Genomic DNA, 72,089 nt, shown 5'->3' on the forward strand with positions numbered 1-72,089 from the left:
CATAAATCAAAAGAGCAACAACTTTTTTTAATGCATTTTTAAGAACTGAGCCAAGCGGAAACAATGTAATTAAAACAGCTTGAAAATTTTGTGCCAAGAGTTAAGGCAAGTGCAAGACTTAATATATACACACGCCGACCCACCACTACCACAAACACAATGCACAAAGAGTAGGGGTTAGAACTGCTTATAAATTTATAATGTGTATCCATCTTCTGGACATGGTTAACAAGTATTGCAATTGTCATATTACATTTCATGAATGAATGAATATGGAACCAGGAGAGATAGTTCATCCTTTAAGCAAAATAGCCAAGATATTACACGCTATTCATTAAAGCTCAGCTTTCTACATAAGCAGACAGTTTAGCCAGAAATACTGAATTAACAGCCATTAAATTTTAAGCAAAAATATAGAAGATGAATTTTTGGATGGAACTCTTTTATTAGATCCATTTGCTCAAATTTGGAAATAATTATAATTGTATTTAAAAATCATTTCTTAACTGTTGCTTTTTAGAGGTAAAACAAAGTCATGGTCATATCTGAAATTTTAAAATTCATTTTTCACTATGTTATGAAAGAGAGAACCTGGTCATAAAATTTAAATAACTGGCAGACATGGCCTTTGACATTATCATTCACATAATATATTTTTCAGTCCTTTCAATAATATAAAAAAAATTTCAAAAAATGTTGGTATAATATGTTTATCAAAAAGGTTTAAAAATATGATCAGTTCATAATGCCATAAATTCAAAACATTTTATTTGAATAAAAAAATATCACACATTTATTAATTTATAAGAATTTACAAACCTTTATTTTTGTAGCATTATTTTAATATATAAAATTAGCATGGCATCTTCACCCTGGCTGATTGTGTCAATAAATTTAATATGTGAAATTTTTCTAATTCTCTCCCCCCCCCTTCTTTTTCTTTCTGGTCTCTTTTTTTTTTATATTCTCCCCACTGTTTTAAATGTCTTTTATCCCTAATTATGAAATTTCTTTTGCTGCACAGCATTGTAAAATCTATTCAATCATGTAACAACAAATGTTACTTTATTCTACCACAACATTGTTCGGTGCAGAGGTGAAGAATGTCTGAGAGTTCAAGTTCTTCGTTAATTTCAACTCAAACTGGTGAATCATATTGCAGAAGGCAGATTTAATATCAAAAACCAATAAATCACATTAGCAAAGGCAGATTTAATATCAAAAATCGATAAATCTTATTGTTGAAGGCATATTTAATTACAAAAACCAGTAAATCATATTGTCGAAGGCAGATTTAATATCAAAAACCGGTAAATCTTATTGTCGAAGGCAGATTTAATATCAAAAACCGGTAAATCATATTGTCGAAGGCAGATTTAATATCAAAAACCGGTAAATCATATTGTCGAAGGCAGATTTAATATCAAAAACCGGTAAATCATATTGTCGAAGGCAGATTTAATATCAAAAACCGGTAAATCATATTGTCGAAGGCAGATTTAATATCAAGAGCTAAAAGAGATTTATAACCATATTTAATTTTAACCATTATTTTATATATAATGATTTTTCACAACTCTTTCCCTCTCTAAAACCAAATTATTATCTTTAATCCATTTAAGCTGATTAGGAACAGCCACTAAAAAAATCCTGTCAACAGTCAGCAACAAACAGCCAAATTGATACAAAGAACAAATGCCAGGATCCTTCAGGTACTTTTTTTTTTAAATACTGGTATATCAGAATTCTGGGAAAATAAATTAAAAATTATGCTAGATAAAATCTTTGTCATACTCATAAATCAATATTAATAGTTCCAGCCTGTTCAGACCTGCTTTTCTTTAGGCTTTTACAAGCAGCTGATATACCCGGCCTTGCTGAGATTAAAATCTTTTCATATACAATATTTTTAGCATAAAAACTACTTCTGTATGAAATATTATAATATAAAAATTCCTTTTATAATCTAAAATATTTACTGTCTACTTTTATTTAAAATTGGAATATCAATTAAACTAGATGATTTTTAATATCCATCAATAACTATTTTTTCCTCATAATTATTAATATTGGTCACATTTCATACACAAATCTGAAGTTTAAGAAAAGTTTTTGTCATTCTAGTGACAATTTTAAACAATTAAATCACTACATTATGAGTAATAAAACCACCATCAATATATATATTAAAATAAAAGGGAAATTTGAAAAACCTGCAAATGAGTTGTTCAAAGTGTTAAAAAGGCAAAATTTGCCATTTTCTAATCAATTGAGCATTTAATTAATTTTTGTACCTTGAAAAATTGACAGTATTCTTTATCATGTCTTGCATAACAAATGGGAAAATTTTGGTTGATTTGCCCAGGCACAGTTGCTTAAGAAGGGATGGGAACATATGCATATGACTCCAATGACTTATTTGTCTTAATGTGTATAAAAGCCATTTTGACTATGAATACTCCACATCTACTCCTAAGTAATTGGGTTAAACTTAACTAAATTTTGTACATTTATTATTGAAGACAAAAGATAAAATAAAAGATAATTGTAAAAATTTAAATATGATAAAGATAAAATTAATTATTCAACTAACCAAATTTTGCTTTTTTTTTTCCCCATAGTAATTTCAAAAGTAATTATTGTAGAAGAAATGTTTTTAAACTAACTTAAAATTCAATATTTTACCATTTAAATGAGATCAATTTCATTTCTGTACAATATTTCTTTCAACAGGTTTTAAATTTATTAAAAAAAATTTAAACACCTTAAAATTAAAAAAATAAATCATTTACTGGCCAACATTATGACTATGAACTACTCCAACACTATTTGTTCAAAGTTTCTCTTTTTGTTCACAACATATATCTTGAAAAAATTTTGATATTACAATGTTTTAAACAAAAGTAGTTTCTAAATTTCAAATATTATATATAAAAAAATTTAAATCTCAAGCATAACCAGTATATCAGCTGGTATTAAGACATTCATATAATATAAATATCTTGATAATTCCTTCATGTAATTATACTGAAGATGCAATCCCTTGGTGAATATGACATATTAATATTTGAGAATTCACCTAAGAAAAAAATCCATTAACTGTTCAGGTATTTTTTTTTTTTCCACCTTCTGCGATATATTACTTATTTTAAATGGATTTTCACTTAAAACAAATTATTAATTTTGTCACATTTTTTTTAGTTTCCTTAAAAAATTAACTTGAATTCATAATTTTTACAATTTTGTTCCCATGCATTCATCTTAGCTTCTTGGATTTCATGTTCTTTTGAAAGCCAGCTGCAAAACACTAACAATATTCAGAGGTGAACAATCATTTTAGTATTAAGTTTCTTTTGTATGTCTTATTAAGCATAGTATGTTTCATATTAAGATTTCTATGCTAGAATATAAAACTAATTGGAAAGTCTTTTCAATACCCCTCTCCTCCTCCAGTTAAAGGACTTAAAAGCATATTTATTAAATATATATACAAAAATTGTGCATAATGGATGCAATGAATTTCTGAAAACCTCATTTTATGATCAAAATCTTTTAAAAATGTGTCAAAAATATATCTTTTTCATGCTCCATTTTGAAATAAATAGTATTATCAAAGAGGCTGTCCAACTTGAGTTCCATAAATATTTTTTATATGATCACTGAAAGAAAAGATATCCAGAATGCCCAATATTATAATATAGTTATATAGTGATAATATTATCAATGTGAGATCTAGGAACACTATATCATTCATTGATACAAATGCAGTCATTATTATTATTACTGGAGACAACAAATTTTATTATTGCTCTACTTCTGAAGTTATCAGTCATAGCCTCAAACTGATGATTTACAAATAAAATTCCTGGTAAATAAATTAAAACTAATTGTGACAAAAAAATACTTTCATACATTATTGTTGGCAGTTAAGAGCTTTCCATAAACTTGTAAGATTCTTGGATTGCTAAAAAAAATCTTAGATTTCTGGCAATTTCAAGTGTGTTTTAGCTATGGTTGGAAAAAACTCTCTTCTTAAGACTTCAGCAGGTAATAATATTTCTTTATCTAATAAAAAAATTTTTTATCTAGTTTATTAATAACGCTCGACTTTTCATATTTTGTTTAGAATTCAATGAATAATAATTATGCAATGCTTGCCTTTGCCACATCCCATGCCCATCAACAATTTTCAGGTTATCATACTTTAACAACTGGACTTGGCCTTATTTCATAAATTTTGGATGCATAGCTGAAGTCAAGGTTGAATGTTCATAGTTAAATACAATTAAATTCTGTTATTTAAATCTCAAAATCTTTTTTACAAAAATCATTACAGACAAGAGGAGCGACTGAGATGACTTTCTAGGTATTATTTAAAAAAAAAAAAAATGTTTAAATCAGATTTATAGAAATTTGAAATTCTTTGTTACATTTTAAGCTAAAAATACATTTTTTTTTTTCTTCCAGCAGACACCCTTTATAAGTTCCTCCTCCTCTTCCATTCCTATCATATACAGTCATCCCCATCCCCAATAAATTCTAGGTGCAAAAAAATCCTCAAGAACTACTTATTCATGTAGTATAAATTATTGTTCTTCCTGAACTTCAATAGCACAAGATCTTCTTTCTCTTTTTAAAATTAGGATGGAAAAGGGACTTTTTACGCATTGCTTGCACGAAAGATTTTGTGATGTTAGCAAGTTTTTTAGTAATATTAAAAAATTAACTAAATAGGTTTTTTAATCAACACAGAATCTTCTAATACTAACATCTGAGCTTAAAATTTTTTGTTGCTGCTTCTTTGAAATATACTGGAGAAATTATTTACTAATGTAATAGATCTTTATACGTTTCCTCAAATGAAATTACAAAAGAAATATTATACATTATAATATAAATTTATATAATATGAATAAATTGCATTTACTTCAGATATATTCTATGATTTCAAATAATCCTTTCAGTAACATTTATTTGGCTTGTATTAAATTAATTTAATGATCATATATATATATATATATATATATATATATATATTCCTGGGGAATTCTCAAGGCAGTTGGCAGCATGTTTAGATTTAGTCCTTTTCTTTTCAATTACAAATTTTTTTTAATAAAGTAGATTCTATTCAATGCAACAAAAAGATTTATAATGTATTATGTTATTGATTCTAGAAATAAAGAAAATTGTTTCATTCATAAAAATTAAAACCTTAATAAAAAATTCACCATTACAGTTCACAGGGACAAATACATTTTTAAACAGGAAACACAAAAAGTTTCAGACAGTTTTTATAAAACAAAATTTGAGACTCCACATTGCACACATTTCTAATATTTAAACTTTCAAAAACATTCAAAACAAAAGCATAATAGTTGTACTATAAAAGAATTTTAAAAATAATACAGACAAGTGTATTTTTCAAAACAAGTCCACACTTGCCAAAAAAAAAAAAAAAAAAAAAAAAAGTTAATTACATGGGCTGTAATCTAAAGTCAAATAATATATTTCAATTTGATAATTTTTTTAAAAATAAAAATTCAAGAAAATAAACAAAAGATTCTTCAAATACTCATCTAAAATGTATTTAAAAAATGTACATTAAAATAAAAATTCAGTTCTTACATTAAATAGATCATTTACTTGGAAAAAAGAATGTCACAACATGAAAGGAATTTTACAGGAATATATAAATATGTGCACATAATTTAAAGACTTCAGAATAAAAACGAAAACTAAAAATGTTGTATTGTGACACTTTACTTCCAAATGAATGAGATGATAGTTTTCAATAATAAAAGGGAATAAGAAAATTAAATATTTTCTTACTGCAGAAAATAGGTAAACTAGTGAAGCTCTTGATGCAACCTTAAATGTAATGGTTAGTTAGTAATATTAAAAAAAACTTACATGTTAAGAAAACTGAAAATGTAAAAATATTTGTGCGGTATTAAGAGCTTGTATGCACACACATACACAGCTTAGATGGAATACAAAACAAATTCTCCACTCATCTCCTTTACATGTTAAATAGCTACACATATATACTTCACTACAAATTATACTTCATATATATGCACCACATACATATGTCTGATTGTAAAAAGCGCAAGAAAAAAATAGCTAACATATATAAAAGAACGTAACAACATTATGTAAAAAGATAATGCCTCTAAAATCATATACCTGGTTTCAAAAACCAGATTTCAATAACAGCTCATTTAATATAAATGAGAACAAAACAAAATTAAAACACAAAACATATAAAACTTTTAAAAAATACCAAAACCCACATTTTACATGGCTGAGATGAATAGATCCCATAAGAGAATTTTTGATGCTTAAATAAAATTTAACCAAATATTTTAGTAATTAATAATCACATTAAGAAAGATACAAGACTATAAGTAACTAAATATTCTTCATTAATATAGCCCTTTTACTAATAACATTTAAAAATATATAAAACTAATAGTCAATGAAAATCAGTTTCCAAAGGTCGTTAGTTGTTATAAAAAGGTTTGAATACGTTTGACTTCAACATCTTTTCTTCCTTTCTTTTATTAATCAAATACTAAACAATATATCCTATTTTTGGCATAATCTGAATATTATTAACTTTTGAAATGCAAGGATTAGATTGGGAAACCACTGCATTATGTACAGTACTGCAAGGTGTTATTATGTAATATTATTATCTAATAAACAACTAATAAGAGCTGATTTCTGTATTAAAAAATAAACCATAATTTCATATCATTTCCCTTTATATTTTCAACTCAATTTTAAATTTAGTTTCTTTATGCAGAAAGAAAACTAATATGCTAAATAATAATGTCAAAAACATTTTTTTACATGATAAGATAGTGTGTAACTACATATATTTGAGATTTTTTTTGATATGGAAGTAAATAATATATGCCAGCATCCTGGCATAGGGGTAGCGTATCTTTCTCGTAATCTGGGCGTTCCGGGTTCAAGTCCCGGTTCGGGCAAGATTGTTCTTCTGTGTTCTATCTATGAGGTATGTGAATTTTCCCTCCTGTAAAAAGGAGTTGTGCAAGTGAATGTGACACATGAAATAGCTAATTTGTACTCTTGGCCCTAGTTGGCACTACTGAAAAAACAAGAGAGCTCACTAGGCATAAATCACTGACAGATAACTTGTCAGGGGGCTTGTAAATTGTCATAAGTCACAACACAACACAACTAAATAATGTGATGAGAAAGTTAAGAAACTATCAATCCATAAATAATCAAAATGAAAATTCATATATATAAAATTTCCCGAATCTATATAATAAAATATACATTGTATTTAGAGAGCGCTAATGCTGCTACAACTAAAACATAAATGAACTAACTAAATTAGAAGAATTATTAGAAATACACATTAAGTTTACAGCCAAAGAATCAAAAAGAAAGATAAAATGAATCCGACATGAAGACTTTCTCAAGGGTGACACTCAGGCAAGGATTCAAACCAGGGATTTTTTCTGTAATGGGTCTGACTTTCGTCGAACAATCTGACCTCTTGTGACCCGAAAATCCCAGGAAATTGAGGTTTTGGAGATAAAATTAGTATCACAAGATGAAAGATAATTATACAAAAACAAGTAAAATCATTTCCAAAAATCAATCCAAATAAGAACACAGCAAATCAAACAACAAAATACCATGAAAATATAACCAAATTCATTTAAATAAGAAAGCAAAAACACTTACAAATTGAAAGTACAATTCCAAAAGACGCTTGTTAGGTAAAAACGCTTGTTAGTGCAATTGCACTTCATTAAATTAAACTAAATTTAATTTTTTGGTGTTTAAAGCTATATACGCCTACCACATTTTGTCATAATGCATCGTCATCAGAATTGAAGAGCTATCTGTTGAGTTAAAACTCAAAGCGAACAAACCGGAGAAAGTCAAAAATTAGACAAACCCTCTCTTATCAAAACTTCTATATTACAAAAGTTTTGGGGAAATTCATTAATAGTTAAATTTTTAATGAGATTGTTTGCTGCTAAAATATAAGAAATTTTATGATTGCAAATGTTTTTAATCCTGTTAAATTGTGCACATATCAAATTTTTGAAAATTTTAGAGTTTAAATTAGAATGGTAATTACTAAGTTTAATTATTTTAAAGTTAAATTCGCCCCTTTTATCATAAATACGTATTAAAGTTTTTCCATTAGAAATTTCTATATTTAAATCTAAATAGTTAGCTTTAAGTTGATTTTCATTTGTTTGAGTTAAAACTAAATCTTTTGGGTAACAATTATTAACATCATTAGGATTATCCAAATTTAACAAAATTAAGTCATCAATATATCTCCAGCCTTAATTTATTAAGTTTAATTATTTCTTTTTCATGATAATGTACGAAAATATTGGCTAAAGCACTTGAAAAAGCTGTTCCCATTGGAATTCCCTTTACTTGATTATAAAAATTAATTCCATTAAAAACATTGTTTTCTTTAATATTAAATTTACATAACTCTAGCCAATTACTTTTTGTAATAATATCTCTATTTAAATATTCATCATATATAATAGTACAGTATAATAGTATATAATAGTATTAATTTTTCATGAGGTAGATTAGTGTACAAATTTTCAAAATCATAAGTATTAAGCTTATTAATATTGTTATCTTTTAGAAAATCCAAAATATCTTTGTTACTATTGATAATAAAGTTATCTTCATTTTTAATTTTATCTAGGACAATTTTCAAGTATTTAAAGAAATGTTTTCCCGTATAGTAATTATAACTGCCAAGTTACAAATCTAAAATTTATTGGTTTTTTATGAAATTTTATTGTTGGGAACAGGTAAGGATAGTTTAAAGAGCAAGTCTTAATTTTAGTTTTTTCAGCAAAAGCTAGCATCCTTTTATCCAATTCTTTTTTCCTGGTACTATTTAATTTGTAAGTTGAATTAGAGTTATATTCATTAATTAGAAGTTCTTTATAATAATATTTACAAATTAAACCGAAATTATTTGCCGATTTATCTATTACTGCAATAACAAACCTCTCTTTTAAATTTTTTATTTCTTATTTCAATGATTTATTAAAATTCTTCGCTCTTCAGTTCTGACGTTATCTGCATTAATCTTTGTCTTAATTTCCTCTAAAATCCACACTTTCCATTCCCCAAAACAAAAGAACACATTGTTTAGATATAAGATTCAACAAATCTACAACATTTTTCTCCGTCAGTATGAAAAACTAATTAGAAGAATTTTTTTTTAATGTATATATATTCTAATAGAATTCTATAAGGGGAAGTAAAATTGTTTTAGAACGCAAAAAGCTCCTTTCATAGTAAATAATATAGTAAAAATTAATATACTGTGTTTTAAAAAGGGTTATCCTACACCTATATCAATTTTCAAGACATCTCTGAAAAGGATATATTTAACTTTTTTTATTTAAATAATTATTTTCAGCTTTATTATATGCAGAATTATTTCACGTATACATTAAATTTATCTATTAAAATTTACAATTATGTTTAACAATATATCTAGCACTCTGAGACAAAGTTAAAAAGCATTACATGAAATAAAGTACGCAATTACACAAAAACTGAAAGAACTTATTCAAAGATGAATTAAAATTCATGCACCATTAATTTGTTCATGACATGTAAAATTGCATTTTGTTAAAATTTTAGTAAAAAATTTTTATACACATAAAAAAATGTATGTATTACTTATGAATAATTTTGAAATCTTTAGGCATCAGGAATGTTATAAATTTGTCTTCCTCGATTTTATTAATACAAAATTGTTTATGATTTCATTGAAGACAGTTTATAGTTAAAAAAAAAATTAATTACCAAGTCCCTCTTTTTTTGGCCACTGCTAAAAATTCAAATATACGTTTATTTTATTTTATTCAATAGACGAATGAAAGAAACCATTATAAATAACTATGTTAGTTTTATTTTATTTACTCCTCTTTTCTTATAAATTTCGAAAGAAAAATCAAAACAAAAAAGTCTTTTTTCAAATATATACAAATCAGTGTTGCCACCAATCTTACTAAACTTTGTTGTTTCTGAACAGTCACTTTGAAGCTCCAAGGAATGAAAATACAAGCTCTCATTAGCTAAAAGATTTTGTGCAGTTTGCACTTGATGATGTTATAGTAAAAGTATCAGCAGATCTGCTTTGCATAATTTAAAAGAAATAAAGTTATGAATGTCTGGGGTAAGAGGGGAGGGGGTAAAAATATTCGTTTGAAACTTGGTTATTATATCTATATCATCTTTGTTACTTCTAATTTCTATGAAAGATTTTTTTTAATGAAAATTATTTTCTGTTTTCAAAAGCATAAATCCAAATTCCACAACATCAGTCATTTGTAATGTTGATCTTCTTTTCTAATTAATAAAGGTAAGAATGAATGAAAATAGGATAACCTTTATGAACAAAAAGGTGAATCAATGAATGAAAATAAAGGTGACCTTTCAGGCCAATTTACATCTAGTCTGGACCTCAGTATTTTCCGGTCTATGGATGCTCCTGACTGGAAAAGTTGTTGGGAAATTTAGTATTATTGCGAGTTCTTTTCCATTCATTATTATACCATGAGACATATTTCTTGGTTATTTCAACCATAAATATACTTTCTTATGTTCAGGAATGTAGTTTCCATTAATCTATTTTGCGACTTTCATTAGAATCGAAGAGCAAAGCTTTTTATTTCCGTATAAATCTGAAAAATTTAAATCTATTCCTTGCTTTTCATGTCAAAAAGTAATAATAATAAATATAATCATCTAATATCAGTTTTTCTATATTTCATTTTGTTTAACATTTAAAATAATTCTAAACCATAAGCTTTTTATAAGCCCATTTTCAATTTAAAAAATCTCCTGCCTTTGAAAGCTTTTAATTTTAAAAAATGTGTAAGAGCTTATTAGAAACCTAATTTTATCTGGGCGTCCCAGGTTGGAGTATGTTTGTTCTTTTTCGGTGTTCTATCTATGAGATGCGTGAATGTGCCCCTCTGTAAAAAGGGGTTATGCAAGCAAATGTGACACATGAAGTAGCTAAGTCGTACTTTTGACCCTAGTTGGTGCTACTGAAAAAACAAGAGACGCTCACTCAGTTTAAGTCGGCTTGTAAAGTGCCATAAGTCACAACACAACAACAGAAACCTATTTTTTTTAATGCAACAAATTAATTCCTTAATTAATCCTCTTGGCAACTGTGCCCAGTGCATGTGCTGTGACTGTCACACCCTAATTATGCCAATGTCAGTGGTCAACAAAATGTGGAAATGAACAATGATTTATATTAATACGTGTTCTCACCTCCTTAAAAGCTTAAAATGTCATACACAGTTTTTAGATTAATTAAAGAATCTTTTTTCAGATTTTCAACAAGTATATCCTTGTTGATATTAAATCCACTTTCAGTGGCCATAATGCCAGGTGACAACATAAGGAATTTTTTACAACTTATCCAACAAATATTTTTCATTAAATGAATGAAGCAGTTCATTGTACTAACTTTTCAATTTTATTTTTCTTCCAGGAAAATTTCAAATTGGATCTTTACACATTGTGAACATGTCAGGGAAATTTGTACTTTGGAATAAAGAAGTTGATGCAAGTCAGCCATTCGATTTTCATATAATAATGCATCAGTTTTTCAATAAATGTGACAAGTTTACACAAGTTGCAAATTTTAAAACAGCAAAATATTTGGACATGCATTCAAATATTTTATTATAGTATTTTTAACAAATATAAACATTGCTAAAAAGCCTCTATTTTCAGCTTCAATAGCTCCACTAATAATAAAATAATTTGTAGTCACTATTCCAATATTAATATTTTTTTCTCGGTAGAGTTTTTTTTCTCAGAATCAATATTATTAGATGGGGATGGAGGGGGGGGGGAGTGGAGTATTCTTTGTACAGAATATTTCTTTTTTACCCAACTGCAGTAAAAGAGGAGCAATTCTAGATTTGCATGAACCCACAAAACTTAACTTCCCAACCTCTTTTTTTTTTTTTTTTTTTTTTGTAATGTGAGTCACAGTACCAAATTAAGGTCAGGATAACATCTGTTCAAATTAAATTTTAAATTATATACACCCCTAAATTCTTACTGTACCCCAGATATCTATCAAGATCTTTTTTAATCAAATGTTAATATTTTTTCATATATATAATTTAATTTTGAAAAAGAGTGAAATGGTAACATGAGTAACATGGAATTGCACTAATTTTAATTTAGGTACTTTCAATTTCAATAACAATAAAGGTACATAAATATATATAGTAATATTTTAATTAAAATTTATTATGACTGAATAATGGTATCTACTATTACACATTTAAATATAGTTTCATTTATAAGTACAAGGTGCTATTCTCAGATTATTGTGAATATTTTCATGAAATTTAATGAGTGTTGGGCAAGAGAAAATTTCTGGATGTAGTGACAGTCATCATTTGTCAAGTCATATCCTATGGAAACACTTCATTCTGAGTGAATCCATCCCAAAGGAATTAATAACTCGATAAAATAGTTAAACTTTTAAAAACCAATAAGAAAAAAGAGAGATATGATTATTTTTAAACAAGATGATGCAATCTTCTTAAAAATCAAGACAGATTTATGTAATTATAAAAGAATGAAGAAAAGATGGCAGGTCAAATCAATTTAGAAAATATACATTTTCAAAACATAATAAAGAAATATTTTAACCAATATGGCTTAAATATTCTACTTAAAAAGATATTTTAAATCTTTTTTCATATGATTGAATACAAAAAGATTCATGAGGATTCATTTAAAATTCAATATACCATCATCTGAGATAAATGTCAATTATTCACATCACAATTAAAACACAAAATGTAGAGTTAAAAGTTTAAAAAATTTTTAATGTAAATTTAAAACACTGAACAGTAATACATAAATAATTAAATGCATGTCAATTATAAAATTCTATTATTATGTTCTAGTGTCCATGGTCAATAACACAAATTAATTAGCAACCATATAGATAAAACTGCATACAAAATATGCTTCCTTTCACTACAACAAGTTCAATTGATTTTTAAAATGAATATTCTATAGCATATGATAAAATGGGATAAAAAATTATCACATGAATTACCTTTTACTGTACTTTAAGGTATTCAATTATATTATAACTTTAAAGCTTGTTGATACTGATTTAATTGTTGTCCTTACAAAATTATTACTGTTTAAGCAATTCTCTCAGCCATGTTTACCCTCTGCAGTAAATAATTCAGCCCGACTCAGAAGAATTAAGTTGGAGCTTTTTGTCAATTTGAGAGCTAACAACATTTAAAAATACTAAAGTTATTAACTTCAGGACAATTCAACAACATAAATATTTATGTACCAAATTATAAATAATCTTCAACCTGCAAAGAGTTTACTCATGAAAATCATATCAATGACTGAACCCTTATGCAATATTCTTAAAAAAAAATTCAAAAAAGGAGAGAAAAAAATTCAAAATTAAAACATTACTGAGCAGAGCATTATAATTAGTTCAATATCATACATTACACGCTGTGCCCTTATCTTTGCCTGACAGGCTGGAATTGCTCAAGAACCGATTACTGGAAACACTGGAAGTGGAGGCACGTTGCGCACTTTTGTAGATGAAGTTAGCCTGCATATAGGGCTTCTGTAAGGACGGAGTAGAATCTAAAGATGAGTCATCATCCATTGTTTCAGAATTTTTCGGTGAAAGAGGACTTATGGGGCTGTCATTGAGAAACTGCAATCTATCGTCACTAAAATCATTCCAAAAGCCTTTCTATAATAAAAATTTATATTATAATGTTTAATATAGAATAATAAAAGACCAATGATAAAAGTATTTAGTTTTAATATTCAACGTAAGAATGAAAAAATAAGTTACAATTAATTTCTGTACACATTATAAATTAACCTTTAAATGGAACCCAAAAAATGGCCAACAAAAAATTTATAACAAGATTCATAGCAAATTTTATCTTAAAAAATAAGCAATACTTTTACCTTCCCTTAACCCTTTTGTATATCTGATTACAGAAGAATGAAATAAAGTTGGACATTAATTAAGTATATGTCCGAATTTATACAAACGTTAAAGCAAAAACAATTGCTGACTATGTTTTATGAACCTGGAAGCTAAGTTTTAAAAATGTATTTTATGCAAATTTTATTTAAAAAGTTTTACTTTTTAAAAATTTACTAAAGAACTTTCATTGCATATCTTAAATTATTTAATTACACTACAGTTAATAGTATTAAGAAAAAAATTCTTATACTGCTACTTTATTCAAATTCCAATTTCTCATTAAAAAAAAAAAAGACTAAGAACGTAAGTAAACAAATTTAGAAACCTTGCTAATTTTATAAAATATGTAAATTAAAGATTGATTTTTTTAAAAAAGATTTTTTCAACTCTGTCAACTTGTTCAAATTTATCACTAACTCAATAGATTTAGTAATAATAATAATTTTTCCTAACTCAATTTAGTAGTGAAACATTTCTGGCTTTTCGAACAAGTGTATTAGCTATATATTCACTTTCAACAACATTCTTTTATAGGATAAGCTTCTTTCCATAAAGAAATTAGTTCAGGTTTCTTCATGTCATTAGCAAATATTTATTTTACCATCTCCCCCCCCAATATATGTGATCTTTTCAATGGGGGTGATATTGCTAAAATTCTCAATTCTTCAATAATATTTACTGCATGGATTCCACCAGACTGCCTTAAGTGCTCATAGACTACATACTGTAAATATATTTTTCAATCAAATTTCCCACTTCAATTTTTATTAATGCTGAATCTTTTTTCAACAGATGTTTGTTTATGAGAAAGATTGAAAATTTTCAAAAAATCTCCAGTTTTTTTAATTTATGATCCTTAAAGAAAAAATAAAATATTAAACTCACAAAAATGAGTGATGATGATTTGTCTGAGACATGTATAAACTACACAAGAATAGCATCTTTTTTTTTTTTTTTTTTAAATTTTTTCTGATGAAAGTACAGCATAGAAGTTTCTCTTTAACATACTTATTTATTCTCTGCCAAAACAAACATTTTCTCCCAATACCTGGTTAACTGGAAATCTTTTCACTGTGCATTCCAATGTCTTTAAAATCAGTTACAAACTATCCCACTTCAAAAGCATGCAACTTTTTCAGATATCTTTTGTGGAATATAAGACTTGCAATAATTTGCTTTCATTTGTACCTGCAATCACTTTGTCAATTGCAGAATATGATGCATTATTAGAAAAATCAAACTGGCATTAACAATATCGTGAAAAAATATTTACTAACTTATGCACATCAGATGCATTTGAAGAAATAGTTTAATAAGCACAGCATCACATGTAAAACCAAGGAAAATGCCTCTCCAAGATTATTATATACTCCTTAAAAAGGTGTTACCACTCTTCCCTACGGCCTAATAACTGGGGACCTTAGGCAGAATCGTAAAAGCCACTTATACTCAGATCCCCCCCCCCCCTGGAAGTTCTATGCATGAACCTTTGGTGCTTCACAGTATAGTAAAAAAAAAATCAAAAAAATAAACACATAAAAAAATATAAAAATGATTTTCTTCAAATAATAGCTTAACAACCTTAACTACTTGTTACATTTATTTTCATACACAAACACAAAGTAAAAAATAAGTATATTTCAGCCAAAATGTACTTTTCAGCAGAGCATAATTATATAGCAAAATAGGACCCTTAATATTCTGGAAACTATTTTAAAACTTATTTATAAACATAAATTTAAAAGATTCAGTAAAACAGATCTAAGAATTAAATAATTTAAATCATATATTTTCAAATGAAACTTTTTTTTATTATCATTATGATTAAATATAATAGAAAACTAAAATGAATGAATGTGTTAATCATATCAATTACTATAAATAAGAGCACATCTTAGAAACCTTAAAAAAATGGATAATGTTCTATTTGCTTAAAAACAATAAATAAGAGGATTCAAAACTTTTATATTGAAAGTGATTTATTACATAAAAAGTAAATTTTAAAGTACATTAAAAGTACTGATTAAGAATAAAAATTTATAAAATATTTTACAAAAATGTGCTTAAAGTAATTTTCTGTTAAATTTGTCCACTTAATTTGAAAAAAATTAACAAGTTGCTAGACAAAAAAAAAAGAAGACAAAAAAAAGTGAATCTGAGAATATTTCTTATACTAAAACATAATGACTTTGAAAATCTTCCAGTGTAATTTAATTTGCTCCCCTGAGTTATATTATATATATATATATATATATATATATATATATATATATATATATATATATATATATACAGTGGTAGCCAAAATTGTGGACACTTTCTGAAATTTTTATGTTTTCTAACTTTGTATGCTTATAGAAAATGTAACGTTTCACAAAATGCAAACTCTTATATATCATTTTAAAGAGAATATAATGCTGATTTCAATACAAAAAGCAAAATTCAAATATTTGCAATACAGAAAAAGTTAAGGGGCAATAACTATAGAGATACATTAGATGCTGATGACTGCAGTGAGTTATCAGTACTTAGAAGGCTAGCCTTTATTTTTTATTACAGCTTCACATTGATGTTTCATTGAAATGATGACAGTTTTAATATCTTCCTTAGTTATTGCATGATACCAGGAAACAATTATAGCCTCAATTAATTTTCTTTTATTTGACTAATGCTTCATATGTACAATAGTTTTCAAATGGTGCCATAAGTTCTTAATAACTTTGAACTTAGGACTGTTTCCTGGCTATGATAACAATTCAATACTCTTTGTACTAAAGCACTGTTTCAATATTTTTGTTGTGTAGCAAGGAGCTGAATCCTGCTGAAAAATAAATGATGCGTTATTGAGAAATAGATCACTGATGGCAGATGTAAATTTTGACTCTAGAATAGTCTCAATGTATTTTCTTGCATTTAATGTCCCATCAATAACGTGAAGGAGGCCAATATTGCCTGTTGACATGCATGAACAAATCATAACACTAACTTAATTCTTCATAGTTGCATGAATGCACTCAGGTTGTAGTTCTTCGCCCATTCTATATCTTATAGATTTTCGCTATCACTACTGAATAACAATATGTTTGCGTCATCACTCCAAATAACCTGTGATCACTGATCATCTGTCCAATTAATGCGTTCCTTTTCCCACTGTAATTTTTTTTATATGCTGCTTAAATTGAGAAAAGGATTTTTTTCATTCAATTCTACCTCTTAGTCCAACATCTAATAATTTTCTCCTGATTGTTCTTGAACTGATATAAATGCCAGCATCATTCAATTGAATTCTGATGGCCGCTGATGACATTCTTCTATCTTGCAGGCATAGTCTTCTTATTTTTCTGTCATCAACAGATGTGGTGCATCTTTATCAGCCATTTCCTGCTTTGTTTTTTATTGAATTTGTCTCCTGATATCGTAAATAAAATTTTCGGATTCCAGATGTGGTCACTGAACCACCCATCTGTCTTGCAATTTCAGCATAGGAAAGACCACATTCATGTATCACAATAATCTTAGTTCTTTTTCTAGGAGCTCATTATATTCTTTTATTTATGTCATTGATTCTTAACTAAACATGAGAAACCAAATATTAGAAAAATCCCAACTATATATTAAAAAGTTTAATAAAACTTCTAACTTGCAATTTAATTACATAAAAAACAGTCATACTTCTACAGAAAAAAGTACAATAATGACTTGTTCCAACTTTAAACATGATGTCAACTTCTGCTAGCAGTTAATAACATTTGATTGGTTCCCAGAACAAGAACAATGATTTGCCAGGAAAATAAGAAATTACAAGCCACTTCATCACTTTGTTTGTTATTCAGATTTAAGTAAGAATAACTTTTTTTGTTTTACAAATATTTGAATTTTTCTTTGTGTATTGAAATCAACATTTAATTCTCTTTAAAAAGATATGCAAGAGCTTTACATCTTATGAAATGTAACATTTTCTATAAGCATACAAAGTTAGAAAACATAACGATTTTCAAAAGTGTCCAAAATTTTGGCAACCACTGTATATACACTTCTACCTTTATTGAGGACATTTACACCATTAAATTACACAAGCTTTCTGCAACTGAGAGTAAACAGATTTATAATCCTAGTTTTTTATCATGGTTATAGAAGAAATATTTGATTGAGATCTGAAATTAAGCCTTTCTTATGTTATACAAAAACTCCACTATATATATATATAAAATGATTTTGTACTAACAAATTAATTCGAATGATTTATAACTGAATATTCCCAGAGGAGTTTAATTAATAAACCTCAAATGATACCAAATATATAAAAGAGTGATTAACTAGATTGCTGACTAGATAAATTACTCCTCTAAAAGTTAAATTAAACTCCACTATTTCACTATATAATATTTAAAAATTATAATATTTTTAAATAATACAAATGACCATCTTTATATTAGAACTAAATTTTGATGAAATTAAAATTAGAACAATAATATGGAAGACCAACCTGCATATCCAATTCAGAAAGACAAGGGTCAATATTCACTGATTCACCAAGTGACGAAAAATCACCATTCAAGAGATCATTTCCCAAACTATTTACTTGAACTTTCATTTCATTTTCTTTTTCTTCTTGGGGATAGTTTTCCTCTTCATCTATTGATGATATGTTCATATTTTCAATTTCACTGTCACTCTCTGAATTCTTTAATTCTCCCTTTTCTATGAGTTCTAACCGCTCTGAAAACAACAATAAAAGAAATATAAATTATAAGTAGAAATATCAAGATTTAAGTAAATTCCAAGAATAAAGTTGTTTCGGTAAGTGGACATACTATTGTTTATAGAGACAAGCATTTTAAAATTTGGTTCTATATCTGAAAAACCTATCCTTTTTTCGAATATTTTTGGGAATTAAAGGAACTTGACTAGATAATGTTGAATCAAGAGGGATTAGTCACAAGAGAGATATGGCAGTAAAGAACAAAACAGTATTTGAAGGTTAGAATTAATAATTAAATTCTGTGAATTACCCCCTTTTCTTTCTTTCTTTTCCCCCTTCTCACAAGAGCAGTTTAAAAATCCTAATAATAAACATTTAAGGCCTTTTGGTTCTTCTTAGTAAAGATATAAGTTTTTAATTTTTTTTTTTTTTTTTTTTTTACTCACATCCTGAAGTTCAAGAATTTTGAAGTTTACTACATTTGTATAGTCTTGATTATAACACACTAATTTAACATGTTTGCATCATCATCATCAGTTAATTTAAATTGATTCCATAACAGTAGTATCACCTAGGAATGAATTTAAGAAAAAATTATTACACGATTACATAATAATGAATTATAAAATGAATTAAGTAGTAAATTATTCTTTTAAACCTACCTATCAATGCATTCAAATAAAAGCCTTTTTAAACACTGATTTCATTCTTTCTAAAATAATACTTGTTATTTATAATAAAGAGAAAGATTTTTTAATTTATCCACTAATAATTATATAGAAAAAGAACAAAATTTAAAAAATAATTGAATTGCAAAATAAAAAGATTAGCCGAGATTTAAATTCTACGAACAATTTGTCATTAGAGTAACCTTTATTTTTCAACTTCCTAAAAGTTTAGCTTATCTTGCTTCAATGGAGGGGGAAAAAATGATTTGTATCAAATTTTAACAATTTTTTGGACAACTGCAAAGTAACTTTCATTGACTATGAGTTTAGGAATTTTCATCCAGAAAATCATTTTTCTGATAACTTCTTTTAAATTTTATTTTTTGGTAAGTTAGCAGAAAATTTTTATTATGTAGAAAATTTTCCTTTCTGTAATTTAGTACGCCTTTTCCCTCGATGGCTTTTTCAGTCATGAGGCCTTGCTGCCAAGATCTTTGTGATTGATGAAAACTTCATAATGTTGCTTCTATCACCACAAAATCTTAAGGAGGTTTCCTTGTTTATCACCCTATTCTCCATAAACATTAATAATGGAATGAACAAAACAAGTAAGGGTAATAACTGTCTAATTAATATTCATTAAAATTATAGTTGACATTTCAGTCAATTTGCCAATGAATTGTTAACAGCATTTTGTTTTTGAAAGTCCTTACCTATTAAGATTTTAATAGTTAAGAAGTTCTCAATAATGCTAGTTCCATGTTACTTGCTTTACGCTATGATTGGTAGATGATGGACCATTTGCTTATAATTCGTTTCAATTGGTTATTACTTCATGAAATGGCCTTATTAAATTATTTGAAATATTGCAACAAATGATAGCCTTTATTTAAAATAACTTTGAGTTACAATAACACTGGGGAAATTAAAAGTGTAAACAATGAAAACTGTACAATCAATAAGCAAATGTCAATAACTGCCATAGCAGCAATAACATACCCAGAAATTCAAGGTACATTGCAATTTACCTAGAACTTAACTATTTCCTAGAACTTAATAAATCAAACTTCTTTTCAATGCCTTTAAAAAAAATTCAGAAAAATGAAACACACAGAAATTCAACATAAATTTAAACTAAATGACTACTAAGTATCAGTATTACCCTAGGATGGAAAGTTACTTCCAGCAATTGAAATTATAGGGAAGATTGACATACTAGCAATAAATTCAATTTTTCAAAACAAAAAGTGCTTATTGGGTGTCCCTGAAATCATATCAACTTCCGGTGAAGAGCAAGTCATGTCTGTTTACCAAGCACTGTAGAAGTGGGATACAACTATTAAAGTTCAGGCACTTTGCTGTGATATCACAACAAGCAACACTAGTTGAATAAATAGTGCCTGTACAAACCTAGAAAAATAATTCAATCGTAATTTGTTATACCAACCTTGCAATCTTCAAAAATTCAAGTGGTTTTGAGGGGCGATATCAATTCACTTAGGAGTGCAACTTTTGGTCCAGACATGGTATTTTCAAAAGATTTAGAGAAACCTGCACAAAACTCAACAAAAACATTTACAAAACTACAACAATGAAATACCTGATGATGTCCACTCTATCATTCTTGAGTTCCTTAAATAACACAGTCCAATACAGAAAAAAACGAGCAAGATGATTACTGAGAATTGTTGGAGTTAAACATGACCTTACTTGGCAGCACTTCCAAAAATACGAGGAACAAATATTTCTAATACGAGGAACAAAGTTATGCTAGGTGGATGGCAAATACTATTTATGTAATTAGGATTTATATATTTTTAAAATCAATTTCAGCTATTTCCAATAGGGAGAACTCTCTATATATATTTGCTAGGCTTTCAAGCCTAGTTTCTATGCTCAAAAGCTATTAAAGCAGCACCTTATCACGATTTTCTATTCATGCAGATTATAGTATTTATCTAAGCATGTAAATGTTTTTCAAACTTGGACAAAATACCTGGATTTGCCATGCTTTTTCGGATAGCAGCCGGGTCCTTACTGCCCCATTTCTGAAGTTCCTCTTCCATTTTTTCAATTTTTGCAGGATTCATTGCCCATAAATAACCTTTTCGTTGTGTGCTATTCCCAGCAGGTTTTTCAATTTTTTCAAAACACTTGTTTAATGAGAGATTATGGCGAACTGAATTCTGAAAAAATAATTATAATCTATGTTAATTAAATAGCATTTTTAAATCAATTAATAAAAATATTATTTTTTACACTTCTAAAACAAAAAAAGAATTACTTAACTAATTTTTTTAAATCTACAGAGTTTTTATTAAAATCTTAAATTACTCACATGTATGGTACAAATAAATAATGTTTTAATTTCAAAAGTAACTTACCTTCCAACCATTTGGCGCAGTTTTAAAATATGGAAAATTTTCACTGTAAGATAAAAAATTTCATTTATTTAATAAATGATTTCTATTAAAATAAAATAATTTAATATGTTCTACAGTTATAATTCATCTACCAGAAATCACATCCTTATTCATTATTCAACTAAAAATCAGATTTTAATATTATATATATATATAGCCTTTACAGGTAACATACTGTAGAACACCTTGAAACACCCTTTTTTAGTTTCAATATAAAACAGTGTTTCCAAATGACAGTATAAAAAATAAATAAAATATCATTAAGCTATCAAAATTATGATGAATAATTTCTTTGAGCAAGCAATCTACTCTCCATGTAAAGGTACTTGACCCTAAGTGACAGGATTACCATTCAGCAAGCTGTACTTTTTATAATGAAACTATGTCACTAGGCCACAATGGTCCCAAAAGGCAGTAACTTTGGATTACATACAATATTATGCATATTTTCTAAAAAATTCTTCTTAGTAGCTGTAAAATATTAAGCATATAATTTACAGAGAATTTATACTAATTAGTTATGAACTAAAATAATAAACGTTAAAAAATATGGCAAGTTCCATCATTTCAAGAATTGTTAATTTTACAATTCAATTTGTCTCCGTTATCATAACTAAATTACTGAAGATAAATTTATGTTAGCTAAATATGTCTGATATAGTATGCCTGCTTCTCAACCAACTTTATTTTGCAAGCAATTTTTTTTTTAATATTGCATAAAATTTGGAATAATTTTTTAAATGATATTGAAAAATTTAATAGAAGCTGATCAAACTTTAAAAATAGAGTTTTAAATCCTACAAAAAAGCAATTCACTAAAAATATTAACTTTTTATACGAGAAAAGTTCCAAGTTCAAAATAAACAAGTCTTTTGGAGTTTGATACATTGTTTAATGCCTTTAATAAATAATTTCAAAAAGCCTTATATTTACATATACACCGAGATTCATTTTCAGCATTATATAGCAACAGAAAAAAAGGCAATTTCTGAACTAACTAATGTGTTTTATAAATAAATGTTTATAATAATACCAATTACAATATAAGTATTAGGGGAATTTCTCAAAAATAAATCAAAACAACAGATTAAAGAGTGCTATTTCATTGCCAATTTGCAATTTAAATATATGGCAAAATATTTTTTGATTCATCAATATCTTTTAAAATACAATCAATTTAGTAAATTAATCATTCTCAAATTTTATACTAAAATAATTTAAGCATTAACATAAAAAGATATCATTAGAGATGACAGAAGATCTAGGCATTCAATATTTTTATATACATTATGAAAAAAGTTTTAAAGACAAACATTTTCAATTAAATTAAAAATAATTGGATACAAGTTATATTATATATATATATTTCTGCCACAGCCACATTTCAATTGTGCATGTCAACATAACTGAAATGACTGTCTAGTTAGAAGCAGGAATGTTAAAAATAATTTTAACACTCCTAAAAGAATATACACATTATTTGCAATCAAGCTTTCTAAATTATGTTAAGAATAATAAATAAAATTATATTAAAACAAAATGCAAGACAGATAGAAAGGAATTTCAATCACTTTTATAATGTAGCATTTATCAATTGTTTTCTGCATCTCAAGCCCTCCCCTACCTTTTTTCCACCTACCCTTTTTTTTTTTGTCATTTTTTATTACACTAATAAAACTTTTTACACTTATTATTTTTACAGTGGTAAAAATAAGATTAAATATACCTAAGACTTGTACTGTATCACACACAAACAATTATACTAAGTCAGGCAGCTTTCTTTAAATTTACATTTATATCTCAAACATGATAAAAATTTTATTATGAAGATAATTACTTTTTTGAGATATTCTAAATTTTTAATTAATATTTTAAACTTTTACTTAAAGCAACTATTCTAATTCATATTTATACTTATAAAAGGAAGTATATGTGGCTTTGTACTTCTGTCAGTAATTGTCCAGACAAATCTACCACACTTACGGCAAAGAAATTTGGCAAACAGGCAATCGTAATGGTGATTCAATGCACCTCAAAGATTGAATTTAAAAATCAATATTGATCACTCAATCAATGTAACATATCTTGTAATTCAGATTCTTTTTTCTCTTTGTTTACTTGGACCAAATCAATGTAATATTTAATGAAAATTTCAAAAGTATACCATTTCTGATTAACTTCTTGTGCACTTTATTAAATAATTCTTAAAGCTTTTTTTTAAATGATAAAATAAATATTTATTATATATTAAAAAATTCTTAACATACAGATAGTAACTTGTGTTCCACAGCATTATTATTTTTGGTTAACAGACATCTCATTGCTACCATATAGACATTCTCTCTCCAATACCAATAAATATTAAACAATCCTGCTTTTATCAGTTACAAATAAAACATGATCATAAATTTAGAAAAATTATAACCTTTAAAAATTTAAAAATATGACATTTCATAAATATCCTTTATACAAAAAAAATACCTTTTTACATAACTTATATAAATCTATTGCATATATAAAGTTTAGATTATACATGAATTTTAACATAACTTTTCATTTTTTCATTTTTAATTAGTAATGACAGCAATTTAATATAATTATTATACAAACTTAACAAGAAAGTATGATCCAACACAACTGTTTTAATCTACAAACAGAATATATATATATTACTCCTTACTTTTATTAATCAAAAAAGCAGGAGGAAGAATACTAAAAATTTACAAGAAAGATATTCATTAGAAAGAAGAGGGACAAAAAACGCTATATAAAATAAACTATATATACAAATATTAATCCATATGAAAATATTTCCTCACAGTGGTGGAGTACTATACAAAAAAATCTGCCATACAATTTTTTTTTTTTTTTTTTTTTGCATATATAGTAAAATTAATTAACTAATAAAATAAATAACTTTCTTTAACTAAATAATAAAATAAACTCATGAGATGATGCCAGTACAAAAATTTAAAATGTTCCAATTTTATGAAACAGGCAATAAAAAGTTACGATTGCTATATAAAATGCATAGATGATTAATACAGCAATTAATCCATAAAAATGAAATATATATATATATATTCCAAAAATGAAGGGTTATTTTTTTTTGTAAGATAATTTGATGTTTCTTCTAGGTCCCAGCTAATAGGATATTATATTTTAAATAAAATTTAGTACATATAAGACATTACACAGCCTTCATTCCTATTCACATAAACAAGAAATCACAACAAAAAATTATGCAAGGAAACATTATATAAATAAAATACCAAAAAATGATTTAGTACAGTTCCTTTTGATAAAATACAAAAAAGAAAACAAAAAAGTCCAGAACACTATCAAAAGAACCCTATTTAATCGCAAATCATTCAAGTTGCTGAGTAATAAAACTTTAAATTAAATAATTTTAATATGATACAAGATGTGCTTAAAAGTAATCCATATATTCGAAGAAAATTCACTTTATAAAAAGGTACTGATATGGAGTAATTGACATGCCCTCCCAGATGTGCATAATCATATTTGCACTGCATTCACTTTTGTACTGAGCTTCAACTCAAAATGTTTATTATGTTTTGGAAAAAAGCAACAAAAAATAGTTAGCTTTAAAATACCTTATTATGGCAGAATTTAAAAGCTTTAAAAGCAGTAATTTATCAAATTTAGAATCAGATTAGAAAGGAAACAGCATGGGTTGGAAAGGTTAGTTAAGGATGAGATTTAGTATAATGGCAGTATACCTTTAGGATGTCCATTAATTAAAATATTAATGTGCAATAGCCAGCAAATTTCAAGAAAATGGCCTTTAAACTTTCAGCATTGCTTATATACTAATAATATGTCACTTTTGTCGAGCATTCGAACAGTGCAGTGGATATGGCATTGGCATTCACAAGATCAAGTTCAGTCCTGGGCTAGTGTTTTCCAACTTTTTTTATTAATTTTCCTACTAAATTATTGTTCCAAATTAATGTAACAATTTACAAATAGTTTTAATTAATGTTTTCATTTTTTATGTAAAAATATGGAAAAATAAATGTATTTTCAGTTAATACTTGAAATATAACTTATTTTATAAAAATATTTAAGATATGAAAAGTGTTTTTCTTTTTAAAAAATTATTTAAATAAAATCACAGATAGTTTTAATTAATAAGTAACTCTTTTATCAATAAAAAATAAACGTTCTCAAAATAAATATCTCTCAGAAATAAACGTTCAATCTCCTAATACTAGAATCATAATTTTATTTTTAAGCAGGAAACAATTGACAAATAATGATTATCTACAAGAAAAACCTTAAAACCTTTCATTTACATTAAAAAGAATTTGTTTTTCTTGAGTACAAAGCATATCATATAAAGTTACTAAAAATTTTGAACCACCTGCCTATGCATTCAATTTAACACCTGCTTTCTACTTTTTCTTGTCCATTATTATTATTTGAGCATGTTTGGTTATATAATGTTATTAATTTCAACTGCTCTCTTTAGTTAGGAGTATAAATAGGGCTCATGTTAAGTTATATCAAATAATTTATCATAATTAAAATTCAAAAATGTAAAACTTTTAATGATTATAAGAAAAAAATAGTTATTTAAATTATTTTGTATGGTAAAAGTATATTTATAATTATTTTAAAACTTAAAAATAAAATTACAATTCAATAACCGTATGAATGAGCATAATTATTTTTCTTTTAAAAAATAAGTTATAACTTGCATATTAAAAGAAAATACATTTATTTTTCCATACAAAAATGAGTATCATATTAATATGAAACCATCTTTAAATTGTTAATTAAAGAAATTTTGTATATTTAAATATAAAAGAAATTGGTATAAATGTATTCATATATTGTATATTTAAATATAAAGTTTGGCTATAAATGTATTCATATATTTATTTATATTATAATATAATATTTATTTTTGCTTAAAAAATAAAAAAAAAACCAAATAATTTTGAAAGAAACAAATAAAAGTAAAAAATAAGAGTCCAGAACAAGCTTGAGTCTCATGAATGCCAAACCAGAACCTAATCCATTAAACTGTTCAGGTCCTCAATAACAGTGATATATTATTTGTATCTAAGCTATGCTGAAAATTTGAGGATCATTTTCTCGAAATTGGTAGGCTATTGCACTTTAATCTATATACTTATAATAAAGCTCAATGTGTGTGTGTGTATGTGTGTGTGTGTGTTGGCGCTCTACAGACCAGGTCATTTGACATACAGCTATCAAATTTGGTACATGTATACCTTAAAGGTCGGGAATGTGCACCTGGGGTCCCTTTTTTTTGAAATTTTAATTATTAATTAAAAACTAACTTTCCCGCCAAAAAAATCTTCAATTTTTCCGCCAAAATCTTCCATTTTGCCCACCGCCAAATGAGTAAGGCTTCAATTTTTTTTTTTTCTCCCAACAGTAATGAGGCTAGGGTTAAGATTTTTCGGCGGATTATTTCAATCGATTCTGTTTATTTTCTTAATGTTTGATGCATTTAAAATTAAAAATTGTTAATGAATCGATCTTTCAGATTCATTCTGAAGTACTTTTGAATTAAAATAACACAGAATAAAGGAAATTAAAAATGTATAATCTGCACAGCGTTACCCCAACTGGCGTGGAAAAATTTACGCATTTGCGTTACCGTAACTGGCGAAGAAAATTCACGCATGCGCATTGTGTTCTGGTTGTTGCCATGACAACCATTATCAACGGATTATTTAAATTATTTTTAGGTTAGTTGCATGCTTTTGTAAGTACATTGTATTTATGTTAGTTATATATTTTTTGTATATGCTTATAGTTTTAAGTACATCGTTTTTTAAGTAGTTTTTTTTAACCTGTTTTCGACCGATTATTTTAAACGATTCATTTTATTTTCTTAGTGTTTGATGCATTTAAATTTAAACATTGTTAATGAATCGATCTGCTCATAATGAATCTAAGAAAATTTTGTTGACCAACTCTTGAGATATTACATTAATTAAAAAAGATATTCTTTAGTGCCCATAAAGTTTAAACGCTGAGTGACTCTATTATCAGTAATCATATTATTTAAAAAAAATGCTTTGTTTCAGTAAAAAATATTATTATATTAATTGCAGATTAATCATTTACACTTTAATTTAAAGCATAAATTCTACGAGGGGTAACAGAAAATTAGATACATATCACGTCATGACTGAAGGTCTTTATAATATTATGAGTGAATTATATAACTATCAAAATTTGAAGTTTTAAAATTTTTTGCTGAAGAATCTATTAAAGTTGGAATTGCGTAAAATATTTAATGGTTAGACCGAGTTTAACCCCCTGCTTGGCAAAATTTTTAAAAATCGCAAAAACGGCCTTTCGAAATTTTCAATAGCAAAAGAGCAGATGTTCAATTATAGTGCATAATAAAGATTGCCAGCTTTGGCGCGTTATCCCAACTTGGCGAAGAAGGGGGTTAAACTCCGGTTCAACCTATTTAATTATTAAAATTTAAACGAATATTGAGATTGGCTAACCGGCTGGTCGCCAAAGGCGGCTAGTATTTTAATAAATGAACATTCTAAAGGCATACTACCATTATACTAAATCTCATCTTGAAATCAATTTTCCAACCCAAGCCTTCCCCTTGTTAGGTTAAGATTTAGCAATTAACAAAATTACTTGACACATAGCGGGGAAAAAAATATATTTATCAGATAGTAGAAAGTTTCAATTTTTTTTTTTTTTAAAGTGCATTATGCCTATACTTTCTGTCCACTTACATAATTTTTTAATTATATGGGTGATTGAACAACATTAATTACATGTATTTTTTATGAATTCACTATTCAATAGTGTAGATTTTTAAAAATTTCTTTTTTTTTAAAGTCTACTTTGATACATATTAGATACAAAAAACAATATTTCTAAGATACTTCAGCATCATGTTTTTAAATCTAATTGGATAGTTAATTATGAAAAGGAATTATACTACACTTTTATCAAAATGTTAATCATAGGCATTGAAAAAATACTTACGTCATAAAATCGTAGATTTCATTCACAGGTAAACTCCCAGTTTTACTATTCTTCAATGCCATGGCAATCAGACAACTATACGAGTATGCTGGTTTAGGGTAAACATTTTCATTATTGGCATGATGGTTTGATCTGGAACTTTTGTTCTTAGATTTTGGTTTGGGACTTTCAAATTCATCTTGACTGGTATCATCATGTACCGAAAACAAATGATTTTGTGATGAATTGTGCGGGCTAGGGGACGGAGTTGGCACAGCAACTGTCAAATTCACATCTGTCATTTCTGATGAACCTACAGTACTTGATGCAACAACCTGAACAGGTACTGTAACAGAAATATTACCTGATGTAGAAACTGATGAAGATTCATGACTTTCTGATGGCATGATAGGACTTTCCACCATAGATGACACAGATGAACAAGATGAATCAGACATTGACACAGGAAGACCAGTTCGAGGATTCACCATCAAGGCGCCAGCACTGTCAAAATCACTACTGCCATTTAGAAATGACGCATCTAACCAACCTGTTTTTATATCAACAGACAGATCAGAATCTAAGGTCGATTCTAAAGGGTTCATATGAGAATTAAAATCAAGATGAGATGAGTAACTTTCAATGTAGTAGTCATCATCTTCCTGCCTTAAACTTCTTATATCAGAATCAATCATGTCACGAAGCTTTAAACTATCTTCATACAAATCATCCATTTTGACCTATATTAAGAAACATACATCAGTGAATCTTCATGTACAAAAATATATATACTTATTTATTAATTTGTCATGTATCACTTTTATATACAAATTTTAGATCACTCTATTTCTTATCAAATTAAGTATCTAAAATAATGCTTTATTCAAAACAGTATTCTAATCCAAAGTTGATAGAAATATATAACAAATACATTTAATTATTTTATTCTACTAAAATGATTGGAAATAATCGATTTAAATAAAGATAAATATTTATATTACTATAAAATTGAATATTTTCAAATTCAATTATACATACTTATTAACTTTGTTTATTAATCTAATCTTATCTTTGTAACAGTATCTTTGTTTATTGTTTATTAATTTGCATTAAAAATCTATGGAGCAAATGTTAGGGATCACTTTTAATTCTGTTTGAATCAGAAGAATTGGTTCATGAAACAGTAACAAAAATTTATATTAACAATTCAAAAATTCTTATTAATTTGGAAGATTAATTTATGGTTTAGATGTCAAATATAATATACTTTGAGAACTATTAAATTATAAGTGTGCATCAAAAAATCCTTATAAAAGATTCTCCAATTTGACTTCTGCTTAAATTCATTTTTATTGTATACAGAAATACCCTTAAAGCAATATACAAGCTCCTATTTTAATATCAATTGCACCAATAATTTTTAAAATAAAAAAAAGTATACAGAATACCACCATCAATAAAAAAAATTAAATTTAAGCATTTATGAGTAATATTTGAGGAAAATGTAATAATAAGTATGAATTTTTAGAGGGTACAATTGATTCTTGAATTTGAAGTTCAAGGATAGATTTAGGCACAGATCAGTCACAGAATCAGTTCCAGATAATAATTTACAGGTTATACTTTATTTCCAATTTATTTTCCATATTTAAAACCAATTTATCCAAAAAAAATTTAATTATTATAATCGAGCACACTGAGATCAATCAATGAGAGATCATAAAATGTACAGTACTCAATATGAATCAAATATCTAAAAAAATTATGACAAAATCTAAAGCTTACATGAAGTTAATTGCATCAAAATTTTTTAATCAAGTATTAACTAGATAATTGTCAAGCTCTAAATGAATTTTAATTTGCAATCTATCCAGAGTATGTAGACTAATTTTATCTTTAAAAGTAAGCATTTTATAAGTTCTTTTTATACACTTTTAAAGATAAAATAAGAACCAAACATAGAGCAGTTTCTTTTTTCATTATAGAACTATTAATTTAATGAAATAAATTAAGGTTGGCAATAACTAAATGTCGAATTTTATATAAATATAAACATGAAATACCTGAATATATTTATCCAACGTTGAAGCTAAATTATTTAACTTTTTTCTATTTTTTTTTTTAATCATTTTGTTTGAAAAATGTTATTAAAAGCTTTCACTGCATATTTTAAATTATTTAATTATACTACAATTTATAGTAAAAAAAAAGGTTATATTTTAACTATTTTATTAATATTTCCAATTCCTTGAAAAAAATTAAGAATTTAAATAAACAAATCATTTATATAAAAATCATACTAATTTTAATAGTTATGCAAATACAAGCCAGTTTCCTTTCAGAGATTTTTTCTTAAACTATTTCAATTCATATTTAGTTTTCTTACAAATAACTTTTCCCTATTCTTTATATTCTTTTGTTAGTAGTGAAATATTTCTAGCTTGCCAAATAAGTGCATTAAGGTTTATATTCACTTTCAGCAATTTCCATTTCAAAAAGAAATTTCTTTTTCTGTAAAGAGATTTTAAAAAATCAGATTCTAACTTTATGTCATTGACAATCATTTCTTTTGCCATCTGCTTACACAAAATTAGGCAATATTTTTAACGGACTGATGTCTCTAAAATTCTCAATTCTTTTTTTTAGTAATATTTACCAAGTGGATTCTACTAGACTGCTGTATGTTGCCCTAGACTACATGTTATGAGACATAATATTTTTTATTCAAATTTTTCAATTCAATATTTTTATTAATACTGAATTCTCATACAACAGATGCTTGTAAATGAAGAATACAAATAATTTTCAAAATTTTCCATGGTTTTTTTTTTAATTTATGGTTTTCAAATAAAGGATAAAAATAATCACCATCTCATTTTTCTAATATTAAAATTATCAAAATAGAAAAGAGATTATTTTATCAAGAAATCGATAAACTATTTGAAAATAGCATCGTTTTATCGTTTCTGACGGAAGTACAATACAGAACACGTTTCTTTATTTCACACTTACTTGTTATCTGCCAAAGCAATATCTTACCAATGCAAAATTTATTAAAGGTTTTCTCATTATATATTCAAACTTTTTTTTTAATAAATTACTAGCTTGAAAAGCATATATCAGGTATTTCTATTGTGAAATGTAAGACTTGCAATAATTTGTTTCTTCTTATATCTGCACTTTATTTTATCAATTGTACACGATTAAAAATAATTACACTGGTAATAGTAATTTAATAAAAAAATAATTTCAATTGTGAAATTTTCTTTCAAAGCTTAAAAAATAATAATACAATCGTAGTTTTACTAATTTATGAATATTGGATGCTTAAAAAGCCAAAAGAGGATTGTTCTAAAAACCAGCTTAATATATGCTCTGCAATAAATGTAAAACCAGCTGAAAATGTCCCTCCAAATACCTTATTGCATAGTCCCTAAGAAAGATATTATTAACCCTTCCCTCTGACATAAAAAATATGAACTTTGGGCAAGGCTCGAAAGCCAAGAGCATACAGATTTTAAATGCCCAGTATAGTAAAAAAAAAAAAAAAAACTGCAAGTGTGCTCAGAAATATTTGGTCAGCCAATTTAATCCAAAATTATAATAGAGCTGCAATGTTAGAAACAAAATTACCAAATTTCATTTATCTAAATTGTTGCATCTTTTTCTGTTACAATATTTACGTGCATGTGAACATAAAGACCGAAAGATAATTAATTCATTGATAGGTTTTGATCAAAATTTTGATATGAATGTATACTTTAGATGTTAAAACTGTGCCAAATTTAACTGACGTAGCACTTAACATTTTGAAGTTATCATATTCACCTATATTTAAATGAACAAATTTTTAAAAAACGCTTCATGAAATGGGTTTTATTCAAAATTTGATAGAAATCTGCAAATTTGGTACTGATATATTCCTATTCAAAGCTTTTTGTGTTATCTTGTTCACAGAAAAATATAATTCCAAAAATGTTTTATTCAGATGTTTGAATCAAGAAGATTGGACAAAATCTTGCAATCAAAATTTTCTTTTCTTTAAATAATTTCTTTATATAATTTCTTAAATTTCTTTTCCTCTAAATAGTTTGTATATAAAAATGTAAAAAAGGAATTTTATTGGTATCAAATTATTTTTGATATCTATTGACTATAAGTAACTCTGAAGAAGCCTTGAATTATACAGAGTGTTTCTAACCTTTGTACGAAAAATTATTAAAGTAAATATATTTAAATAATTCACCAATGGCAAACCACTAAATCATGTGAAAATGTAACTAACAAATGTTTTACAAACAAGTAATCACAAATAGAAAAAACCCTGATTCACTGTTAAAAACTATTTATATGATTACATAATAAAATTATTTATAAAAAATAAAGGATTTTGCCCCTGTCTAAACAAGCTAAAAGAAGTGAAAGAAGAGACAAATAAAAGAAAAGAATATATTTTTCCAATTTTATCAGTATTTCCCTAAAATGAGATAAAACCTTTCCCACTGGCTTCCAAATTCATTGAAATCCGTTAAGCATTGAAAGGTCCAACACTACAAAGAAAAATACAGTCTAAAATCGGACAAATCTAGTGTGGTGAAATGGTGTTTTTTCCCACGTCAAACGGAAAATATAAGTACCTGGATAAAAACTACTATCTTTAAGGCCCTTATATAAAGACCATAAAAAATAAGCAGTTTTTAAGGACTTTTAATGACACAACACACCCTGTAATCATCTTGAGCTGTGCAAATAAAACTTTAATTATTTTATAGAAAAACTTTAAAGTTATTAAAATATATGTTAATAATTAAAAAATATAGGATATTACTTCAATTTAACAGGTTCTTTAAAATAATTTCAATTCATGGAAACACTCTACTTGCATCTCAAAGATAGAAGAAATTTTGCTATTATTTTGCACTAAAAATACAGTGAACACACTGTTCAATCCTTGATATGTTAATGATTATTTTCAATATGTAATAAGACAAATAATTTGAATTCTATTAATTGAAAGAAATGAAGTAAGTATTTTATTTGGTAACAATATTACTATATAGGTACAAATATAATTTAACAGTTGCATTATACTTTATAAATAAGCAGCTGTTAAAGAAATAGTTTAGCATTGCCAAAATGTTTCTGAAAAAAAAAAGGTAAATGAATCCTTTGCTAATTAAATTAATATGAATACATTACTTCAAATAAATATAGATTGGTTTATCTACTTTATTAAGAGATAATCCAAAATGAAATAACTTTTTAATTTTTTTCAATTGATTATTCAATGGTTATTTTCTAAGCATAAATATTATTAAGGAATTAATAGCATAATTGAATCATCTGACAATAAAATATATGTGATGATATTAAATAAAAGGGAAGTTATAAATAAGAATATAAATTTAAAGGAATATAATATAACGGTAAAACCTATTTTTCAAATAAGTGATGAATCTTGAAAATCTGACATTGTCAAATTAGTAGAAAATATATTTCAAAACATTAATATGTATTTTTGCACTATAATATATATAAAAAAATTATATTGTAAAATACTGTCTAATATAATTTTGTATCCAACATTTATCATGCATTTACAACTAATTAAATAAAAATAATTCCTTCGAAAAACATCCAAAAAAAATAATAAACAATATTAACAGAATCCAACTGTCATCTGAAATATTTTTCACTCTTCTGTTTCTACCATTTTCAAAACAGTGATGTAAGTCACAAAAATAATTGCTACATTTTCAACGTACAAACTTATAAATAAAGTCTAACACTGCCATATCAACTTATATTAGAAGGCAAAGAATTGGTGAGCATAAATAGTTATAGTAATTATTATTACAGACATTTAATTTTGAAATTTTATGACAAGTCGTTGGTTGGCTAGGAACTATAAAACACGTGATAAACAAAGAACACTCACCTCCAATTCCGTTGTAACAACAGATGAAAGTCAAATGTTTATTAAATGCATATCCGAATTTTAAAGAATGTAAAAAATGGAAGTGGAAATCATTAAATGTTGACAAATATAGCAAAGTTTACATACACGAAAATTTCAGGACAAAGAGACAGAGCCATTTGAACACAGACATTGTTTATTGGTTGGAATCCAACACGTGCCCCCTAATACTGAAAGATGATTGGACGAAACACGGAGGAGGTATAATGGCCGTGCTTCGGCTAACTAACGGCATGAGACGGGGTTACTATGCTGCCTCCCTACTTTTGACATCTGGCTCCCTACCTTGTAACAGTTAGAACTCGGTAGTCTGTCTCGTTACGCCTCGTGATCAGTGTTTACATTTTGCTGCTATCGATTCGAAATATCCCGCTAATTTTAGATTTAACTACATAGGAATTAGAATGCAAGAATATGCTAGCAGAGCTTTTATTATGAGTTCAGCTCATAATTTTTTCTTCATTTTTTTTTCTTATGTAAATATTTATGAAAAAATTCTGTGATATATTTTATTCTATGAAAATTAAATATTGAAAACTTTAACAATTTGTCGATTTAAATGTTATCAGATATTGTATGTTTAGATTAATGTTAGGAAGTGTATATTTCTTTATATTGTAGTATTATATATTTGTGGATAGATCGAAGAGATCATTGGGATAAATTTGAACTCGGTGCACATGCACTCAAAGGAAAATTGCGAAATATTGGAATTTATTTAATAGAAGGGTATATAATGACTAAGCAATGAATCTTTTAATTTTTTTTTTCTTTCCACATGATAGTCGTTTCTAAAAAATCGGATTGATGGTCTAGTTTCGTTTTCGCGAATCCATCCCCCCCCCCTCCTTCCTTCAGACACACACTCCAGTTCTGAGCCGTCATTATCCGCTTTTATGTACAGTGCTGTTCTACGGCTTAGCAAATCGTAAGAGCAAAAGTGGTGTTGAAAAGATTTTTCAAAGCTACAGTATTAAAATGTATTTCTTTATTTAAAAAAAAAAAAGAAGATAGACACACAATTAAAATAAATTTTATGCATAAGAAAAAGAAATGTTTATGAATTTGGAAAGTTCCCGCCGTTGTTCAGCAAATATATTATAAAAATTCATCTCTTATTCCATTGATCTAAAAATAATTGTTAAAAGATTATTTAAATTCCTCTTTTATCATGATTCTTATTTGCGATTAATATATTTAGAATTCATTATATGAATTATCTACGAAATAACTAAGAAATGAGCTTATGAAAATAATGAAGCATTCATATAAATTGGGAAATAAGAGCTGCGTTTCTAACATAATATTCTATCTCCACAGTTCCGATGATAATTTCCTTATCTGGTAGACCTTTATTTTTGACATTATAAACATACTTTTATCATTTCAAATTATTTGTTTATTAATTTTATTTAATTAGATTAATGTCCCTTTCGAAGCTATATAAAAGATGATTAGGGACGAGCCTCGGTAATTTCTTACTCTGATCAGAGGATGAAACCAACACTTGAGATGGCACTTTATTCTCCAAACTTCTACACCACACTCTTCGTGATTCTTAAAACTTTCTCGAATTTGCGACTCTCTTAATTAGTAACAATTCATATTTTCAGTCGTTTTATTTTTAAATAATAAAATTTAAAAACACATTTGGGAAAACAGTTAACTTAAAACACTTTATCTGGATGAAACAATAAATTAGTTATTACAATAACAATCATAAGTTTAATTTTTTAAAAACGGTTCTTTAAATATTCTAAGAATTTATTCAAAATTAAATGGAAGGACAGAAAATTGCTTTATTTTCTTTGAAATTTTGTATCATTATTCAATATATTATTTAAATTTTTATTTTAAAATTGAATAAAAGGTCCTTAATTATTTTTTTTTCTTGTCATAAATATGCGTTTCAGTTTTAGGATCAGAAAATCGTTTGCTAAAAACGCATTATCACGATTGGAAAGTAAAATTAGTAGCTGATTAATCCCTGAAACTTTTTAAATCAAAGCATTACTTATATTTTGTAATAAATCATGAATTTAATCAACTTACGATTAAATTTCTTTATTATAGTATACCTTTAATGTGTGTGTGTGCGTGTGTGCGTTTCCTACCGTTTAAAGTGAACACTTTATAAATAAAATTTTAAATAAATAAAATAAACCATAAATAAATTAAATTTTTTTTATGTTAATACATTTTTTATATAATTTTCAAACTTAAACTCAAGCTCAGTTGAAAACATAATGAAAAATAAAGTGAATATTTAAACGCAAAAATCAGATTAAAAAAGAATGTGTTTTATCCACCGACTGCACAGTGTTGTAAATGAAATGTCAAAAGAAAACATCGTAAAACAAGATATTTATTATTCTCTCTTTCTCGATTTCTTTAAAATTTAATTTATAATTTTATTTGGATTTTTATATAAAAATAACAAAATGTTCAGACTTCGTCGTATGTTTACGCAATTTGTCGGATTTTGTGTTTAGTTTCGTAGCATATTGAAGAGAATGAAATATGCAATTCTTCTCCTTGTCATCGCTAATTTATCAATGGGATATTTGATCCAATTCCATCAATACTAAAATTACATTATTCTACTCGTCTTTGATAAATAAAAGGATGGATGATGAGAGAACGGTTTTTCCGAAACTTAATTTTCTTACATTTTAATGAAGGTTCTATCCTCCCCCCCCCCCTTTCCCTGACATCAGCTTTGAGCAAGGCGAAACTGCCACAAATGCTCAGGATTTTATTTTCAGAATCTCGCATATGAGCGTTTTGCACTGCGCAATGTCGAGGAGAAAATAGAGTATGCATTTTGGAACAAACAGAACAATAATTTTAATGGCAAGATCACATACCAAATTCCATTTATCTACATCGTTGAATTTTTGAGTTATCGGGTTTACATGCGTGCGAAAGTACAAACCAATACACCATCATCCTTTGACAAATTTGGTTCAAATATTGATGCAGATCCATATTTTAAATGCTAAAACTGTGCATCAATTTCGTTAATATCAATCGTTGGATTTTAGAGTTCTTGCATTTATATGGATGCGAAAGTAGAGATTAATCTTTTGAAGAATTTGGTTCAAAATTTGATATAGATCTACACTTTAAATGCTAGATCTGTGTACCAAATGTTATTCATCTAGCGTTTTACGTTCTGCAGTTATCATGTTCACTTGACAACAAAGAATTTGCAATGAATGGATTTTGTCAAAAATTTGATAGAAATCTAAAGATCACAATGATCAGCTCACACCCAAACTTCGTTTGTCTAGCTTAAAATATTTTTGAGTTATCGTACTGAGACAGGTCCATAAACGTCCTTTTCTGACTCGGAAAGGTTTGACACACAGACTCGTCAAAATCTCGAGATGATTTTTTTTTTTTTTTTTTTTTGATGATTACAATATTTTTTACTTGTATATTTCGTATATGAAAGGCCGTAGTAACACAAATTCCGGGAACCATTTAAAAAAAAATTTTTTTGCCCCCCTCCCCCCCGATGTCCTTAAACCAAATATTTTTTTTATTACTTTTTAATTTAATGTTCACATACTTAACCTTCATATGATGCCAGGCTGAAAAAGCAGAACATTTTAAGTGCATGCCACCTTCAAGATAATAGTTTCCGATATCTTCCTTAATAAAATAAAAAGAAAATTTTGATTTAAACATAATTTTAAAAAAAATGTAAACAATTACAGATTTTTTTCAATACAATCTCACCATTTTGATTCAAGTTTACCAAGGGTATTAATTTATGAATCAAATCCTAAGAATGATGTTCTGGAATTTAATCGATATTGGATTTTATTACGAATGACTTCGAGTCTTCAGCTCCAATAACTGCAACAAAAAAAAAGTGCAAAATTAAACTTTTGTGAAGATACAGAAAAGACTATTGATTCGAGCCCACTCAAAATTGTGGGACTTAGAGTAATACCACGACCCCCGTTAGAGATCTATCGGGGGTTGTGGTAATACCCTACTTCCCCTATTAAATAGCCCATCCAAACACGTAAAGCGCAAACAAACAAGCCGTTCCCATTCTCCTGTCCTCAGAGGATTTCCTCGTCGACCCCTTGTGATTTGACGTGGTCATTCACCCTTCCCCTAATCCTTAAATCTTCTCCCCACCTCTCCCCCTTTTTTCTGTTTGTCAACAATCCTGCACTAAAGGGCAGGGGTCGAAGTGAAAAGTCACTTCCTTGGTCAACCATCGGGAGAAGTCATAATATCTCGGGTTCAAAATTTGATACAAAAATGCTTTAAGGTAGATTGGTGGGATGTTAACATCATATTCCAAGTTTCACATATCTTATCTTGCTTGTTGTGCTCCCCATCTATTGTATTCATATACAAGTGGAGAAAAATATATCAAGTATCTGCATCTCGCCAAATTTGTTCCAAAATTATATTAAATTCAAAAATGTGTTAAAAGATTTTTTCTTTCCTTCTAAAATTGGTTGTCTAGCTTGTTGTATTTCTAGTGTTGCAAAAAAACGAATAAATGGACCAATAGATAGATTTAGTTCAAAGTTTGAAACAGAACTACAATTTACATAATAAAGTCATGCTTAAAATTTTATTTATATAAGTTACTGGGTTTTAAAATTATTGTAATCACAAGTGTACAACTGCCAGACATTCCTTTGAGGAATTTTATCCAAATGAAAGCCATATAATAAATTCCACCTGTCTGGCTTGTTATGTTTTTGAAAAGATTTGTGAAATGTGTGTTTTGAGATTCGAGAAGGCCAAATCAAAATCTTGCATTTTTTTTCCCCCGATTATAAGAGAATACAATGCTACTTTTCGGAAGTTCATGATAGCATCTTAATTCGGGCAATTTTCTTGTTTGAGTTGAATACTTTAAGTTAATTTCAATAATCGTCATTCTGCCAGCAAACTTATTTAATTTTATAAATAATGAAAACTATTATTTGTACCGATAAGTATTTCAAAACAAGGAAATAGTTCCATATATCATTTTTCAATCCTATGCGGCAAATATTTCCAAAATTCAGATATCCAATTTCACAGAATTTTGCCTTCGCAATGAATCTCTATTATTTTTTATATGTCCTCTTGCAAGTATGGTGAGCCCTATTTGGAGAAGAGGATGCCAGCTCAGATATCGTCCTCGTTTTCTGACCGGGATTTAAAATTACAAGGTCCCTCCCAAAATAGCCCTACTTGGTTTAAAATGGGACAGTAATATGATTAAACTGAGCTAAATTATTATTTTTATTTGCATGTGGTTAGGTACCTCTTCTGTATGTATGAGGTTAATCGAAAAACAAACAAACAAAGAATGCTTTTCTTTTAATAATTTAAATTCTTCTAACTTTTGGTGGGGGAGGGGAAGGGGCATCGATATAATAAGATTAATGAGGAAACATTGGCGAATATTGTAGCTCGTTTTTACTTTTACGTGAAATATAGAGAAAAAATTGTAATCGTCAAAAAAAAAAAAAAAAAAAAAAAAAAACCCTGAACTTTAGATTTTGACAAATTTTCACGTTTCAGGTTTTCCTCAGTTCCGAAAACATATTTTTGATGTTATGCCTATCCAAATTCCATCCATTCGTCTAGCTTGTCAGTGAACACGATATCTCAAAACCGCTTTGTGCTGAACGGCTGAAATTTGATATGAGGAATTACGACAAAAATTTGTATATTTTTATCAAATTTTGAACGAAATCCTTTTACAGGAAGTATATTAGGGCGAGTGCAACTTTCCAGCTACAAAACGCAAAGAGCTAGATAAATAAAATTTGGTACATAGGGATAGCATTTAAAATATAGACACATTAAATTTTGAACCAAATCCGTTAAACGATTGATCATTTGTCGGCTTATACTTACGCATACATGTAAACGCAATAGTTCATAACGCAATGATTTACATCAATAAATTTCGTTGCGTTATCTTGTGACTAAAACTGTAGTTTTGTGTCATGTTTTTTTTTTTTTTTTTTTTTTTTTTAATTTTTATTTGTCAGTCGTCCAGTAAAAAGGCATCGAAATTATACTCTCGTAATAGTTTATGTAAAACTCCTAGATTCAGGCCGAAGATTTATATTTCGTAACTATCGTTCACCATTGTCATACAAGGCATTCGCTACCTTACCTAAGTATCGTGCCTTAATTTGAGACAAAACAGTAATTTTAGACCAGAGATCAAATAATAAATTTCATTTGTTTAAGTTTATTGTGTTTTACTGTTGAGTTTGCATGTACCAAGAGACGATCAACAGTTTGACATACATGGTTCAAAATTTAATCTTTTCTACGTTTTGGGTGTTAAATCTGCGCACCAAATTTCATTCATCTAGACCCTTACGTTCTTTAGTTTGTCTATCCTGTATATTTGAAAGTTGTCTCTTACAAAAATTAATTAATTAGATGAGCGAGTAGATCAAAATTATAAATATAAATTGTTTTTTACATGAAAATTGTAAATATGTATCCGATTTAAAGCCAAATCATTATACAAGAGGTGATCCAAAATGTATTTTTGATCAGAAGAACCCGATAAGGTCGCGGAGACACTATTCCCATGCATTTGGCGCTGGTATTCTTTAAAATTAGCAATCAATTTTAACGTAATCAAATGAATGATTAAATATGCATGATTCATTGTTTAGCAATGACTGGAATCAAAATTTATAATTTCTGTAATGATTTATCTGCGAGATATTTATTTAATGATTTATTAGTGAAGTGTAAAGCTTATATGTTAATTAAGAGAATACTTAAGAACTTATAATAGTTTCATCAAGGGTATAATTACAATAATTAATAAGTGATTATCATATGTAAGGGTGTGGTAAGTTTATATTAGTGTACTTTTCATGTTTGATTCCGTGCTTTTGTTGTAGATTGTTCCCCGTCATTTTAGCTCACTTAAACTGTAGCTTTGAAGAACAAGGAGGGAATAAAGGATAAGTATACATAAAAAGCATACACAGTTGCAGAATTTATTAAGATTACTCATTAACATAGTACGAAAAATAACGTAACAACATGAATGTGAAATTTGTAGGCATGAAAAAAAAATGTTAATGCATGCATTCTGAGTGTGTCTTTCATATTCAGTTCAATACCCCTACTTGTATGGATGTAGTCATTTATTTAAAATTGCAATAGCATTCCTTTTATAGTTTTCAATTCACAGAGAAAAGCAACTAGAAAAATCTCCAGATAATACAGATTTCTTCTGTAGTGTATGTATGGTAACAAAGCGCATTCATTCCATTCCTTAGTTTGAGAATGGGAGAAGATACCGTGGGAAGAAAAACACTGATGTACGAACGCGCAGTAACACAATGCATTGGTTTTCCTTAGTTCTTGAAAACATGGAGTATTGTCTCGGATAATATAACACTTTCTTCGTTCCCAACGACAACAGAGGCAGAATTTAAATCATTTTCAGTTACAAAAAGTTTTTTTTTTTTTTTTTTTTTTTTTTTAATCATGTGAGAATATGATGTTGTTTTGGTTTGGGAGTTTTGTAGCCTCAAAATGCACGGATAGAAAATTGACGATTTATCGCTTTTGAGGCATCAATTTTCCGCTTCTAGGGTTTTAGAAAATTTTAGAACTCTATTGATTTTGAGATGGTCAAAAAACATCGCTTTTCTAAATTTTAGCGATTCTAAAATATGAGTCATGTGAGAACATGGTGTTTTACTGTCGGATTGATATCACGTGACTTAAAAAAATCTCTCGCATCATAACTTAAAATTTCCGATAACAGATTTCAATTATTGTTATTTTTTTCAAATTTGAAATTTCAATAAAAAATAATGAATAGTAATAAATGAAATCAATAAAAATATTATGCTATCACAGCTTTTTTTTTAATGAAAGTGTGAATAACATTCCCTGCATGTGTTTTTTATTTGAACTTCATGAAATTTTATTGTTCATTATCGTTGAATCACAACTGAATAAAGCTTTATCAACGGAGGAAAGGAAAGCAGGGAAAATAATCGAAAGCATTTTTAAATTAAGTCTTAAAAACTACTTAGTTGGCACTTCTTTATTATCCTTATCCACATCAGTAACTAACATTTTTCAAAGGCAAAATTTCAGGTATGTCGAAATGTATAATAGACTACAACATTTCCACGACCGCAATGCTTGAACAGCCGCTGAATGTTAAATGACCAAAAATAATTAAATCCCACATGAATAATGAATTTTTATTGAAAATTTATCAGAAATTTAGTTAATTTGAAATGATATTATCATTTATTAAAATAACTCGCTATGATTCATACTATGACGTTTTAAGAATTTTTTTCATTATATATATATATATATATATATATATATATATATATATATATGTAATGATATTTTAAACTTTAATTTCAATTTAATTAATTTCCAAGGTTTTATCTTAATCTAGCTCATAGTAACTTCATTCTAAAATATTCTCTTATTTCTTGATCCAATTCGACTTTCACTACTTGATTAATTCAAGAGAAGCTATGTAAAATTGCTGAATCAGCTAAAAACCTCACATTCCCACGCTCCGCCAGAAGGGATAGAAAAATGTCTAGTAAGCACATTCTTTTTAAAACATCCTTGTGTTTCCCCTGTAACGAAAATCCCTATCGAAATCTCATTATATATTAGCACTATGAAGAAATATTTTCCCTATCAAATCTCAGGTTATACAAGACCAGGGATAAAATGTTCAAGTACTTTTCCCTCATTCCTTTCTATGTCGGTCTGCGTTGTGTGTTGCTCGTCACTTCTGCTGTAAATACTTCGTGCTTTTCCAATCTATACTTATAATAAAGCTCAATGTGTGTGTGTGTTGGCGCTCTACAGGCCAGGTCATTTGACATACAGCTATCAAATTTGGTACATGTATACCTTAAAGGTCGAAAATGTGCACCTGGGGTCCCTTTTTTTGAAATTTTAATTAGAATTTTAATTATTAATTAAAAACTAACTTTCCCGCCAAAAAAATCTTCCATTTTCCCCACCGCCAAATGAGTAAGGCTTCAGTTTTTTTTTTCTCCCAACAGTAATGAGGCAAGGGTTAACATTTTTCGGCGGATTATTTCAAACGATTCTGTTTATTTTCTTAATGTTTTATGCATTTAAAATTAAATATTGTTAATTAATCCATGTTTCAGATTCATTCTGAAGTACTTTTGAATTAAAATAACACAGAATAAAGGAAATTAAAAATGTATAATCTGCATAGCGTTACCCCAACTGGCGTAGAAAAATTCACGCATTTGCGTTACCGTAACTGGCGAAGAAAATTCACGCATGCGCATTGTGTTCTGACTGTTGCCATGACAACCATTATCAACGGATGATTTAAATTATTTTTAGGTTAGTTGCATGCTTTTGTAAGTAAATTGTATTTATGGTAGTTATATATTTTTTGTATATGCTTGCAGTTTTAAGTACATCGTTTTTTAAGTAGTTTTTTTTTAACCTGTTTTCGACCGATTATTTTAAACGATTCATTTTATTTTCTTAGTGTTTGATGCATTTAAAATTAAACATTGTTAATTGATCGATCTGTTCATGACGAATCTGAGAAAATTTTGTTGACAAATTCTTGAGATATTACATAAATTAAGAAAGATATTCTTTAGTGCCCATAAAGTTTAAACGCTCAGTGACTCTATTATCAGTAATCATATTATTAAAAAAATGCTTTGTTTCAGTAAAAAATATTATTATATTAATTGCAGATTAATCATTTACACTTTAATTTAAAGCATAATTTGTACGAGGGGTAACAGAAAATTAGAGAGATACATATCACGCTATGACTGAAGGCCTTTATAATATTATGAGTGATTTATATGACTATCAAAATTTGAAGTTTTAAAATATTTTGCTGAAGAATCTATTAAAGTTGGAATTGCGTAAAATATTTAATGGTACGACCGGAGTCTAACCCCTTGCTTAGCGAAATTTTTAAAAATCGCCAACAACGGCCTTGCGAAATGTTCAAAAGCAAAGGAGCAGATGTTCAATTATAGTGCATAATAAAGATTGCCAGTTTTGGCGCGTTATCGGAACTTGGCGAAGAAGGGGGTTAAACTCCGGTTCAACCTATTTAATTATTAAAATTTAAACGAACATTAAGATTGGCGAACCGGCTGGTCGCCAAAGGCAGCTAGTATGAAATAAAACGACGACACGAAATTGAAAGTTTCTTCACTGCCTTCGAAACTACCTTCTGCTTTACATAAAATAATGCTTACATATTAAAGGGACTCTAACACCATTGGGGGTTTCCCTGCACAGGTTCGAATCCTGTCGACTCTTTAATATGTAAGCATTATTTTATGTAAAGCAGACGATAGTTTCAAAGACAGTGAAGAAACATTAGAAGGATTTTCGTTACACGTGCCGACAAGGCAGGGGGAACACAGGGATGTTTTAAAAAGAATGTGCTTACTGAACATTTTTCTGTCTCTTCTCGCGGAGCGTGGGAATGTGAGGTTCTTAGCTGATTCAGCAATTTTACATAGCTTCTCTTGAATTAATCAAGTAGAGAAAGTGGAATTGGATCAAGAAATAAGAGAATATTTTAGAATGAAGTTACTATGAGCTAAACTAAGATAAAATCTCGGAAATTAATTAAATTGAAATTAAAGTTTAAAATATCATTACATATATATATATGTATGTTTGTATGTATGTAATGATATTTTTAAATCTAATTTAAACAATTAATTTCCAAAGTTTTGTCTTAAATTAGCTCATATTAACTTCATTCTAAAATATTCTCTTATTTCCTGATCGGGTTCTACTTTTTCTATTTAATTAAAACAACAAAAGTTCCGTGAAAATGCTTTAGTCAGCGGTTCCCACACTCCGAGTGAAGGGATAAAATACTGTCCAGTAAAGCACATTCTTTTAAAAGATCCCTATGGTCCTCTTACTTGTGATTGTCAAGTGATGGAAATCCCTATTAAAGTCTCACAGTATATATTCACAGGGATAAAGTTTTCATCAGCTTTTCCGCATTTCGTTTTGTGTCATTCTGTTGTGTTCGTCGCTTCTGCTTGTACATAATTTGTGTCTCGCAATGAAGCGAACTTAATAATTCAAAGTCTTCATCTCTGTCTTCTCGACCACGACTCTGCTTCAAAAATTATGCTTACATATCAAAATGCATAAAATTTATGCTTATATATATATATATAGAAATAGAATCAAAATTAAACCAAATAAAATAACAATCTGGCCTGAAGACTTTCTCAAGGGTCACCCTCAGGCAGGGATTCAAAATAAGGATTTTTTCTGTGAGGAATCAGATCCAAGTCCAACAGTATTGACCTCTCGTGACCTGATATTCTTACTTTAGTTGGTTTAATTTTGATTCTATTTTTTTCCCTTTTGTCTTGATTTTTATTACTAACTAGCCGCCTTTGGCGACCAGCCGGTTCCCCAATCTTAGTGCTCTTTAAAATTTTAATAATTAAATATTTTATGTAATTCCTACTTTAATAGCTTCTTCATCAAATATTTTAAAGCTTCAAATTTTGATAGTCATGTAATTCACTCAAAATAATATAAAGTCCTTCAGCCATAACATAATATGTATCTCCCTAATTTTCTGTTAGTTCCGTTAGAATTTATGCTTAAAATTAAAATGGAAATGACTAAACTGCAATTAATATAATAATATTTTTTACTGAAACAAAGCATTTTTTTAATAATATGATTACTGATAATAGAGTCACTGAGCGTTTAAACTTTATGGGCACTAAAAAATATCTATCTTAAGTTATGTAATATCTCAAGAATTTGTCAACAAAATTTTCTCAGATTCATCATGAACAGATCGATTCATTAACAATGTTTAATTTTAAATGCATCAAACTTTAAGAAAATAACATGAATCGTTTAAAATAATCGGTCGAAAACAGGTTTAAAAAACTACTTAAAAAACGATGTACTTAAAACTATAAGCATATACAAAAAATATATAACTAACATAAATACAATTTACTTACAGAAGCATGCAACTAACCTAAAAATAATTTAAATCATCCGTTGCTAACGGTTGTCATGGCAACAATCAGAATGCGCATGCTCGAATTTTCTTCGCCAGCTCCGGTAACGCAAATGCGTGAATTTTTCTACGCCAGTTGGGGTAACGCTATGCAGATTATACATTTTTAATTTCCTTTATTCTGTGTTATTTTAATTCAAAAGTACTTCAGAATGAATCTGAAACATGGATTGATTAACAATGTTTAATTTTAAATGCATAAAACATTAAGAAAATAAACAGAATCGTTTGAAATAATCCGCCGAAAAATATTAACCCTAGCCTCATTACTGTTGGGAGAAAAAAACATTGAAGCCTTACTCATTTGGCGGTGGGTGAAATGGAAGATTTTTTTGGCGGAAAAGTTGGCGGTGGGGAAAATGGAAGATTTTTTTTGGCGGGAAATTTAGTTTTTAATTAATAATTAAAATTCTAATTAAAATTTCAAAAAAAGGGACCCCAGGTGCACATTCCCGACCTCTAAGGTATACATGTACCAAATTTGATAGCTGTATTTCAAATGACCTGGCCTGTAGAGCGCCAACACACACACACACATTGAGCTTTATTATAAGTATAGATATAGATTAGTGTAGATTCATCTGTGTTTTAGTAGTAGCTGCATTTGCGCTCTAAATACAGTGGTGTTTTTTTCTACTTTTTTTAGTTTTTAATTTTTTTTAGTTTGATTCCGAAATATTTTTAGTTTCGTGTGCCAAAATTTTCATTACCAAATTTAATTTAAATATGTTTGGTTTTATGGCTGTTATGGAAAAATTCCTTATTTTGTTTCCCAAGTAAATTTTATAATAAAGATGTTAATGGACATTTGTTATAATGTAATGATTTTCATCTTTTAGAAAAAATTAAAAAAAGTACGAAAGTTCTTTAAAAAATATTTAAGGAATGTAATAAATATAGAGATGTTTGATAACAATAAATTTCATATTTGATTTTGAACTATAAACATTTAGGTGATATGAGAGTAAAGTAACATATTTTTAAAAATGCATTCACTAGATAACCATTTTTTCAGGATCGTTAGAGATGCTACTGGTCAAAATTATATAGCAATTTTATCTAGTATATACTTCTTTTTTTAAAAATAGTTTTCTTTTATAAATGCAATTTATATATATATATATATATATATATATATATATATTCCTAAAATCTATATTGATAAGATCTTGAAAGAGATTTTTGGAACAAGTTTCTTTAACACAAAACGGCACTGTATTCCCAAAACAGAAGGCATTATCCAATTATATACTGGAAAAAATTTAGCATTTTTACTGAATAGCATTTACTAGCATTTTCACTGAATCTATCGAGTCATTTTTGGTGATTCATTCTTGGCATACGGTGAATAGTATACGAAAATCGAATTTGTGTTTTCGGCACGTTTTTCTCAATCTATCGAAGCAAAGATTTGATACAAAACTGCACTCGTAGTCACAGAATCTCAAGCCTGATTTGATATATTTAAGTTATTGTGTTTTTGGATTATCGCGTTTGCATGCTTCTGAAAGTACAGACTGACAAACAATCAACCCGTTGTTCAATTTGGCTCACATTTTGGCAGGTGTCTACACTATATATGTTAAATGTATGTGCCGAATCTTATCTATCTAGCTCTCTCTGTTTAATAGTTATAACATTGACGTATATTCGGAGAGACTGACATTCAAACTTATTTTCAACAGATTTTACTTAAAATTTCATAAAAATCTGCCAATTTGATGTAAAAATCGTGTACCAAATTCAATCGTCTAACTCAAATGATTTTTGAGTATCACTTTTGGACGATTTTATCGCATTGAGAAATGATGTGCAGTGAGTAAGATGACCATCATTTGAAATTTGTTTATATCTTGTTAACCTAGCTAGTTTAATTTGCCATCACCCGCAGTTGAAACGCCACCTAATATTGTTGGTAATGGTGATTTACCGAATTGCTAAATAAAATGTGAACACCCCTTTTATCTTTCTACTTATCCCAAATGTTTTGAAATGATCGGTTCTTGATGCATGTGCCAATGCGCAGAACGCTTCCCTGTATCAGACTAGACAATATTTTTTTCCACTCTGAGTGAAATTAAAATGATGCGTTTTAGCTGATTATTTGTTCTGATCTTCAAAAGAAGCAAATATCCAATCAGTTCGAAAATGGATTCTATAGCGTTTTGTCTTTAGACATAAAGCGAGAAACCGTGCGAAACTTAAGGTGACCATTCGTACTGATTTTACCAGTACAGTACTGGTTTTCAGGGCATAAGTCCTGGTTAGTCATTAAACAAAACCAGTACACGAAAAGTACTGGTTTTAGATTAGAAAACATTAAAACAAAAAAAGTAATAAAATAAAAATAATAAAATTAGAACTAGCAACCCTGATAATTCCATGTGATATCGTCAGGTGTCGCATGAGCAGGACCGCCACGACGTCATACAAGCCAGTGGTGGTCTGATGTACTAACTACTGTGATGTACCTGCCTTATTATTATCATAGCGGCAAAAGGAAGAAAGTGCGTATTTAATGATGATTTAAAACTAATGTATAAAATTAATGTTAAAGAAAGTAAAAATTTTGATCCTAGTGAAGTATATTGTGAAAAATGTAGAAGTACGTTTTCTTACTTAGTTTTTATAAGTTTTTTATTTACTTAGGTATGCATGTTGGCCGTTGGGTGAATTTTTGATAAAAATTTATAAAATTTGGGCGTGGCTGGTCAAAATTCATGTTGTCCTGGTTTCAGGTTAAAAAAAATGGTCACCTTAGCGAAACATGATGAATCGATTTCAACTTATTACTCCCACTTTATCTGCTTTCCCTCTCAACACATAAATATTTTCCAGAAAAGATATTTTTGGCCATCAGGTTTCTGTTATTCCGCAATATTATTTGTCTTGAAAAGTCAAGATTGAGTAGATTTCCTGGTGATAAAAAAGGACTGATTCCTATAGTTTTCTCCAATATTTGGTTGAAATTCTTTTACTTTCTTACAGCTTTGGGAGTAAGAGTCTAAAAAATTGTCTTTTTCTTTTATAATACCAAATCGATTTCTTAATTTTGCAAACACTAGCAACTGTACATAGGGCAAGTGTCCTGTCTGCTTCATTCTAATTAAGTTATTGATTATAACTGAATCAAAACAAAATGTAGCTCATTAGCTTAGTTTAACTCAATGCTATTAAGAATTATATTCAAATTAGGTGTCATTTACTACCGAAGAGACCAAAAATTTTAAGACTTTCAAACTCTAAACTTTTTTTTAATGTAATCTTCAAACGGCTTTAAACACCTTACAATAAAATTGTTTTAATAATATTAATAAGTTAATATGTAATACATGATGTTTCAGTAAGTTCAGTTCAGTTTTTTTTCATTTTTAGTAAGATGATACGTAATACAATACGTTCCAATTATGAATTTTAATAAGATGATATGTAATACAATACGTTCTAATCTTGATTTTAAATAAGATGATGTATAATACATGACGTTCCAGTCATGATTTTTTCTTTTCTCGAAGGGAACAACTAAATTGTGCAACTCAAGTTTAACAGAAGATTTAATATTTTCTGTGATATACCTAACCGCAATATACGCAGCTTTACCCGAGTTTATTTGTTCTATTTGTTTGTAAGAAAAGCGAAGAATATATTCTTTTATGGTTATCAGTTTTTGAATTCTTATATTCAATCCTTAAGAGTTTTTAAGACCCTACCCTAATTAATTAATTACTTTTTTTACGCTTTGGGTCAAATGATAATTTTTGTTTTGCTATTTGTCACATAATAGTGTAATAAAAACTGGAAAATTATCAAGCTAAATAAAATCTTATTCAGTGAATTCAAACTAAAAAAGGACTAAAAAATGGCAGATGATATACGAACGGGAGGCATTCAAGTTCTTAAAAATGATCAAATATGAGACCAAATTATGTCATACAGTTTTAGGAAATTGCAGAAATTTTAAAAAACAATGTCCTATTACTACAAATGTATATTAACATTTTTGGTTTTACTCTATGTATGAAAAACAAAAATTAAAATTTCTAGAAAGTAACGCAATATTAACACCGGACAAAAGTGAGCAAATACATGTGATTAAAAAGCGAAATAGATTTAATATTATGATAAAATAGAAATGATAAAAATTATACTTAAATTAACTTTGAAACCGAGTCATTTTAATTCAACGAATGAAACTAACTGTAAGAAATGAAGACAGCAGATGGCAGCACAGCTCTAAATTGTTGAAAATGAAGTTAGGTGATACAAGCATACGATTCATTACTTCACTCGAAATAAAAGAAAATTCTAAAAAACTCTTTGAAAAAAAATTGCCACAGCGTTAAATCCAATAGCAATAAAATGTATTAGATCTCAAATTTTCGTTTTTTTTTTGAATTCGTATATGATTTTTTTTTTTTGAATTCGACGAAAAAAAGAATTATAATATTTCTTTTTGTAATATGGACCTTTTAAAAGATCGTAATTCGGGTGCGTTAATCATTTAACCAACAACTATTCAGTAAATTATAACACGTGAAACAGAACTCTGATTTTTTTTAGTTAGATCCAAATTTTGTGATTATAAATTCGGTAGTTTCAGTTTAAAGTCCTCTAACAAGAATTTAAAATAATTTGACAAATATATTATCTAGCTAAGCTCGTATAATCGGAAGCTGTTATTGTTTTAGACATTTCTAAATGTAAGTTAGAAACCTTCAATAAACCACCACTCTCCTAGAAATGCAGTTAAAAAAAAAGAAGCTATTACTTTTCACCACTTCATTTCTTAATGCAAACACGCTTCGGGTTCATTTTGAATATTTCCTAAAAGTAACAAAACCACCACCACTTTTTAACAAAGCTATCTAGTTTTAGTACAATGAACACGTAATTTCAAAAATTCTTCATAAGAAATATTCATTATAATTTTCAAATCATTGGTAAAACATTTATTTTAAAATTTCGATGAAGTATGATTCTGTAACTTTCAAATTAGATTTTCATATGATATCACCATAAACTTAAAACTAAATAAAAAAATATTGCGATATATTAAGAGTTGATGACATTCTATTAGAATTTTAAAAACTTCCTTTTGTAAACGCTTTATCAAGGTTGAAATTTTTCTCATTTGGTATTCACCCTATCTCGCGGGAAGAAAGATAAAATATTAAAAGATTTATTAATATTAAAATACTGTTCGTTTCAGTATCCTGAGACGACCTTTTTTCGACGATTCTATCACACTAAGGGGTGAAACGTGGTAAGGGTGAGCGCATTTCTGGAATTCTTCGTCATTCTTTGACCTTGATTTCCGCCCTATTGGGTACTTTTTCGTTCAATTTTTTTTTCACATGTATGCGAGTATCGTGTCGTTTCTGAACGTATTATTTTATTTTAATTCAGTTCGCGAGTAATCTGTGTTTACTTTAGTGTTAAATGGACACATCTCCTTCTTTCATCTTTCCTTTCACCCCTATTTTTATGAAATAAGTTCCATTTTAACGCATGCGCGAAAACGCGGAGGGTTTTAGAATCCGCTGGCAAACAATAGTTATATATATTTAAGCTACGTTTACTTAGTAGTACAATTTTCTATTAAGTTACTTTCGTTGAAGACACTAAACTTCTCTTTTAGAAATTCGGTTGTACTTCTGCGGGGATCTTGATTTGAAGAAATAAACTAAATTCAATAAGTCAATAGATACTAAAATCTGAATAACTGAATAAAAACAGTTTGTATAGTAACATTTATTATTCCGTTTCTAAGCAATACGAGGGCTAATTTAGGATAGGTCTCGTAATTTTGAATCATGGGGAAGTGATGAGGACAATAGAGGTGACGGAAATATGGTGGCATCCTTTTCTCCAAGCTTCCACACCGCATCAGCAAGAAGTCTTAAGACTCTCGCCAAGCAGTGAGTGTCTGGAGAGAATAGATTTTAGGCCCTTCGATCCCGAAATCGTACCTTATTTTCGGATCACAGCGGTCCTAAAGTGAAATAGCAATGCTTTCATTAAAGCAATCATATTAAAAACCTAGTTTTCTCTTCTCTAATTAGGAAATACCTTGAAGTTGCAAAAAATATGGAATCCTTGTTGGAAAAAGGGGAGAGGGGAAAGTTCAATTCATTTATATTAACGTCCCATTTTAAAACAATACTAGGGTTATTTTGGGACGGACCTCATAATTTTGAATCACGGCCAGATAACGAGGACGACACTTGAGCTGGTATCTCACTCTTCAAATTTCCGCACCACACCAGCGGGAAGACAGAGAGAGAGCGGAAAGAGAAGCCTCAGATTAAAGTCATCCTCTCTTAACTCTCATACTTTTACATTAATTTAGATATTTTTAACGATTCAGATGGTTCTCCAGAGAATGGACTATATAAGACTGGAGCGTAATTTGCTAGATGGTTAAATTCAAGAATGAAGGTCCGGTATGTTTTTCATATTTAAAAAAAATGGTTATAGTCATTTTTTAACTCTGTTCATCATTAGGCTTATTCATTTGAAAAGTGCATCTGATTTGAAAACAGATCTCGAAATTTCAAGTTTATTTTTTTCATTTCTAATGTTTATGGGCAGTATTAAACAAAAAAATATTTAAAAAAAAAAAGGCTGAAATTATGCTGTTTTCTTTATATTGTTGACCGTCCTTATTAAGATGTCTTGATTTGAATTTGTCTCAAACTCATAATTCAAAAAGTTGTGTTAATTTTGACACAACTAATAATAATTATTATTTGTAAATTAATAACATTTTATAATAAAGTTATTGATTTCGAGCTTTCATTGCAGCAAAATTGCCTGTTACTTCTTATCCTGACTAACAATTGAGTCAAAGGAGGCATGATAAAATACAATCTGATATTCATATTAAATTTGAAAAAAATATGTATGTGTTATTGGTTGGGGAAAATTCAGCTTTTTTTCTGCTCTTGTGAAGCCGGGAAAATTGAGATAGATGTTTGGGCTTGTTTAACGAATATATACAGAATTGAGAGGTAATGCAGCTTCTTTTTTTTAATTATTATTGGGATTCCTCTTATAGAATTTTATTAATTTCAGTCTTGAAAACGAATGCTCGGCATTGGCTGTAGAGACGGGAATGATTAAAAAACGAGTATTCATTTCAAGAAAGTTTCACGGAATATAGTGTGTGTGTGTGTGTGTGTGTTTTAAATAATTTTCACATTGAATTTTTTTTTCCATTTTATGTTAAAAATTAATAGAAAAAGAATAACCTTTTCCTAGTCCTTGAAGATAGGGCAGCAGTTGGGTTTATATACCCATGTAATTGCTACACTTAAGTTCGGGGAACCTGTAGGAGTCAGACGTTTTATAAATCTAGCCACCCTATAACAACTACTCTACCATTTATGTTTGAAATCTTCGCGATTTCCTGAAAAATGCAAATCCTGGACATTGCATAAGAATCCGAATTTCCACTTCGTTTTTAACATCAGAAACTATTCGTATATGTATGAGGCTTTTGCATCTTCTATTAGAAATTTTGCTAAATAAACAATTTATTTTTCATCTTTTTATTGATGCAATCGTCTTTTCCAGGGCACATGACAATTATTATTTTCCTTTTGTTGTGCTATGTCAGATATAAGCAAAAATATCTGCAGACGTTTGTGTATCAAATTCTTGCTGCGTTTTTCAGTACGAACAACACACGATTGTTTTGAAATCTTGTTTAGTATCAAATCCGTTTTCTACCGAAAGTCTTGGAATCATTTCGTCTTATTCTTGATATAAACAAAAACACATTCTTTCGGTCAGTAACCTATTTGGAATGTGTCGCCTATTCTAGGCGAATTGCAGAAAATGCTCTTTCAGATTCACAGTTTAATTTATTTTTTAGTTTTTATCCAATAGCTGTCTATAAAGTTTAAATGCTTATTCTAAACAATACTGTCTTCCAAGTATTGATCAATAACCTAAGCTAAAAGTGACGCAAATACTTTTAGTTAAAACAATATCTATTTTTATTCGACTTATTGGATAACTCGTTATCTTTTTTTTTTTTTTTTTTTTTTGAAAAAAAAATATCAGGTTTAGGATTCAGCGATAAGGTTTTTCTGCTTTATTGCTGTTTATTGTGTCCCGAAATATAGATTGATGTTTAGTCAACAATCAACATCATAGAACAGGTCACGATATCTATTGAATTAAAAAGAACTTTAAACGTTTTTATATCTTTCTTATTCTTTTACTATTACAACCAGGGTGATTATTTCCCTCTTCACTTTCTCGTCTCAATTTACACAATACAGAGCATTTAGTATTTTGCTTGATAGCGAAATGAAAAAATCCCATGAGCATTTAAGACATCTTCTAGTCTCCAGATTTTCCAGTTCAGAATTTGATACAAATCTATAAATTCGGTGTTAAGAAGTACACATATAAAATTTCAGTTACCTGGTTAGTTTTGTAGTTGGGTTATTGTATTTATGTACATAACCAGACAGTACTCTATTCTTTAACGGATTTAGTCCAAGATATAAGTAAAAACAATATACAATTTCAGTATAAACATCGTATTTAAAAATTCATCAACCAAATTTGTAGCGTACTTTTCTTATCGCATTTACATGCGTACAAATGAAAAAGGTTAACTCTTTAATGAATAGGGTCCACATTTTGAACGAAATCTACAATTCAGGCAATAAAATTACATATTGTATTTTATCTGTAGAAATTGTTTATGTTTTGAATGATCGCGTTCGCATGTAAATCGACGCTCAAACAAATGAGCGTTTCATAGACTGATTTTACTCAAGATGAGACAGAGATCTACAAATTTTATGTAAAAAGGGCACATTTTATGTTCCGAATTTGTAGTGGTATTGTTGTAATCACTTATTTTGCACATATAAGAATAAACAAATAATCAAATCAATCAACGAATTAAATCACAATTTTGATGCAAATCTACAGTTCAGGCTATAAAATCATATGTTGTAGTTTATTTGCAGAAATCGTTCAGCTTTTATATTATTGCGTTTCGTGTAAACCATAGGTTCCCAAAGTGGTCCAGGTGGACCCCCAGGGGTCCATTGGAGACCACACGGGGGTCCACGTAGACGTGAAAAAAAAAACAGGGGTTCACAAGTTGTAAATGGGGGTCCACGAAAAATTTTCTGGTTTTCATAATAAAGAACAAAGATTTTGGTTTGGATTTACCTATCAACATAATTCAATGACGTTAACTTGCAGTTAGTTAGAAGGGAACAGACTTAATTTAATAAAAACAAAGGGTGTAATTTCGGCTTTTCTTGGTAAATTGAAAATAATGAAGCAAAATATTAGTCGGCGCGAATTCTCCCAGTTTTCACACTTGTCACAGCTAGAATGTCTTAATGAGGATATTCAGACATACACTCAACATTTAAATACCCTGCATGATGACTTCAAAAATAGATTTGAAGATATTCTGACGATGGAAATACCACCATGGATCATAACCCCATTTGATGAAACGGAATAGGCGAATATGGTATTACAAGAGGAGCTACTTGAGCTCAGCACCAACGAGGAACTGAAGGTGAAATTTAATAAAGGCTATCAAACATTTTGGCTGCTGGCAGAAATCCCCGAAAAATATCCTGGGCTGTGGAAAATTACGAGAAAAGTTTTGATAGCGTTTTCTCGTCATATTTTGTCGAAAGAAGTTTTAGTGCCGTTACCAACCTGTTAACAAAAAAAAAAGGAGCAGATTGACATCACAGAACGGGTAGATTTGAGATTACTTCTTACAAAACTGAAGCCAAATATTGATAATTTGCTGTCAATTTATCAAGTATATCCGTCTCATTAAAAGTATGGCTATTTTTTTATTGTTGATTTACATTTCAGAGTTCATTGTTGATTTTTTGTCTATTGTTGATTGTTTGTAATAATAAATGTTTATAATTTTGTATAACCACAAGTATTATTTGAATAAATAGGACACAAGAAAATGTGCTACTATGTTTTTTTCTTAACACCCCCAATTTAGGGTGATATTTTTTTTGGAGTTTTGGGAATACAGTAGAAATGTGGCTGCAGGGGGTCTACCGAAAATAGTAAAACTTTGAAAGTGGTCCACAAGAAAAAAAAGTTTGGGAACCTCTGGTGTAAACAATGATCATGCAGACAGATTTTCCATGGAAAAATTTCATTCAAAATTAGGCAAAAATCAAAATGAGACATATTTGATGTAAAGATTGCATCTATTAATGTTGTTATGTTTTTGTGTTAATCTGTTTACAAGATAGACATAATTTTAACCCTTTGCACTCGGAGAAGTAATTCGATGCATATTTATTCACTTAAGACAAGGACTTGTTCATTGCTCCAAAATATGTATATATGTTTTAATTTATATTTTCTAGAATTATTTGCCACATCTTAACATTTTGTAGGTATTTTTTTAACAATTAAAATAAAAAATAAACAAATAAAATGTCAAAAAGATGAACCGTCTTGAAGGGCCTCCATCCGAGTGCAAAGGGTTAAAAATATTTATTTATTTATTTTTCGGATTCAAGAGGGTTTAAAATGTGAAAATTCCTCAAAGTCTCCAAGTTAATTTTTTGAAGACTACTGTATTTTCTCTTTGTTCTCTATATATTTAGATTTCTTTCAAACAGAAATATTTGCAGAAAATCGATTATAAGCACATATAACCACACTTACATCGGTCTATATTGTGGTAAGTATATAAATCGGACAGATGCTTTAGCATCATTATTAGTATTTCTTATCCGTTGGCATATCGAACTTTCTTTTTTTTTTCAAGCTGAAAATTGTTCTTTATTTTATTTTTATTTTTTCCCCCTGCCTCCCGACTCCAGAGAAAAGAGATAAAGGACCTCCTAAAACTCGAGCATTTCGCCCGTCCTTAATGAAAGGTGGGAAAGCGAGCGCAGGTGACTTTTCCCCAAATCCGTTTGACCCGCTGCTGTCTGATGTGCTGGCAAATTAGCAATATGTTAATGAGCAGGTCGGAATTGCAGGAACACTCCATACAAAACAAGGCGTGACTCAGATGAACGCGTTTCAAGGAGCGACACAGAAACTATAACTCATCGTAGCATGCCACATCAGTATTTCATCATTTCGTCCCGATACCGGTCTTCTGAGCCGGCCCTCCCTGCTGACCCACCCCGCTCAGACGTTTACCCTTCCCGATCGTGATTTTGCATTATTTGAAGGCTTTCACTTACATCGCGGAGCTATGTACCCAGCGGACGTGCCCGCTGCTTTTGATCAGATCCACCAGGAACGGACTGCTGCTTTATTCAATTTGTTGCACACGTTTTGCTGCTATTTTCTTTCGCTCCTTTTGTGAGAGGAGCGAATGTTCGTTTCTTGTTTCGAATGGAAGAAACAAAACAAAAACACAATTCACGCCTCTTTAGAGCTAACCAACTCTTTTAACCGATGATGGCTTTCATTTACCTCTTTTGTTTGCTGGCGTCTGATGAGGCCTCTCGATGAAAGGCGAAAACCTTATTGAAAAGGTTGTAATTCTGTCATTAGTGTCATGCCGTTTGAAAGAAAAAGAAAAATTATTTCACACTTTGAAGGAAACGCTTAACATCCAACATATTGTGTCAGTTTGAAATTTCAATCTTTTCTAAAAAATTCTGAGAGAAATAGGAAGAGAGTTGCGTATGTACAAATGTCATAATTTTGTCATTTGTGCCTTTTAGTTGGAGAGTTGGAAGGGGGTAAAAAGGCTTGGGCATTTTCAAATTTTAATCTTTGACAAAGATTCTAACAAACATTGAAAAAGCCAAAATTCCGATGTTGGAATCACGCTATTTATTTATTGCCAAGTACTTTAGAAAAAAGTTTAGTTCGGTCATACTGAAATTTAAATAATTTCGAAATATTTTGTATTGGAAGTGTAATTAAAAAGGAGAAATGAATAAATTAAAAAAATGAATTAATTTAATGCTAAAATCAGCGCAAATATTTCCAGTAGTAAGTAAGCGAAAGGATATCTTTTATTTGAGGATATATTTCACGCATTCATTCTTTTGATTCTCAAAATTTCACTCAGTATATTTAATGTCTATCACAAGGTTACAAAAAATTGGAAAACATTTCTTTAATAGATATTCACATGAGCTCGATATGTAAAAATGGAAAGAAAATTCAACAAGAATCTACATATAATGAATCAATCCACATTTTCTTTCATCTGCGTCTTTAATGTTAAACTACATTAAATAAATTTCAAGTTAATTACTTGTGTCTAATACGCTCCTCGAGTCTGGAATTTTCTAAATCAATGATAATATTTTTAATTATTCAAAAAAAAATTCATTTTGAAGCTATAAAAAATCCCATTTCTGGTTTAATACTTTCTTTCTATAATTTCTCGTTTGCAGGAGATACGTGTAGCTGCTTCACGTTTAATAATCAAAGTGGTCATGGACTAGAATTCATTAACTTTTGTTGAAAAAATTAAATACAATCAGGCGGATTTACAACAGAGCTGCTAACTAGGGCCGCTAAGCTGAGAGGGGTCACAAATATATTAAAAAGATTTATCCAACTGTTTATTATTTTCCAATTAATAAATTTGTAATTTTAATAAATTCTATGAATTATAATATATTACGATAATATTAACACTTAGACAAATATTATTTATCAGATTCCAATTGGTTTTATTTATTGCATTCATTTAGTTTATTACAGTACAGTAGACTCCCGATAATCAGCGGGCGGGTTCCGCGCCTTCAGCACTAAGTTTTTTTTTTTTTTTTGCTTCCAAGCAAAGAGTAAATGCTTCCAAAGCAAGAAGCAAACACAAATGACTGATTTCTTCAAAAAGGCGTAGTTTTACAGTTATGCTTTTGTAATTACATAATAAATTATAGTATTAAAACAGTACATATGTATTAATTTTTCTGTGTATCCTTGACGCCTCTCGTAAGTACAAAGCACTTTTCTGTTTTCATTAACAAAATACATTTTAGGTTAGTTTTGAGTGATATACTAAAATATGAAGCGTTAGTTAAACATTTCCTGCTGTTTATTTTACGTTTTATTGTACATAAAACGATTTTTCAAAGTTGGAATGACTGTTTTCTCTTTAGCTATTTTCGGATTATCCGTGACTTTTGTTATCCGCGGTGGCCGCGCCACCCAATTCCGCGGATAATCGGGAGTGTACTGTATTTATAAACATCTAATGGCTGTTTAAAAGAATATTTATGTCTTTAAGAGCTGTAAAAAAAGGTGGATGTCGCGCAATCACGTATTTAAAAAAAAAAAAATGACGAAAAATGTACACATTTTGAAAATTTTTTAAAAATAAAAAATTAACCAACATTAATCATTAACATGCTGATTAAGTCAAAAATATGTTGAAATGTGAAAATCAATTGACCCTGCTTATTAAAACTAGAGCCTCCTTTTGTTCACAAATGTCTAAAATACTTCATTTCATTTTTAAATGCTATGGGAAGTTAAAGGCTTTTATTACTTATCAGAATGTCTGAGTGGAAAACGTTGCATGGGCATTATTTCTAACCTATTATACATGGCGTGAAGACACAATCAGCAGGCCTCAATAGAAAACAACAACGACATTTATTAAAAACAAAGACAGAAGATGAATACAACGAGACAACTATTTACAGTCGAGACGTACACACAGGACAACACACAGCAGCACACTACAGCAAACAGTAGCCCACAAGTAGTAATCGACCACAACACACAAAGCGGCCAGACAGAATGCAGCAGGAGAGGAGATCCTTGGAGCTTCGCTCTACGGTCTCTCCAAACGGCTGAAATTCCCCACTGTCTCCTTGCTTTAGCTGTATCCAACTGCCGACTCAATACCACACGACTGGATACTCCACACGCAACTTGATGCTGCTTCCACAATAGCCAACAGGACTCGGCACACAGCCCAGTTCAGCAATAGCTTGGGCTCCACACAACGCTGGCACTCCGCCGTTGCTTCGCTATCCTCTCGAAGACTCGTTACTCGTCTATGACTCCGACATCTTGACAGCAGCTTGAGACTGCTGCCCTTTTATAGTTCCTGGGTGGCAGGCCGAGAACCTTCTAGGCCAATCAGGCGTATCTCGGTTCCTCGGATAGTTAAAATTCTCGAAGTTTTCAGCATTACTTATTTTGTCGCCAAAATCGCGAAATTCGTCACCAAGTTTGTCACCAAGCACTGGTTCGGCACCCGAGCCGCATCCAATACAGATGATTGTAAATCAGTCTTTCCGATGATAGAACCAACCGTGCTGGGAAGCAACTTTACAGGCTTGTAACAATATATATATGTGTGTGCGTGTAATGATATCTCTTACATCCTAATTAATTTCCTAATTTATATCTTAATTTAGACTATATTAGCTTCATTCTAAAATATTATTTTATTTCCCCAACCAATTCTCACTTTGTATTTAATTAATTCTACACGCGTTCTATATAACTGTTGGTCTCAGCATTTTCTAACACCCCAAATGAAGGGATAAAAATCCTTAATGCTTACAACATTCTTTCAAAAATATTTAAGATTCCTTATCCTAAATCTGCACGTGTCAAAGAAATCCGTATTCAAAACTCATAGTAAAATCGCTGAAAGGAAAAAATTTGTTATTTTCTGTTCTTGTGTCGCGATGTAGACTTACGTATTTCTTACAACTTTTTCTTTATACAGAAATTATGCCTCCCATGGTAAATTATGCCCCCATTTTAAAATTTTCAAAAGTTTCTTCTGCAAACGTTTCAAAGTTTCTATAAAAGCTTGACCTGTAGAACGCTAATACACACACATTTATCTTTATTATATAGAGATGAAAACAAGAAAAATAGCGCGCTATTTTTTAATTTTCATTTATTATTCTTCATTATCACCTATGTGATAATGAAGAATAACATTATCACCTAAGAATAATATTATCACCTTCATTATCACCTCAGAGGCATAATGTTTATCAATATTTTTAATGCTTCCTTTGAATATTAAAAGTGTCAGAATAAAAAAAATTGCTAAGGTTAGCAATGAATTGAAATATTTCATGCAAAAATGAAATAAATTAGTGATTAGATTTCTATATTGAAAAAAGTCTGAAGAACTACTGCAATTCTGTAGAGTCTTGTGTATTGCTATATGTGTGCTCTTGTGTATTGCTATATGTTGTTTGGATTGTAGATATGTTTGTATCCAAAATCTGTCCTGTAGCTGATGTATAATCTTTATCGAATCTTGCGAACTCTACATAATGAATTTTCATTTTTATAGATTTTTTTTTTTATGTACGCAATGTTAATCTATTTCAAGTGACAGCAGAAATGTAGCAAAATCGTACCTACCGAGCACCTTTTCGAAATCTTTTAAAGAAAATTTTTTCGCCATTTAAAATTTTTTAAGTAAAACATACTAGTTGTAATGCCATCCATTTTTAATTAGATATATTTTATATTTAATGCATTAAAAAATAAATAGCAAATTCTAAACATTTAATTTTTGATAAACATTTATTTTAACCTCTATCTTACTACGTATCATGTGAGATGAATTTTCAGTTTATCTTTTATAAATCGATAAATAAATAAAATGATAAATTCCAATTAGGGAGGAAATTAATAAATAGTTATATGCTTTAACCATCATTTAGAAGAAGGTAGGGAATCTTGAAGCTTTATGTTTGGGAAATCATTAAAAAAAATCATGTTTCTTATTTCTATTTTAATTTCATTCAATTTTTTGCCAAATATGAAGGTAACCATTACAAATCAAATGACTCACTTAAGTGGAAACCCGAATATACACTTTGCCTTTGAAAAGTGCTTTAAGTGCATAAATGTGTTCCCATCTTTGAATTTACACAAGAGTAATCTTTTTCGTCAAAAAAAAAAGTATTAATAAAATTGTTTTCAAAAATTAATACTTTAAAAAAGCATTTGCATTCGTACTGAATTTGTAGTTATTCTTTACTTAAAAAAATTAGAAAAATATCTAGGTTGAACAAATTGTCAATAAATATGTCTTTTGTTTTACAAAGCAGAGTAACTTTAAAAAAAAAACTTTTTTATAAAGAATGAAACACATTTTGAGACGGAATTATTTTCACTGAATTCAAAAGACGATTGCATTGAAACCAAAAATAAAATTTAAAAAAATGTAGAAATCGATTAATTGTCAATAAATGTTGTCGATAAATATGTCTTTTGTTTTTCGAACCAGAATAGTCTAAATTTTTTTTATAAAGAATGAGACACAGTTTGAAATGAAATTATTTTCTCTGAATTCAAAAGACGATTGCATTAAAACAAAAATAAAATACCAAAATGTAGAAATCGATTAATTAAATTCTAAAAAAAAAAATCACTGGAAATGAAAGAATAAAAAATTCTAATACTTTTCTCGGAGAAATACTCTCCCTGTACATCTTTTTCATCATCAGACAATTTGGCAGCTGTCTTAATAGGCTGACTGCATAGCATAGGCGTTTTACATATGAAGATGGAATGTACAGTCAATTAACAATGAAACCATATTTGTACTACAGAATTTAATTCATGATATATGTCATATCTCAGATGATTATTCAATAAAATTCCTTCGATTTAATAAAAACTCAGCGTACTTCAATAAGAAGCAAGACTTCAGCTAAAAGAACGATAATATATGTTTATACATTAAACTATGTTATTGGAAAATATGAACGAACTTTTTTCACAGGATTTAAAAACATATAAACTTTAAAAACTTTTCACAGCTTTCTTCTGGTGTGGTATAGTATGGTATAGTTAAAGTTTACTGGCACAAGGTCCAATTTAGGACAAGCTGCGCCACCCACAAGGATATTTAAATAGTTCCATCATAAAAGTGTAAAATGTGTAAATAAAACAAAGATACATTGTAAAACATCAAAAGTTTAGAAGGTCTATGATTTATAATGATTTGGAACAAAAATAAAAACAAGTCTCAAATTTTAAATGCTATGAAAGAAACCAATGGCTTTTAAAAAGTCAAAAAGTTTTAAGTGAGGTTTCTAACCTACCAAGTCCTGTAAATTTAAAATAGGCGAATGAAAGTGAGTTAAACGATCAGAAGTTAAATTAGAGCATTAAGTAAGAATATGTGCAATAGAATTGATCACTACACAGTTCGTACAATGAGGAGCTCGTTCACCAAACAGCAAATGTCTATGTGTATGCCTTGTGTGTCCAATGCATAGACGAATTAATTTCACATCTGCGCTTCGGTTTGGTAAAACTGACCACATATTTATTTTTGGTTGAATAGCATGTAGTTTGTTATCAACCTGCGTGTCCCAAACTTCTTGCCACTTTTCATCGATATATCGTTTGATATAACTTGACACATCACAAGAGGGAACACGGAAATTGAAAGATTCTGAAGCTAATTTTGCAGCTTGATCTGCAAGCTCATTGCCATGGATTCCAACTTGACTCGGTACCCAGCAGAAAATTATGTCTAAGTCTCTGTTCGCCAGTATTGATAGTTGCTCCATGATTTGTGCAGCAATCGGATGACAAGAATAATCAAAATTTTGTAACTGTTGCAAAACGCTCATGTTGTCTGTCTATATGCAGGATTTACGATAGTCAGATGAAGAAATATTTTGCAGTACACATAAAATAGCAGTTGCTTCTGCCTTGTTGTCTAAAATAACACCGAAACCAACATGATTCATCGTTTTCGAACCATCTGTAAAAATTGCTTTATAGTTGTTATACTGGGCACGATGCTCAAGGGATATTCGCTGAAGCGAGTGTGCATCAATATGAGATTTTTTGAAACCAATGAATGGGTTTATATGAGAAATGCATGGTGTATTCCAGGGAGGAAAGCAGAAACGGTCAATAGACAATATGCTCACTTCAGAAAGTTGTGAGTCTGAAATGAAAGATTTCATGCGTTCATAAAATGGACGGATAGCCGTTGGACGAGCATTATAAATTCGCTCTAAGAATTGACTGAGAGTGGTGTAAATTAAAGGATGCTTAGGTGTGGATGAAATTTTAAAATAATATTGCAATGACAATTTCTGGCGACGCAGAGATAGTGGAAGTTGATGGCACATCACATATAAGCTTTGCACTGGGGATGTGCGGAAAGCTCAAGAGCAAATCCACAGAGCAGAATGATGGATTGTATCAAGTTTCTTCAAAGCAGTATTGCTGGTAGAGCCATATGCTATACAACCGTAGTCTATACGAGATAGAATCAGAGCTTCATATACTCGGAGTAATGATGTCTTATCAGCCCCCCCCCCAAGATGTGTTGGAGAGAACCTTTAGAATATTTACCCTTTTTTCACATGTCTTTCGTAGAAAGGAGATGTGAGGATGGAAAGAAAGCTTTCGGTCGAAAATTACCCAGAGAAAACGTACTTCTGGGACAACAGGAAGAACTCTATTGTGTATATAAATTTCAGGTTCAGGGTGAAGACTTCGTTTTCTGCAAAAGTGGACGCAACAACTTTTACTTGACGAAACTGTGTATCCATTCTGATCACACCATTTCACAAGACTGCAACTGCACCATTTCACAAGTTTGCAACTGCCTTTCAATCAGTCATGTTTGATCCCTGGCAAGAAATTTGCAAATCATCAACGTATAATGTGCCTAAAACTGATGAAGGAAGTATTAAAAGAATTTTAGAAATGTGAATAATAAAAAGAGTAACACTTAATACGCTACCCTGAGGAACACCTTCCATTTGAATAAAAGAGTCAGATAATGCTGATCCAACACGGACCTTAAAAACACGACAAGATAAAAAAAATTTAATAAAAAGCAGTAATTGACCACGAAACCCAAACTCATAGAGGGTTCGAAGTATCCCATAACGCTAAGTCTGATCATATGCCTTTTCAATGTCTATGAATATAGAAACCAAATGATTTCTCCGCACAAATGCATTACGGATTTCTGTCTCCAACTGTAGAATGTTGTCAAGGGTAGATCTACCTTTGTGAAATCCACTTTGATGTAAAGGTATACGCTTTTTCAATTCTAGTTGATGGATAAGCCAAAATTAACCATTCTTTCAAATGTTTTGCTCAGACAGCTCGTAAGTGCTATAGGGCGATAGTTTGAAGGGTCTGTTGGGTCTTTTCCAGGTTTCAAAATTGGAATTATAATAGCTTCCTGCCATTGCGAAGGAAAAATTCCTTCATTCCAAATTCTATTATAGAGGCGGAGAATATTATTAAGTGAAGGAAAACACTCAAATGGCGAAGCATATGATATGATATTCTATCGGGTACCGGGCTAGTGTTATGAGATTTGGAAAGTGCCTTTTGCAGTTCACACATATTGAATTCAGAGTTATATGGGAGGGCATGTCGTACTTTAAAGTAAATTGGTTGTCGCTCAGCACAGTTCTTTATACTTAAAAATGTAGGATTATAGCTGTCTGAGCTAGCCACTTTGGAAAACGTTTCAGCAATAATATTCGCTATATCTCTAGGTGATGAGTAAGTACAGGAATTTTTTAAAACAGGAAATGTAAATTCTTGATAAATGCTGTTAACAGCCTTTACTTTTTTCCATAAATGTTTACTAGATATATTAGATGTAATACGAGACACGTATCCAATCCAATATTCCCTTTGACTGCGTCTTCGAACTTTTCGGGCAAATGCCTTTGCATACTTAAATGCAACGAAATTTTCTGTTGTTGGGGGTCTTCTAAAAATATTCCATCGTTTATTTTGTGCCTTCTCTGCTTCATGGCAGGTATTATTCCACTAAGGTTTGGAAAGCTTACGAGGTCTGTTAGAACTTTTTGGAATTGCATTATCAGCGGCATATAATATAATTTCAGTTATTTGTGTAACGGCCTCAGAGATATCCAAACAATTAACCATTGCTTCAGTGATTGTGGCCAACTGCTGAAAGCTGTCCCAATGTGCCCGTTGGAATAAGACAGATGGTCGTTGTGCCATCCTAACACTATCAGCAAGGGCAATCAAAATTGGAAAGTGGTCACTATTGAGAAGATCTCTTCCAACTGAAAAATTTACAAGTGAGAATAGTATTGGCGAACATACAGAAAGGTCTAATGAATGAAATGAACGAGTGGGTTCGTGAAAATATGTCTTTTCATCACTATTTAACAGGCAGAGATTATGATCAGGTATCAGATGCTCAATTTTCTGGCCACGAGAGTTAGTGTCTTCATTTCTCCATAGAATTCTATGTCCGTTAAAATCACCGAGCAATATAAAGGGAACAGGAAGTTGATCCACTAAAGAGTTTAAACCTTCTTGTAAAATCACCTCACGTGAAGGGAGGTATACACAACAAACTGTTATAAGTGTCTTTATGTGGACTTGAATAGCGACAGCCTGCAAATTGGTATGAAGGATAATTGGTGTGCTGGGGTAGGAGTTGGAAGTGAAAATGCAGACACCTCCTGAAACACTAGCATCTAAATTTGTCTTTGCGTACGCAGTTGTACCTCTAATTTTAGAGATTATTGAGGGTTTTAAATAGGTCTCTTGTAAAGCAAAGTTTTTAATTTTTCTTAAAGTTGTTTAATAAAATTAGTTGTTGATGTGTTGCAATTTGATTTTAAATTAATTAAAAATATATAAGTTTGTTTAAACTATTACGTTATGTAACACACACACACACACACACACACACACACACACATACACACACACACACACACACACACACACACACACACACACACACACACACACACACACACACACACACACACACACACACACACACACACACACACTAACCAAAACAAAAAGCTTTAAATGAAATTCCAGTCTAGACATAAAAGTATCAATGTCTCTAAAGATATTTTATTATTCTTTATTTTTGTTAATACTTGTATCATATAAAGTATGAATTCACGCTATAGATCTTTCTGTACTTCCTGATCTTTCTGTTTTCTACCTAAAATCGTGCTTGCCACTTAATTTAAGCTATGGGAAATTCTACTATAAATATAATAAAGTAATAAGCAATGCAATAAACATTAATTAATGAAAAAAATTTAAGTTATGAAAGTTATTTATTCAAATTTTAGTCCCTCTAAATTAAAAAGAATTAATAATTTTATCTTTTTTTTTTACAGAAAAATGCCACGAAAATGGAAGAAAAGTTTTGTAAAAGAGAAATATATATTAAATAATAACGTATTGCAATCAGTGGAAATGGTGCAAAAGAAAATAAAAGTTTTCGCGATCCTAATGAAGATTTCAAATTATCAGTTCTTGTTTGGCATGCCAAAATCATAAATCAGTTAATGAAAAATACATTATTTATTAATTTTAATTTTCTCAAAGCTTGTCCCATTTCTCCCTCATATGTGTCCCATACCACCCTCATATAAGGGAGGTGTGGGGAAAAATGTTATAATTTTTAACAATGACAAAAGAAAGGTTTTTTTTTTTGTATTTTTCTGCTATTATATTTCTTAAAAATAAATTTAAAAACATATTATTACATTTGTATAAACTGCTCTTGATAAGTCTAAGCTAATGAAGAAAAAAAAATTGTGAAATTTGTTCCACTCCTCTCAATTCTCCCTTATTTGATATCAAATAAGACATTAGTTTGCAGTGGATTACTGAAGCATATACAACTGGCCAAACAGTGGTTTTAACAAGAAGTGATTATTTAAAAACGCTTATTAGAAGTCGAAACTACTTACATTTTCTATATTACACTGTCCAGTGGCGGTTTTCAGACTGGGTAGCTGCTTCAGGCTGTGAATCTGTGAAACATACTTTAACGTATGACTGGTCAGGTAGTGAGTTATAATAAATAAATAAAAAAATATATATATTTTCTTAAAAAGTGAAAAAAAAATTCATATATTTTTTAAACCTCAAATAAATAATAACTTATTAAATAAAAATTACTTTGAAATATAAAACTAAATTGATCGTTAGTTTTTGACTAAAACTGTTAAAAGAGGGGCCTCATAATAAGCATTCTAGAACAACAAATTGCATGATACTCTCATTGATGCTACCATATAATATCACTATACTACCATATAATAACAATATACATTATTCTAAAATTTTCTCTTATTTCTTGATCCAAATTCCACTTTTTTATTTCATTATTTCTAACGGCGCTCTAAAAAAACTATTGAGTCGAGGAATCTCACGCTCTGAACAAAGAGATAAAAGTCTTTAATGCCAACGACTTAAGATACCTAAGGTTCCCTTGCCGAAGTCAAAGAAATCCTATTTAGAATCTTTTAGTAAAAGCCTGAGGGGAATAACTTCAAACACTTTCCTCTTGTGTCGTGATGTAAACAGACGCGGTTTATTTGTTCACCCTGTATACGAATCACGCCTTCACTAGGATAAATAAATTGAAGTCAAATTCCAAAAGTATGTTTCTTTCGGCCACGCATCTGTTAAATTATGTTAACAGACATATATACATCACATATCAGCTATGGTTATCTTACATATCAGCTATGGTTTACACTTACATATCAGCTATGGTTATCAGATAGACAATGCCATATCCAATTGCGATTAAATAGTCTTATGTTTAAATGTCAAGTTCATAGTAAAATTTCGAGAGGTTTGGAAATGAAGGCAAGTTATTTTCATTACTTTACTTCTAAAATTTCTAACAATCACTTTGATATCTTCTGTATTAATGTGAACAGCTAGTGTCCCGTGTGAAAAACCGTGGGGATTTATACATACATACAAAGAGATATAATTTCATCTTATGATATGGAAAAGATTATCCCTTTTACAAGAATCTCTTTTCATGTTATTTTATAAATGATAACGAACTACAGATACTCTCGCTTTGCAAGCTGAATCTGAATTGGAAGGAACACATCTTCACGGATTTACAACCCCATGAACGTATCGACGTGTTCACTTCAAAGCTTTCGTCAGTGAGGAAAGTGAAATGAAATCGAAAAGGCTAGTCTTAAATGAATAATATATAGAAGCTAGATTTGAATTATTAAATTAATGATTCAAATATAGGACCAGATGACGAAGAAGATGCTTGAATCGGCAGCCAATCGATCTAATAGACATATCCCTCTTTATTTATTACCAGCCACGTTTGACAACAGACTGAAAAAAAAATGGAAGTTTTCTTAGGAGAATGTTGACAGCTAAGTGTCGTCCTCGTCATCTGTTGACGATTCGGATTTGCCAGATCTGGACCAAAATAACCTCAGTATAGCTTCAAAGTGTGATATTAATATCATTAACTAGGCGACCAATAAGATATTGGATCGTAAAAGTATTAAAAGTTAATGCGCAATTATTTAAAATGTTTCCATTTGTTCATTCATCACCCATCGTCTCTACTTATAATGGAGATGAATGTGTGTGATAAATTGTTGACTTTCTACAGGCTAGACCGTTTGCCCTAACATTACCAAACTTCGCATATATATTCTTTGTAGAATAAAAGCGTGAGAAGTGATTTATTTTAAAATTAATTAATCAAAAATTAAGCGAAATTTTGATGTTTTTAGATGATAATTTTCCAAAATATAACAACATAAAATTATTTTTATATAATATTTTTAAATGATACCTATTATTTTGCTATACATTTTTTTTTCAATTTTTAATCTGTTTTTAAAAATATATTTTTAAACTGATATATTCTAACGATATATTCACATAAAATAAAAATAAAATTTAATCTGCACAAACAAAACTTGCAAGGAAAAAAAAAATGAGTTTTCATCAACATGTTGCCATCACATTGACTAAGGCTCGAATTAAAAGATTAAGTTAACTCAGACCACAAACCAAACATAGAATAATATAATTTTTAACTCGTTTGTGCGAAATTAATTAAGCACGAATCGTGAATTTTCTTGCAAAATGAATGCAAGAAAAGTGTTTCTGAGAACTTTTAAAATATCTGTATTATTAAGTCAATAATTCTGTGTTATTTAAGGCAAACGGCATTTAATATTTACAGAATATTCACTATAATGGAGACCTAACTACTTATTTCTAAATCGTTGGTACATATATAATACGAAAACTGGTCTAAATGAAGTAAATCATTACATTTTATGTCATTCGAGTCCATAGAGGTTTTGATGAATTGCAGAATTTTAAATTCTTATGAAAAACCTCGGCCTCATGAGTCAACATTCTCAAGACACTAGCATTTTAAATAAAAATAGATGATCATTCAATTGTGACGAAAACTGGATGATTTATAAAAATTTAAATACTACTGTCTAATGAAAAGGCGAGATTTTAGACCACGCCATTGACCGTCTCGAGAAGAGTTCACTTATAATAGAGTCTCACCAATACAGATTGATCTAAAATAATGAAATCGATGATTGCCCTAAAATAATGATATTCAAAGCTTCATAATTCGATCAAATTTAATCGCAGAAGATTAAAATGTTTTTTGGTTTAAAAATTGGAGTGAAAAAAAAATATTTTACTGAATATGACTTATAGAATCTAAAATTTAGACTCCAAAGTTGTTTACAGAAGCACATTTAAAGACTGAAACAAGAATATTTTCATTTACATCATTTAAATTCCTTTGAAATTTAAACTAAATACTGAATTTTTAATAAATCTCAGAATTTTTTATTGGATAATCCTTTGAGATATTGCGTAAATCATATAAAAATATTTTGTAGTACAAATAAGATTATAATAATGAATTATTCTCTTTTCTGTATCCATATTTTTAAAAACATGTTTGGATTTTACCATAAAAAAGTTTTCGTATTAAATGAAGTTTAATCACTTCCATTTCAAATTAAAGCTCAAATTTTAGAAGAGATGACAGAAAATTTAAAGAATGCATAGTGCAATATACACGGTATAAGATTTCTGTAAAAGTATGAGTTATACGAATTCCAAATTTAAGGCTTACAAATATTTTTCTGATGAACCCTTAACACCAAGTTTCATACAAAATTTAAATGAAAATAGTGCAACCGTCGAGAGATCGTAACTCGAGCTTCAGATCATTTGAGTTAAAAAAAAAACAAAAAAAAACACATTTTTGGCACTATTTTTATACATTCTGTGACAAAAATAACTCAAAAAGCTTCGAGCTGGACAGATGAAATTTGATATATGCTCTTAATATCTGTAGATTTCTCTCAAATTTTCAGCAAAATGCAATAAGAAAAA

At 28.9% G+C, this 72,089-nt stretch overlaps 1 protein-coding gene across 2 annotated transcripts; it reads right to left on the reverse strand.

Annotated features, from left to right (window-relative positions):
• Positions 1–13,488: 13,488 nt before the first annotated feature.
• Positions 13,489–34,930, reverse strand: LOC129961760 (forkhead box protein N4-like). 2 transcript variants are annotated; one of them, XM_056075318.1, is made up of 6 exons: positions 34,802–34,930; positions 28,885–29,603; positions 21,823–21,865; positions 21,435–21,624; positions 18,555–18,787; positions 13,489–13,822 (listed from the first exon to the last, which is right to left on the reverse strand). In XM_056075318.1, the coding sequence occupies exons 2-6, from the start codon at positions 29,595–29,597 to the stop codon at positions 13,559–13,561; spliced, it is 1,443 nt and encodes a 480-aa protein (XP_055931293.1). In that variant the 5' UTR covers positions 29,598–29,603; positions 34,802–34,930; the 3' UTR covers positions 13,489–13,558. The 2 variants fall into 2 exon arrangements, with proteins under 2 accessions (XP_055931293.1, XP_055931294.1); XM_056075319.1 differs by lacking the exon at positions 34,802–34,930 and adding an exon at positions 34,528–34,664.
• Between the last annotated feature and the right edge of the window lie 37,159 nt (positions 34,931–72,089).

This window comes from Argiope bruennichi, chromosome 2 (assembly GCF_947563725.1).
Source record: "Argiope bruennichi chromosome 2, qqArgBrue1.1, whole genome shotgun sequence".
Lineage (NCBI taxonomy): Eukaryota > Metazoa > Arthropoda > Arachnida > Araneae > Araneidae > Argiope > Argiope bruennichi.

Coding starts and splice junctions, on each gene's coding strand:
- LOC129961760 (XM_056075318.1), bottom strand. CDS start 29,597: ATGGATGATTTGTATGAAGATAGTTTAAAGCTTCGTGACATGATTGAT. Junction 21,866..28,884: donor GAAATCTACGATTTTATGAC/GTAAGTATTTTT, acceptor TTTATCTTACAG/TGAAAATTTTCCATATTTTA. Junction 13,823..18,554: donor TTTCTGAATTGGATATGCAG/GTTGGTCTTCCA, acceptor TTTTTATTATAG/AAAGGCTTTTGGAATGATTT.